This window comes from Acomys russatus, chromosome 19 (genome assembly GCF_903995435.1).
Source record: "Acomys russatus chromosome 19, mAcoRus1.1, whole genome shotgun sequence".
NCBI classification, from domain to species: domain Eukaryota; kingdom Metazoa; phylum Chordata; class Mammalia; order Rodentia; family Muridae; genus Acomys; species Acomys russatus.
The window spans coordinates 19,786,421-19,836,967 of NC_067155.1; the positions used below are offsets into that span (position 1 = coordinate 19,786,421).

Below are 50,547 nucleotides of genomic sequence, written 5' to 3' on the forward strand. Positions count from 1 at the left end.
CTCTTCTCTCTCTCTCTCTCTCTCTCTCTCTCTCTCTCTCTCTCTCTCTCTCTCTCACACACACACACACACACACACACACTACAAAAGATAGGATACCTTTTTAAAAGGGTAAGATAGATAGGCATCTATCTTGGGGTGGACCAGGATCCTGACCCACCACCACCACCACCACCACCACGCCCCTGGCTCCCTCTCCGTCTGGCTCTGACTCTCTCCATCACTTAGGGATGCTGCAGGTCGGCCTGCCACGCCCAAGATTGCCTAGAAACCTGGCTTCGTCACTGGAGTGTGAAACTAGGAAGCAGATCCACTCGGCAGTGTGCCTCAATTAGCCGCCCTCTGCTGTCAGAGCTGGGATGGCAGAGGCTCCCTGGTCCCCGGGGATATTTGGTTCAGGGTGTGGCTACTGTTTCTTTGAGGGGGCCACCTCATGCCCTGGTTTGAAGCTGAAAACACCGTGCTGATTCTCGGCCACACCTGGGCACCCACACACACAATTCTGCCTCCTCCACTCTTGCACACCCTGTGCATTCCTCCGTGCCTGGACTTCCCACTACCACCAGTCCCCCCCCCCCCCCCCCGCTCTGCCTCACCGTTGGCACGAAAACCTAAATATCTTCACCCCTGTGCCCAACTGTTCCCCCGCTCACTGGCCCTTGCTCACCTCCCTCTAACCTAGCCCTCAGATAGACACGCTGGGGGGGATCCACTTCAGCCCCAGGCCAGGCTCCTAGCTGTTTCCCCTATAACCTGAGCCCACAGTGAAATACTTGGGGCTTCAGGTCAGGGCATTGGAGGCCCCAGGGACAAAGGCAGGAAGGAAAAGGTCCTGGCCCCAGCCCGCGTGCATGTTTGAGACAGCTTCTGCTCCACCAGGACTCCAAGCCTCTCCTCGGGGCTGCCTCAACCTGCTTTTCAGGTACCGGCTGCGTCCTCCTCTCCCAGCTCATGGCAATCAGCATCCCCCCGCCCCCCAGCCCTTGCCCTTGGGCTGGGAGGAAGGAGGCCTGGATTCCATAATGAACACGTGATCCTGCCTCCAAAATTTGCAGTCTTTCCCAAGGGACACGCCCCCCCCCCCCGCAATTTGGGGACCCAGGTGCTCTTTTCCTCCAGCATCCTGACTCATCCATGTGCCTCAACTGTCAATACTTAACTGAGCCCCAATCAATGTCCCCCAATCTGGGGCGATAACAGTACCCAGTGCAAAGGGCCTGCTCGCTGCAAGTAAACAGTCGGTGAGAAGGCAAGACACGCTGTTAAAAACTAAATACAATTTCTGATTGCAGTAAGTACTATTGAAACAGAAGGATGATGCGGTGGGGGTGGGGTGGGGAGGAGGGATGGTCGAGGAGCGCGTTCTCTGTGATCCTGGCTGTCTGAGCTAGGTGTAGAATGAATAAAGACAGCTTCGTGGTAGTTTCCAGGCACTCGCAAAGCAGTCAGGCGGCTACGGGAGGGAGGGTGGCTGAGGAGCTCAGACAAAGGCCATGAGATGGGGCTGTGAGAGGACCCTAAGGGCAAAACAGGGCCACCCCCTCAGCTCCTGGGCGTCCTCTCTCCTCCCTGCCTTGCTTTCCACTGTTTGTTTGTTTGTTTGTTTTTCCCAGAGTTCTGCGGAAGGGCAAAGCTGTATGCCTAGATCTCTAAGGGATGGCACGGCGGGCGGCGAGGGATGGAGGGTACCTGGATGTGGGTTCAAAAGCAAGGATGGGTGACCGGCCTGTGGGGGAGAAAGGAAAGCAAGCGAGGGCTGGGCAGGGCAGAAGCCTGCTCTGGGGTGGAGGGCCTAAGCTGGTCAAAGAGCAAAGACGCAAGGCTCTTCAGTGACTCATCATGTCTTCCTCCTCCTCCTCCTTCTCATTGCTCAATCGCAAAGGTCTCTGGGAAACACCTCCCGGACTAGAACTAAACCAGAGCCTCACAGGGGCAACTGAGTCATTGGGGCGTGGGGAAGAGGGCGGGGGGTGGGGGTGGGGATGAGGGATAAATAGCGGCCTCAGGGTTCCCCGGCTGCTCTCCACATCCTCTCTGCCTCTCAACATCATGCTTCTCGCCAATTTGCTCAGGTCCTGCTGCCTCTTGCTGCTCCTGGGGGCTCTGCCTTCTCGGGCAACCAAGGAGGACCCCATTGAGAAAGTCATAGAAGGGTTCAGCCGTGGGCTGAGCACCGCGGAGAGAGAGGTGGGCAAAGCCCTTCAAGGCATCAATAACGGAATCACCCAAGCTGGAAGGGAAGTGGAGAGAGTTTTTAATGGACTTAGCAGCATGGGGGCCCAGGCTGGCACGGAGATGGAGCGTGGCTTGGACAAGGTAGCCCACGGCATCAACAATGGAGTCGAAACCGCAGTAAAGGAAACAGAGAAGTTTACCCACGGGGTCAACCACGCCGTTGGACAGGTTGGGAAGGAAGCAGATAAATTTGGCCAGGGGGTCCACCACGCTTCTGGTCAGGGTGCGAAGGAAGCAGAAAAGTTTGGCCACGGGGTCCACCACGCTTTTGGTCAGGGTGGGAAGGAGGCAGAGAAATTTGGCCACGGGGTCCACCACGCTTCTGGTCAGGGTGCGAAGGAAGCAGAAAAGTTTGGCCACGGGGTCCACCACGCTTTTGGTCAGGGTGGGAAGGAAGCAGAAAAGTTTGGCCAGGGGGTCCACCACGCTTTGGGTCAGGGTGGGAAGGAGGCAGAGAAATTTGGCCATGGGGTTCACCACGCTTTTGGTCAGGGTGGGAAGGAGGCAGAAAAGTTAGGCCAGGGGGTCCACCACGCTTTTGGTCAGGGTGGGAAGGAGGCAGAGAAATTTGGCCATGGGGTTCACCACGCTTTTGGTCAGGGTGGGAAGGAGGCAGAAAAGTTAGGCCAGGGGGTCCACCATGCTTTTGGTCAGGGTGGGAAGGAGGCAGAGAAATTTGGCCAGGGAGTCCACCACGCTTTTGGTCAGGGTGGGAAGGAGGCAGAAAAGTTAGGCCAGGGGGTCCACCATGCTTTTGGTCAGGGTGGGAAAGAGGCAGAGAAATTTGGCCAGGGGGTCCACCATGCTTTTGGTCAGGGTGGGAAAGAGGCAGAAAAGTTTGGCCAGAGGGGCTACCATGCTTTTGGTCAGGGTGGGAAGGAGGCAGAGAAATTTGGCCAGGGGGCTCACCACGCTTTTGGTCAGTGGGGGGAGGAGGCAGAGAAATTTGGCCAGGGGGCCCACCACGCTTTTGATCAGTGGGGGGACGAGGCAGAGAAATTTGGCCAGGGGGCCCACCACGCTTTTGGTCAGTGGGGGGAGGAGGCAGAGAAATTTGGCCAGGGGGCCCACCATGCTTTTGGTCAGTGGGGAGAAGAGGCAGAGAAATTTGGCCAGGGGGGCTACCACGCTTTTGGTCAGGGTGGGAAGGAGGCAGAGAAATTTGGCCAGGGGGTTAACCATGCTTTTGGTCAGGGTGGAAAGGAGGCAGAGAAATTTGGGCAGGGGGTTAACCACGCTTTTGGTCAGGGTGGGAAGGAGGCAGAGAAATTTGGCCAAGGGGTTAACCACGCTTTTGGTCAGGGTGCCAAGGAGGCAGAGAAATTTGGCCAGGGGGTTAACCACGCTTTTGGTCAGGGTGGGAAGGAGGCAGAGAAATTTGGCCAGGGGGTTAACCACGCTTTTGGTCAGGGTGCCAAGGAGGCAGAAAAGTTGGGCCAAGGGGTCCACCACGGTTTTGGTCAGTGGGGAAAGGAAGGAGGCAGAGTGATGCAAGGGGCCAATCAGGGACTTAGCCATGCCGCGATGGAGGCACAGCAGTTTGGCCATGGTCACGGGCAGGGTTTCTACTCTTCAGGGCAGACTTGGCAAGGGGGAGACGGTGTAATACATCCAGGGGTCAACCAGGCCGGGAAGGAGGCAGAGAAAGTTGGCCAAGGGGTCCACTACGCTGCTGGCCAGGCCGGAAAGGAAGCAGAAAAAGTGGCCCAAGGGGTCCAAGCTGGGGTCAACCAGGCCGGGAAGGAGGCAGAGAAAGTTGGCCAAGGGGTCCACTACGCTGCTGGCCAGGCCGGAAAGGAAGCAGAAAAAGTGGCCCAAGGGGTCCAAGCTGGGGTCAACCAGGCCGGGAAGGAGGCAGAGAAAGTTGGCCAAGGGGTCCACTACGCTGCTGGCCAGGCCGGAAAGGAAGCGGAGAACCTTGGCCAAGGTGTCCACCACGCTGCTGGCCAGGCCGGAAAGGAGGCCAACCAGCGGCTGAATGTAGGTGAACGGAGGTGGGGAAACTGGGGAGAAGGGGGTTGTGGGAGGGAAGCCATTAATACTGGGTTTCCCCTTCTTTTCTTCTCCACCCTCCTTTAATCCAGAGCTGGTGGCCAGCTGGTCAGATTCTTGTCTGCAAAGTTTTCCCCTGAGGCAAGGTGAAAGGGACCCGTCTCACTACCCTCCTAGATGAGGGAACTTCACCAGTTCTCTCTCCTAGAACCAGGAAGCTCAGACACTGATGGAGGCTGAGAAAACCCAGAGTGCAGGGGCGGCGGGGAGGGAGCTTTGACGACGGGCTCGCTCGTGGGTCTATCCGTATAGCAAGATGCTGTTATGACGTCCAGATAAGGAAGCTAAGGCTCAGAGAAGCTGAGGGTACCTGCCAAAATCACATGGAGAGTACTCAGTAAGACGCAGGTCTAGTGTTCTCTTTCTTCCTTTGCCTTCCTGACTGGGTGGGGGTGGGGAGCTTCTGGAAGACTCTCTTACCCATATTTGTAGAGGAAGCAGTCACCAAGGAGGACTGGGGACTAGCAGCAGGCTGCCTCCCGCACACGGTCCAGTTCCCAGTTTCTCCACACTCCAGGTGCGGCACCTGGGACACCACCCTGAGGGATGGTTCCAGGTCACAGAGCCCAGAGCCACATCTGCTGCTTGGAGGGAGCCGTGGAGGGCTGGGTGGGGAGGAGGAGACTAGAGAGAAGCCTGGGTGGAGAACAGGACCCTGGGTGAGACACCCAAGTGGAGGCTGGCAATGGGGCAAGAGCAGTCAAGGATGGAGCATGACCAGGAGGCTGTGCTGAGGGACACACTGGGCTCAAGAGTGTGGGTGAGCCGAGTTAGACTCGAGGCTAGACTGTGTAGACAAGTGATTAAAAACCAGGGGGGAGGGTGGCTCTGGCATTTGTGTGGGTCCTTTGAGTCCCTTCTTCTCCAAGATGGGCACAGTTCCCTGATGCCGAGTTTACAGAGAGCTTGAGGTGAGGCAAGTCAGCGAGAGGCAGACACCCTTTCCTGGGGCTCTGCCCACCTCTCCCGATCAGCTCAGCCGCTGGGGGCTATGCTTGTCTCTCAGGACAGTGAGTAAGGAACCCAAAGGGTCGGTTTGGGCTCCCACCCTAGACCGGGTCATCTTAGAAGGGGGGAGCAAGTCCCTGGGGGGAAAAGGAACGAGGGTGACAGACCCTTGTGGGTTCCGGGCTGGCTGTGATGCTCTGGGCTTTGTCGGTAGGGCACTCGTCCAGGCGTGTACGGAGGCCAACACGGAGGGGCCGCCAGCACTACAGCAGTATCTGGGGTGAGTGTCCAAAACATGGGTTTGGAGCTGGGAGAAGGGGAGGTGGAGGCTACTTCAGCGGTTGGTTGAAGGTCGGTGACTTGCTCTGTCCTTGAATTCCAGGCCTCGGTCAACAAGCCGTTCATCAACTTCCCAGCTCTGTGGAGGGTGAGTGCCACCATGACCCCCACCCCGTGCCCTTCTCCCTTGAATTCCTTTCCCAGAGCCTCCTTGCAGTCAGTGTCCTTTGGGACTCAGCCTCTGCAGAGACCATCCAACCTGTTCTCCCAGCTCTGCTCTGGCCTTTCGTCACCCACTTGCAGCTTTTGGGTACTTTCCAGTCCCAGTGTACAAACATAAGCTGACAGACATCTCCTCCAGGGTGCCAGAGCATCTGGGAGCCAGGGAGGGTGGAGATGCTGAAACCATCCCTCACGTGCTGATCATCTGGGCTCCTCAACTCGCCTCCCACTCACAGTGGCTGGCCGCCTCCCCTTTGTACTAACCTTCCCGCGTGAGTGCCTGCGCTACCCTGCCCTGCCTGGGTGCGCTGAGCAAGTCCCCGCTGGAATTCTGGTTCTTTTTCTACCTGTTTGTTTCTTTATATTTTTGAGACAAACGTTTCTCTATGTAGCCTTGGCTGTCCTGGACTCGCTTTGTAGACCAGGCTGGCCTCAAACTCACAGCGATCCGCCTGCCTCTGCCTCCCGAGTGCTGGGGTTAAAGGTGTGCGCCACCACCGCCCGTTTTTTTTTTTTTTTTTTTTTTTTAACATTTGATATTGTACGTGTGTGTGTGTGTGTGTGTGTGTGTGTGTGTGTGTGCGTGTGTGTGCGCGCACCATGTGTTGGATCCCTTGGAGCCAGAGTCACATATGTTTGTGAGCTGCCTGGTGTGGGTGCTGGGATCCAAATGCTGGACTTGGTGACCGAACAACAAATGCTATTAACTGCTCCCTGGGCTTAGGGTGTGTGACAGCCCCAACTCAGAGTGGCAGAAGATCCCAAGATCCTGTGAGGCGAAACAAGCGGGATTTCTTCTGTAGAGTAACCCCCCGCCCCCACTTCCCAGCCTACCTCCCTGGGGGCAGAGATGGCTGCCCGGTCCAACATAAACACCTGGTCTCCTTATCTTTCCTCAAGAGTAGAATAGGAGCTAAGATCTCAGGGCTCCCCCCCCCCCCGCACCCCCTCACACCCGTGGCCATGTGCCTGTATTTAATGACTCTCCTTCTCTTCCAGAGCATCGCCGCCATCATGCCCTGAACTGATGCCCGGGCAGCAGCCTGTTCCTGTTGTCAGCTGAAATGGCCCAGAGGAGCTGAGGGGTTGGGGGAGAGCTTCCCGGGTGCCCTTAAAGGGGCTGCTTTGAGCTTTGTGAATAAACATGAACATGCTGTCCCTTTTCATCACGGTTGACTGTGCTCCATTAAGAGAGGCATGGGCAGGGTGGGGGTGGGGGTGTGGTCAGCACTTTCTCTTGTCACTTGCTGGAAGGGGCTGGGAATTTGTCACACAGGATGAGAAGAGCTGCCTGAAGAGGGCAGTTCCCCCAGACAGAGGCAAGCCGCTCTTGGCTAATGTGCTCCGCATTGGGAAAGGCAGCTGGGCTGGGCAGGAAAGCGACCACTGGCGGGGCGTGCGGGTACCCAGGAAGAAACAATGGCAGCTTGTGTCTGTTGTTCAGTGAAGACACACACGCGCTGGGCGCTTTCCAAGGCATGAGGTCACAACCCTCCAACCACCCAGTTAGGTAAAAGCTCTGTTATTATCCCCAGCTGGCTTAGGGGAAACATGTGGTCAGTTAGTGGAGGGAAGGAAAACAGCCTTGGAGCTGCGAGCCTTCTACCGTTAAGCTGGAGAGGGTGGAAAGCCGATCTGGGCGGGCGGCGTGGTGGTGCACACCTTTAATCCCAGCACTGGGGGAGGCAGAGGCAGGTGGATCGCTGTGAGTTCGAGGCCAGCCTGGTCTACAGAGTGAGTCCAGGACAGCCAGGGCTACACAGAGAAACCCTGTCTTGAAAAAACAAAACAAACCAAAAGAAAAAAACAAGGGAAAGCCGAGGAGGATGGAGAGGCGCTGGTGGGAGATTCTCTGGCAGGTGGGAGAACCTCTTCAGCAACATGCATAACAACATAGAAGGAATGCCCAGGCTTCAGACCCATGACCCGCTCAAGCACAGAGCAATGACAAAAGCAACCAGCAGGTGCCAACCACGGGGATGCAAAGGCTTCCGGTGCCCATTTTCTCATCATCACCTGTTGGGCGCATGAGGATTTCTCAGGGCGAGGGCACGTTAGGAGCCCCCTCACCGGAAGCAATAGGCCCTGCACTGGGGGCACTAACGAAGTCCACACAGGACGCCCACACTTTCCGTGGTCTCCTGGAGGCAGAGCACCGGGAGAGTGGCGGAGCCTAGGTCGGATTTCCTTCTCCAGTGTGGGTAAAGTGCCGGCAAAGCCGGCAGCAGCCTCTGTGTCCCGGTCCTTACTTCCACCCATTCGTCCAAGGCTAGGACAGGGTGTTTGCCCTGGGGAACCTGGCTTTGCTGCGGGGAGATGTGAGACGTTGAAAAGCCCAGGCTAGGCTAAAGCTTAGTCACTTAGTGTTTGCCTAGCAAGGGACAACACTCACTTAAAGACCAAAAAAACCCTAAAAAACAAAATAACAAAAAACCGACACCCGCAGGGCACAGAGCTTACATTTGCACAACAGAGGCAACATCCCCCCCCCCCCATTCACTCTCTAATTTCACAGAGGTGGCCCACAGGCCTTCAATCTCAGTACCCTGGAGGCAGCCTGGTCTACATGGTGAGTTCCAAGCCAGCCAGGAAGGCCCAGTCTTGATTTTTTTTTCCTTTTTAAAAGAGCATTATCATTTCATAACATCTGAAACGTTCTGACAATGCTTCAGACAAAAAGAGGAAAATTATTATTATTATTTTTACAACAGACAGCTGCAAATTTCTCCCCTCTGGTTCTCCTCACTGTTGTTTTTTCACTTGCTTGTGCCTGTCCATCTAGCCTCAGAGCAGCTGTTAAAAGCGCTCATTTTATTTTTTTATTCATTTTATTTATTATTTATTCATTTTGCCTGTGTATGTGTGTGGGCATGCACGTATATACCTGTGGAGGTCAGAGGACAACTTACGAGACTCTGCTCACTCTACCATATGGGCCTCAGAATTGAATTCAAGTCATCAGGCTTGGTTGCAATCTCCCTAGGTACTTAGCTATTTTTATTACTATTATTATTATTTTATTTTATTTTTGAGACAGGGTTTCTCTGTGTAGCCTTGGCTGTCCTGGAACTCACTCTGTAGGCCAGGTGAGCCTCAAAGTCAGAGATCCACCTGCCTCTGCCGCCCGAGTTCTGGGATTAAGGGTGTGGGCCACCACTGCCCAGCTCAAGGAGGAGAAGGAGGAGCTGGGTGGTACCGCATGCCCTTACCCCTAACATTTGGGAGGCAGAGGCAAGTAGATCTCGTAAGTCCAAAGCCAGCCCTGGTCTACTTGTTGAGTTCCAGGACAAGCAAGGCTACGCAGAGAAACCCTGTCTCCAAAAAACCCAATTAATAATAACAACAACAATAGCTCGGTTCCTAAAGGAAGGAGTAGACGGCAGAGGAGATGGTTTCTTCTGCCGCTTGCGGGGGCTGGGATTGAACTGAAGTTTGACAGTTACCCCCTTATCCACTGAGCCATCTCAACGGCCCTTGCACCTCTCTTTCTCTCTCTCTCTCTCTCTCTCTCTCTTCTTTTCATTTCTCTTTTTTTCCATTTGTTTTGCATTGACTATTTTTTCTTTTTTTCTTTCTTTTTGTTTTTTTGTTTTTTTGTTTCTGTTTTGTTTTTTCTGAGACAGGGTTTCTCTGTGTAGCCCTGACTGTCCTGAACTCGCTTTGTAGACCAGGCTGGCCTCGAACTCACAGCGATCCTCCTGCCTCTGCCTCCGGAGTGCTGGGATTAAAGGCGTGCGCCACCACCTCCGGCTCGCATTGACTACTTAGGCACATTTTCTCATCAGTTGCCTTGCAGAGTGACCAGTCTGAGGGTACCAATTCACAGGCCCCATTTGCCTGGGAGAGGGCGTGTGATTTGCTGCCCTCTGCTGGGATGTTCTCAGTCTTCCCTTGCCCCTAAACTGTTTCCTCCTGGTCCTTCAGGGTCACAGCTGCCTGGACCATGCCCCGCCCTCCCAATCTGATGGTTGGTCCCCCACTTAACCGTTCTCTCTTGGGACACCCTGCTCTTGTCCTTCATGGTGCCAGTGGCAATTTGTAATTATACCACAAATGTTACTTGTTTGACACTCATCCCTGCCTCCCCCCCCCTCCCCGTGGAGCTCAGTGGTGAGGTCAAGGCCAGACCCAAATGTCTGACACATGAGCTACCTGAGGTGGGGGGAGGGTGTTGGGGGGTTGGGGTTGGGAGGTGGGGTGGGACAGGCCCTGGAATGAGAGTGAGAGAGAAACACTCTACTGGGAAGGGTGGATCCGGGCCAGGGAGCGACGGAGGGAGAGCCAGTTTCTGCACATGCCTCAGAGCAGGGTGAGGAATTTGGGTGGGACCTCACTGCTCACCAGCCACCTTTTTATGGGTCCTTACCGGGTCTGTGCTAAGCACTTTACAGATATGATTCACTGTTGCCTTCACAAGGGCCCTGAGGCAGGTACCCTCACTATACCCCTCACACTTGATGGAGAAGAAGAGAGCTGCTTAAGGCCACCCAGCTAGTGATGGGAGGCCTTCCCTGCTGCTAGTCACGGCTACCTGGGAGGTGGCTTGCCTTCCTGTGGCCTGCAGCAAGGGGAGATGGTGCTTTAGGATAGGCACTCTTTATAAACAAGTTTCTGATTTGGCCCTTTAAGGACAGGTGTGTGTGTGTGTGTGTGTGTGTGTGTGTGTGTGTGTGTGTGTGTGTGTACACCATACAACAACTATAAGCCAAGGTGTGGTAGTACCTGTCTGGCACCATGACGATAGGGTTTATAGAGCTAAGGCAAAAAAAAAAAAAAAAAAATTATAAGTTCGAGGCTAGCCTGTACTACATACATGTAAATTCCAGGTCAGCCTGGACTATGTTACAATACCATGTCTCAAAACATAAAAATTAGAGCCAGTGAGATGGCTCAGCCAAATGTTGTTGCCAAATCTGATGACCTAAAAATCAATCTAGGTGCTGGTGGCACACACCTTTCATCCCAGCACTCGGGAAGCAGAGGCAGGAGGATCCCTGTGAGTTCGAGGCCAGCCTGATCTACAAAGCAAGTTCAGGACAGCCAGGGCTACACAGAGAAACTCTGTCTCAAAAAAACCAAAACCAACAAACCAAACAAACAAACCAACCAATCACCCACACAGTGGAAGGAGAGAAACAACACCCTCAAAGTGTCCTCTGACTCCCCATGCACCCACGGTCACATGCACGGTGGTGCGGGCACACACACACACACACACACACACATGCACACACACACGCGCGCACGCGCACACACACACACACAATGCTTTAAAACAAATTGAAACAAAAAATTTTTAAAAATCATCAAGAACAGTGACAATTAGCATGAAAGCACCCCAACTGTCTAAAGCCCTGCCTGCAGCCAGGGCTCACATCCACCTGCCTTTACAGAAGAGAAGGAAGGAGTAAGGTTCTGTGAGCGAGTACTGATGGCTCCAGGACAGGAACGGGATGTGGCTGAGACCAGGCTGAGACCAGGAAGCCATAGCAAGCAGCTAGGGGACCTGACCAAAGGCCATCTTCCGCCTACACTCTGCCAGCCTCCCCTTTCCCATGAGGCCCCCTCTGTGGTCTCTGTGCACTCCCCGCCCCAGAGGGCTCCCTAAAGCAGCTCTGTCAGCAGCGGCTCCCGAAGTTCTCACCACAATCCCCCAACTCCCTCAGTCTTTTTCCCTTTCTAACAGCTCCCTGCCTCCTCCAGCCACAGTGGTCTCTCCTGCCCCAGGGCCTTTGCATGCCTGCCTCCACCCTGTGAAGGTTTGTCTCTCTTCCTGTAGATGTCAGCCTACCAGTTGGTCTGAAGGAACCTCCCTGATTGCCCCCTAACCCTGAAAACCCCAGCTTTGTTTATTGCCCCTCTGAGATCATAGTTTTCTTTACATTTCTCACCATCCTTTGATAAGTTTTACCTCCTGAAGTAGTAAAGAGAAAAGAGAGTCTAAAACAGAGAGGTAGACAGGATGCTATAAGGTACAAGAACAAAACTGCAGGGATGAGCTGGGCGTGGTGGCGCACGCCTTTAATCCCAGCACTCGGGAGGCAGAGGCAGGAGGGTCTCTGAGTTTGAGGCCAGCCTGGTCTACAAAGCGAGTCCAGGACAGCCAGGGCTACACAGGGAAACCCTGTCTTGGGGGGAAAAAAGACTGTACAGTGCTGCTGCAGGACCAGTTAGGGTCAGACCTGGACCACATGTTGACCTCATGAACCTGTGATCAAAGAAAAAAAGGTTTTTGTTAGGCTGGACAGATAGCTCAGGGTTTAAGAGTGTGTGCTGTTCTCGCAGAGAACCAGGGTTAGTTTCCAGCACCCTCTTCTGGCAGACACACAGCACATAGGCAAGATGGCCATACACATAAAATTAAATAATAACACATGACCTTTTATTTGTTTATGTATGATATGTGTGTGTGTACACGTACGTTCATGTGGGGGGGGGGGGACGTTGTCATTAACATGCCAGAACCCTGTCCTTCTATTTTGTTTGAGACAATTTCTTCATTTGCAGGTGTATACTCTAAGCTAGCTAGCGCAAGAGATGCTGGGTATTCTCCTGCCTCCACCTCCCTTCTCACTTTAGGAGCACTGCAGTAGCAGACGGGCACTATGGTGCCAGGCTTTACATGGCTCCCAGGATTCGAACACAGGTCTTTGTGCTTGTGTGGCAAGTGCTTTATCCACTGAGCCACCCTCCTGGCCCAATTAAGACTTGTAAAGAGCCGGGCGTCGTGGCGCACGCCTTTAATCCCAGCACTCGGGAGGCAGAGGCAGGAGGATTACTGTGAGTTCAAGGCCAGCCTGGTCTACAAAGTGAGTCCAGGACAGCCAAGGCTACACAGAGAAACCCTGTCTCGAAAAACCAAAAAAAGAAAAAAAAAAGACTTGTAAAGAATATTTTTATTTATTTTATTATTTTAAAGATCTTATTTATTATTATTATGTATACAGTGCTCTACCTGCATGGCCACCTGCAGGCCAGAAGAGGGCGCCAGATCACATTGTAGATGGTTGTGAGCCACCATGTGGTTGCTGGGAATTGAACTCAGGACCTCTGGGAGAGCAGCCAGTGGCCTGCCCCTGTGTCTGTGCACCGGGTGCGTGGAACGTCCATGGAGGCCGGAATGGAGCGTCAGATCAACCTGGGAACTGTCGCTAAAGACGGCTGTGGGCTGCCATGCGGATAGCGAGGAGCCATCTTTCTAGCCACCCTCACCTTTTGGAGACAAGGGTTGCCCAGGCTGGTCTTGAACTTGGTATTCTTCTGCCTTGGGCAGCCTGAGGGGTGGGGTCACAGGTGTGCACAACCTGGCTGATGGAGAGATAAACATGTTTTCATCACAAGTCGGGGATGAGAAAAGACTTGTGAGAGAGCAGGTGATGTTTATCCCCCTTAGAAGTCGAACCACCGCGTGGGGGAGATTGGTTATTAAGCAGCTGAAAAACATCCTTGGACAAATTCTGAGAGGAGGTATAAATGTGAGCCAGAAACAGGAGGTGGGGCCTTTGGAGACTTGGGATAGTTCTGGCTGCTCATCGCTCCGCTTCCAGACGCTCCTAGAGAGAACTGCTCGAGGGAAGGCTTAGGGGCTCCAGGCTCCAGCTGAGGCTCCAGGTTCTGGTTGTTCCAGGTTCCAGCAGAAGAAATCCTGCTGACTACGCCAGGAGAATCATTCCTTGGAACTGATAACCTTACGGTTTTCTTATTGTGTTCTTTAATCCTCTTTTCCTATTGTTTCGGTTAGTCAGGTTATAAGTAAGGTACTCTCCGGTTAGTAAGTTTGTAATAAAACATGTTTGCTAAGAAAATTGAGCTTAGGGGGCTGGAGAGACAGCTCAGAGGTTAAGAGCACTGGCTGCTCTTCCAAAGGTCCTGAGTTCAATTCCCAGCAACCACATGGTGGCTCACAGCCATCTATAATGAGACCTGGTATCCTCTTCTGGTGTGCAGACAAAACACTGTATACAAAATAAATAAACAAATAAATAAATCTTTAAAAAAAAATAGAAAGAAAATTGAGCTTACACCTGGCTCATTAAAATGAACAGAAAATACGTTGAAAGTTTCATACATCTGCCGGGCGTGGTGGTGCATGCCTTTAATCCCAGCACTCGGGAGGCAGAGGCAGGAGGATCGCTGTGAGTTCGAGGCCAACCTGGTGTACAAAGTGAGTCCAGGATGGCCAAGGCTACACAGAGAAACCCTGTCTCGAAAAAAACCAAAAAAAAAAAAAAAGTTTCGTACATTTCTCTGTGTGTGTGTGTGTGTGTGTGTGTGTGTGAGAGAGAGAGAGAGAGAGAGAGAGAGAGAGAGAGCGAGAGAGAGAGAGAGAGAGAGAATGTAGTAGGCTGAACATGGTCAGCAGACTGGACCTCGCTGTGGGATAAGCAGGAGCGGAGTCGAGATAGGAGGAGGTGAGAGATGAACACCAAGCAACTATCAACTGCCAATAGCTCCCCAGCTAGGGGTCGGGTCTCAAGGAGTGCTCTCCCATCCGTGCTGGGATTTTGACGCCTTGTACCCTGTGCCTGTCTTTTGCAGGCTACCACAGCTGCTAAGAGCTTATGCGTACGGCAGTCATGTCATATCCGGCAGCCAGCATCTCACAACTCCCCTCCCCATCCTCCAACACTTATAGTCTTTTTTGTTTGTTTTTGTTTTTCCAGACAGGGTCTCTCTGTGTAGCCCTGGCTGTCCTGGACTCACTTTGTAGACCAGGCTGGCCTCAAAGTCACAGAAATCCACCTGCCTCTGCCTCTCGAGTGCTGGGATTTATTATTATTATTATTATATTATTATTATTGTTATTATTATTATTAATTTTGTGTGTGTGTATCTCTGGGTGTGTGTGCATCATTGTGCATGTGCAGAAGTCAGAAGACAATTTTTCTTTTTTTGTTTTGCTTTTGTTTTTTGAAGACAGGGTTTCTCTGTGTAGCCTTGGCTGTCTTGGACTCACTTTGTAGACCAGGCTGGCCTCGAACTCACAGCGATCCACCTGCCTCTGCCTCCCGAGTGCTGGGATTAAAGGTGTGCGCCACCACTGCCCTGCTAGAAGACAATTTTCAATCCTCCAGATGAGTTCAGGTGATCAAGTTCAGCTGGTCAGCCTTAGTTGCCTTGACCTGCTGAGCCATCTGGCCAACCCCTAAAACATTGTTTTATAGTACCCAATGTCACTGTTGTTTGTTTGAGATAGGGTCTTGCTAGGCAGCCTGGGCTGGCCTTGAACTGCTCATTCTCCTGACTCAACTTCCCAAGTGCTGGAACATGTGCTGCCATGTCAGGCGCTTCCCCCCCCCCTCTAAGATTTATTTATTATTTATACAGTATTCTGCCCACATGTGTGCCTGCCCACCACAAGAAGGTACCAGATCTCATTATAGATGGTTGTGAGCCACCATGTGGTTGCTGGGAATTGAACTCGGGACCTTCGGAAGAGCAGACGGTGCTCTTAACCTCTGAGCCATCTCTCCAGCAGTTTTAAGTAAGAAAGTAAGCTGGCATACAGAGAGCGAGCGAGCATTGATGGAGATGTGACAGGGCAGGCCGCAGGACCAGGCAAGCGAAGCCTAGCCCGAGGATCCACCAAGGAGCTGGAACCAGTGAGCGTTCTGTCCCGAGTCCCTCCTCTACCCATCCTGTGAGTGGGATCTAGGCTCAGGGACTAGACCGGTCTCTCCGCCACTCCTCCCGGGGACCCAGATTTCTTCCTGCACCCCCTTCCTCCTACATCCACCCAGGAGCAAAACCAATATGTTGGTAGAACGCACTGAAGTGACAAGACAAGGCTTAGCAGCTTGGGCTCTGCCAAAGGCAGGTCTGAGCTTGGCTCTTGGTTCAGCTACAGGCCCTCTGTGTTCTCTGAGCCCTAGTGTCTACATTTAAACAGAGGGGTAATTTAAAAAAAAAAAAAAAAAGAGCCATCTTTCAGGGCTTAGATGATTCTGACATATGGGAGCCACCAGCGTGGAAATCTGGGCGCACAAAGAGAGCCTTTGACAAACATTGGAGCTGTGATTATTATTATTATTAGTCGCATTAGCAGTATTATAGCCATCATTAAAACACCAACAATGGAGCAGCAGGTAGGTAGGAGTGAGAGACAGTCAGGAATGGTGTTTATATTCACAGAAGTGTTGACTGTTACAAGCTGAGGTGCGGATGTTGGGGTGGGTAGGGAGAGGCTGACTGAGAGAAGTTGAGAAAGGCAGGTGGAAACTGGCCCCTCCTAGCCAGGCGATGAAGGCCAGTGATACAAGAGACGGTTCCAAGTGGGAGGACCCAGGGCCCCTGGGAACGGAGAAGTGGTCACACTTGTCGAGCAGGGATGAGACTTGGGGAGGAGGTTCCCCTATTAGAACCGTGGCAGAGGGTGAAGGCAGCGGGTGCCAGGGGTTGGTCTGGTGCGGATACCTCCTTCCTGGCCAGGGCTGCCCTGGCCCCTGGGGAAGGCTGCGGGTGGTGAGCAAGCAGCGCAGTGGCTGTGAGCTCTTACACACATGCATCTCTGGTAAACAGGATGGGTGTCTGTCTGGGTCAGCTTTCCCCTCCCTTGGGCTTTCCCAGCCCAGGCCGCCTACTCTTCTCCTGGGGGGGGTGGGGTGGCTGGCCTGCCCAGTTTCCCTGTTCCTCATCCAGAGCCCCTGAGCTCTCAGCTCGACCCCTTCCTTGCTGGGTCACTCACAGAAGTGTGCCAACTCCTTCACTCAGAACTCACAACTGCTGTCTCAGAGCGCTCTTCTGGGCTGGGGCTGGGGGTGGAGTGGGGGAAGCATGCAAGGGTTAGCACCTGGAGGTGGAGAGATCCCAGGGGAGGGACAGGAGCAGGGAATATGGTCACCTCTTCCCTTTCTACATGCCCTTGAACATGCTGGCTTGTCTGGGATGGGTCCTCTGTCACTGTGGCTTTTCTTGGGGTAAGGGGGGGGGTCCTCACCTACTCATGATCCCCGTTTCCTAAGTTCTGCCCCTCCCACCCTGCGGCCTCCAGATGGCATCAACGCCCATCTCCTCGGATGCTCCTGTCCCCACCCTGCGCCCCAAATTCCTGGGGTTGGGCAACTGGGACACTTTTGCATCCGTCTGGTCCTTCTCTTTCCCCCTCCCTCCCTCCCTGCTGGCTCTCTGTTTCGACACAGGTTCTCACTCACAATTAAGCTTCATTACCTTATCTGTGAGTCACTCTGAGGAGGGACTTTAGGCTGCCCAGCCCTGTTAGCTTCTCCCCAACCTACGGTATAAGGGTTAGTGGCAAGAAGGCCGGCTCTGGAAAGCAGGGGAGTCTGGGAACAGAGAGGGCTGTGGGTCCTGAGGGAGGTAGACTAAGGACACAGAGAAAGAGAGGCAGGGGGTCCCCATATCTCAGAGGAAGAAAGAAGGGAACAGGAAGAAGACTGGGTTGCAAAGATCCCCCAGGGGAGAGAGAGGGAGCTGGGCAGACATGAAGTTACAGGGGTGCCTGGCCTGTCTCCTGCTAGCCCTGTGTCTGGGTAGCGGGGCAGCTAGCCCACTGCAGAGTGGAATAGAAGGTCCCGGGGCAAGTGCTGCGCAAGGATTGGGAGACAGCATTAGCCATGGAGTTGGTGAGACTGTAGGCCAAGGGTTAGCTAAAGAGGCAGCCGGCTCTGGAACCCAGGACGCCCTCGGCCGGGGACATGAAGAAGAAGGTGGCTTGGCATTGAGGGAGGCCAGGGGGGACGCTTTTGACCACAGGCTCGAGGAAGCAGCCCAGTCTCTGGAGAACGCTGGGGGTAAGAAGGTTGGCAGGCGGGCTGAGCGTGTCATTCGACGGGAGACGGATGCTGTCCGCAATGCCGGGTCTTGGGTGAGTGGCTGGAAAGCCAGGTGTGCTGGGGGGGGGCGGGGGGTAGGGGTGGCTTGGTCAATAAACCTTGAGAAGTGGGTCAAGGTGTGAAACCGATGGTTCCTTGGTGGCTGTCTGGGACAGTTTCTTTTGTTGTCATGTGTCTCCCCATTACTGGTGTGTCTCCCCCCTTCCTCTTGCCCCTCTTTCTTCCTCTGATGGTCCTGCTTCTCCCTTTCCTATGATCATCAGAGAAAGGCCCACTAAGGGTGCCTGTGTTGTCCTTGCAGGGGACATCTGGAGGCCATGGCATGTTCGCCTCTCAAGGTGGCATCGGGGGCCACGGAAATCCTGGTGTTCAAGGGACTCCCTGGGCCTCAGAAGACAGCTATGGAACCGGCTCTCTGGGCGGCTCTGCGGACCAGGGTGGCGACGGCAAGCTGTTCACCTACGAAACCGATACCCAGGTGAAGTTACCGTCCAGACCCCATGGTTCAACCCTGTCCTCCCCACCCCTCCTTTTCCTCTGGATCCTGAACTCAGTTCCACCCTCCCTGCAGGGAGCTGTGGCTCAGCCTGGCTACGGGTCAGTGAGAGGCAACAACCAAAACTCAGGGGTAAGAGGAAAGGGTGCCTGGGTGCATGTGAGGGGACAGGGAGGCATGGGAGAAGAGGAAGAAGGGAGCGAGCGGAATGGGTGGCAGTCACAAGCCAGGCAAGAGGGAGGGAAGGAACTAGGAAGTGGGCAACGGAGTCAAGGAACAAGCAACAAGAGATGCCTGGCCGATGAACGCGGCTTTGACATCTCTGCCCTTGTGGGGTTCCCCTCTTCTGTGCACAGTGTACCAACCCCCCACCATCTGGCTCCAGCAACTCTGAGGTAAGAGGAGGCGTGGCCTATGGTTCAGCTCTTGGCATGCACTGGGACACGCTGGGGCGCACTGCTATCTAGTGGGGGGCGGGGCGGGTGGGCTGAGGCCATGCGGGACCCTGTAAGGGGCTGAGGAAGACAACTGTGGCGGCCCTGTCCTTATCCGTTGCTCCGTTCTCCTGGCCCCTCAGGGAAGCAGCAGAGGCCGCGGCGGTAACAATGACTATGGCACCGGCACCACTAGTGGCGGCAACAGCGGCGGTGGCAGTAGTCAAGGCACCACTAGTGGCGGTGACTATGACTACGGCAGCACCAGTGGTGGTAACTACGGCTACAGCAGTGACCGTACTCAAGGCAACAGGGGCGGCAGCAGTTCTGGGTCCCGGGTAAGTTTCTTCCTTGGGATGGGGTCACGGTGGTGAGAACTCCAGCTTTCCGGTTTCCCTGAAAGCTGTCACAGCCCCAGAGTGGATGGCATCTGTGACAGTGGTTGTCTGGGACTCCTTCCGCCCCCACGCTGGCTCAGGTCTAACCTTTATTGCTTGCCGAGTAGAGCTGAAGGCGAGGGAAGGGAAGAAGACACGTGGGAAATATTGTGCTCTGGGCACCTGGAAAGCTGAGGCAGGAGGATTGCTGTGAATTTGAAGGACAGCCATGGCGACATAGCTATATCTTAAATAGAGCAAACAAGAAAACACCCCCCCCCCCCAACACACACACTTGTTTGGGATGCTTCCATTAAAATAGGGGAGGGTTGCCCCGTGGAGACTTACGGACAGCTGCCGTGTGGACCACACTAGCATGCGTGACGGTGGGAGATGCAGGCGTGGGCAGCTTAGGAGCTCCAAGACAAGAGTGTTCAAACTCGGAGCCCACCCGAGTGTTCTCTGGGGTCTGAGAGCGGCGCCAAGTTAAAAGAGGCAACGTGGAGGCGGGTGTCAACGGTCTACGTAGAACTGCTAGTCTAGGGTACATGAAGTCAGTGCTCCATCCCGGGCTCCAGGAACCCTAGTTCCCCGGGGGTGGAGGCAGGTTCAAGAGTTAAGGAGTTCAAGGTTACTCTGGGCTACAGGAGAACTTGTCTTAAAAAAAAAAAAGAAAGAAAGAAAAGAAAGAAAAAGAAAAAAAGAAAGGAAAGGAAAAGAAAAAGAAAAAAGAAAAGACCAAATAAACAAAGCTAATTGCAAAGTGGCCTTATTTGCAGAGTCTGAAGACTGTCTTCTCTCCCCATTCAGGACAGAGAAACATCTAATTTTGATAAAGGCTATTCAGTCTCCAGGGTAAGGATTCCAGGGTCCCCTCTTTTTTGTGAGAGTGGGTGCTTAAGCAAGGGCTGGCATGGAATGAGCCCATCCTGCCCCCTAGTGGCAGCTTCTTCCAATTTTCTTTTAAATGAGGTGCCTGTGAGTGCAGGTTTCCTTGGAGACCAGACCCCTGGGACTGGAGCCTCCTAGCACGAGTCCTGAGAACTGAACTCTGGTCCTCTGGAAGAGTGCGTGCTCTTAACCTCAGGGCCATGTCTTCAAGCCCAGTGGCAGCTTCTTAGAGAGAGAGAGAGAGAGAGAGAGAGAGAGAGAGAGAGAGAGAGAGAGAGAGAGAGAGAGAGTGTGTGTGTGAGAGAGAGAGAGAGAGTGTGTGTGTGTGTGTGTGTGTGTGAGAGAGAGAGAGAGAGAGAGAGAGAGAGAGAGAGAGAGAGAGAGAGAGAGAGAGAGAGAACACTAACGGCTCAGACTCCCAAAGTCACTCCATATTTCCAAAGCCTGGCAAACCCTAACCTAACCCTTTCATCAAAGTTCAACTGCCCCTAGCAACCAGTTGGCCAAAGATGGGGAAAGCAAGAAGGCTGGAGAGGGATGGCTGGGCGCTCCTGGGTCCCCCACACATACGACTTACAGGCCACGTGGATTCTTTCATTGCAGGGAAGTAGCTCGTCCGGCAGCAGAGAAGCAAGTGGTGGGAGCGGTGGTGGAAACAGACCGGAGGTGAGTGTCCAGGGACTTGGGGGAGGACAAAATGCTGGCGGAGAGGTCCAGGGTGGGGCTTGGCTGAACCATGGGAGCACTGCTGTCTCTCCCAAGAGAAGCCGATCACAATGTGGTCTCATTGGCTGGGGTCGCGAAGTGGCAGGAGATTGAGAGAGAGAGAGGAGGAAAAACAAAACAAAAACAAAAACAAAGACAAAAAACTGTCCCCCAACAGTGTGACAACCCAGGGAATGGTGGAAATGCTGTGCGCATGGCCGGAGGATCTGGAAGCCAGGTGAGGGACAAATCCAGGTGCACCGTGGTTCCCTGCCATCACTGTGCTGCTGTGGCCCCAGGAGCTCATGCCTCTCCGTCTTCCTCCTGCTGCTAACCTCCACCCCACCCTGGGAGGGAACCCAGACTTGATGAGGGAGAAGCTGGACAGAGATCCCCATAAACCCCGAGTCTCCAAAGTCAGGATGAGCAGCAAGACAGCGCTCCTTCATACCTGCCGCTCTGTATGTGTGTGCGTTACCAGGACCTTGCTCTTCCAGGCAAACCACTCTAGCACTGAGCAGCCATCCCTCCCCCTAGACACCCCCCACCCCACCCCCGCCGCCTGGGCCACCCCAGCTCCTCAACGCTGGATTCTAGGAAAGTGTTCTACTGTGGAACTAAAAATCTTTATTTCCCTTTTTTTGAAATTTTTATTTATTTTTACTTTTATGTCCATTGATGTTTTGCCTGTACGTATGTCTGTGTGAGGGTTTCAGATCTTGGAGTTACAGACAGTTGTGAGCTGCCATGTGGGTGCTGGGAATTGAACTCAGGTCCTTTGGAAGAGCAGTCAGTGCTCTTAACTGCTGAGCCATCTCTCTAGCAACCACTCCCCCCTCCCCTCCCGCCCATATTTTTTTAAAGATAAGGTCTTGCTAACAAGGATCTGTCCGGGCTGTCTTCAAAGCCCCAGCAATCCTTTGGCCTGAGCTTTATAAATGCTGGGATTCCAGGTGTAAATCCCCAAGCTCAGCTTCTTTTTAGTCTTTATCCTGAGGCAGGGGACTCGCTAAGCGTCTCGGGCTGGCCTTGAACTCCCTATACAGCCCAAACAGGCCTTAACCTTTGATGGCTAACTCTTATGCACTGTGTTTTGCTCTGTATTCAAACAAGGCTGTGAGGAAAGCATGTGTAAACCAGTCCTATTTATTTATTTATTTATTTATTTATTTATTTATTTATTTATTTATTTATTTTAGCCCAGGCTAGCTTCAGACATTTGATACCTCTGCCTCGGCCTCTTGAGTGCCAGAGTTGCCGGCATGTACCACTAATGCCCACTGCCAATATTTTACCAGCCCATTTTTAAATGTCCCATGCCTGGCCAGTGACCCAAATCCAGAAAAGTCTAGCGGAGGAGTAGAGCACGAACACACCTCCTTCCTGGTAATTCTGGAAATCTGGGCACTGGGGTCAGCACCCGCTGTGACGCTGCCTGAGTGAGTGGAACACTCCTGTCCACACCTAGAGGTCTTGCGCAAAATGCAGGTTGAGCCTGCAGAGCTGGGGTGGGGCTGGAATTCTGAGTTTCACATCCATCCCTTGGAGATGCTGAGGCTGCTGGGCTGGGTGCTGGTGGCAGCAAGGGTCATTGAGCAAGGAACAAGGCAAGACTGGGAGAGGACCAGGAAGTGGGGGAGGCGGGGCAGAGCAGCTCTCTGAAGAACTGAATATTAAAATGCTAACTTTTATGGTTCCCGGGTTTTAAGAGCAACTCTTTCACCTTGTTAGTTCTTGTTATCTGTCTATTTATTTTAAATCAGCTTTAAGAGCACAGGGAGTCAGCCGGCATTCCGGGCACTTGTTTTTAGTCCAAGCACTTGGGAGGCAGAGACAGCCAGGTCTCTGTGAGTTCGAGGCCAACCTGGTCTACAAAGTGAGTCCAGGACAGCCAGGGCCACACAGAGAAACCTTGTCTTGAAAAATCAAACAAAATGTAATATGAATAAATTAATAAAAAAAAATAATAAAAACTAAAGGAAAATCAAACAAAACATAACAAAGCAAAACCCCACCACCAACATCAACGATAAAAAGGGATACAGAGAGTCAACAACATCATCGGTTTCTTTTCTTCTAAGGTCTCTACCAAATTTTCTTTTTTAAAAACTCAATTTCTCTCTTTTTGGTACTTCAGCAGAGAACAGGGAGGTTCTAGTGGTCCCAGGGGACACCAGGAAAGGGAGACTGCAGCCTTTGCGGGTAGACGCTTGGCTTGCCGAGAATACAAGAGTCCCTAGTCTTCAGCAACAATACTAACAGGGCAGGTATCCCCACATCCTGGCCAGGTCTACAGTAAGCTCTGGGCATGAGAAAGACTACGGGCTGCTGATCCCTAACTCCAGAAGTGGCCAAGCAGCTTAGCTTGTGCTGCCCAGACTCACGGACTCTCCAGCCACCACCCCCTTTTCATGCCCGGTGCAGACACCAGCCCATCCGGGAGTTTCTGGTAGGTGTCAATTTAGCCCAGCAGCCTGGCCAAGGGGAGGCTTCAGATGACTTGGCGGCAGTGGCGCGTCTTGCCAGGTTCTGGAGAAATGAATAGCACCAGATGGCGATGTATTCATTAGCATAGATGAGCAGTCACGCGTGGACGGGTGGAAGCAAGAGCTGGTGGAGTCGCAGGAGAGAAAGTGCTCTCCCCACTGCCTTCCCTCCCCCCCCCCCCCCCCCCCCCGCTGTCCTGCCCACTGACTTCTGCACTTTATGTTTCCCTAGGAAAGCAGAGAAAGCAACCGTCTTCTCGGTGGTGACCACGACTACCAGGTGAGCCAAGGCAGATTAGCAGAAGGGATGGCGGAGACTGGGGCAGAATGCCAAGAGACAAACAACAAACAAACAAACAAACAAACAAACTTATTTCTTCTTTGTAAGCTGCTCTTAAACTTCCGAGTGACTGACAACCAGGAAACCAAAATGGTGGCTGGGCTCTCCCTCCCCTCCTCTGCCATTGCTCCTCTTTCTTCCTCCTCCCATTTGGAACCGGAGCCATACTGATGGCAAGTGAGAAATCAGACAAAAGTTAACCAGAAGACCAAAGAGACACAGGCCTGGGGGCAAGACGTGTAATCGCAGTTACTGGGGAGGATGAGGCTGGAGGGTCACAAGTTCAAGGACAGCCTGGTCTATAGAGTGTGTTCAAGGCCAGTCTGGACAACTTAGAGAGTCTTATCTGAAAAATTAAAAGAGAACTGGCTGTAGCTTAGAGATAGAGCAATTGCCTAGAATCCCCCAGTGAGGGGCTGGGGTGTGGTTCAGTGGTAGAGCCCCTGCCTAGAGTCCCCCAGTGAGGAGCTGGGGTGTGGCTCAGTGGTAGAGCCCCTGCCTAGAATCCCCCAGTGAGGGGCTGGGGGTGTGGCTCAGTGGTAGAGACCCTGCCTAGAATCCCCCAGTGAGGGGCTGGGGTGTGGCTCAGTGGTAGAGACCCTGCCTAGAGGGAGAAGAAAGGTTATGGAGAAGAGGAGAGACATGAGGACAGTGGTGGAGAAGCCCAGGCCTGGTATAGACTGACAGGTACTTGGACCAGTGAACAGGAGCCTCTAATGTAAATCTTCCTGTCCCCTACCCAGGACCATGGGCCCAGTGGGGACAACATACAAAACGAAGCTGTCAGTGGACTCAAGGCTGTGGTGAGTGGAGGGCCTTCCTTTACCTTGGGCTGGGACTAGGGTGTCAGGCATTTTACCTTTTCCTTCCCGATGCCCACATCTCCCGCCTCTCCCTCTTGCTCACAAAGTGGACTCGTAACCTCCTGCCGTTTCTTGTCCATTCCCTAGAACCCTGCACCTTCCTCCTTGCCGTTCAGCTTTGACAATTTCTGGGAGGTGAGTTGTTCTGTCAGCTTGTTCGACTCCCCTTGGGGGAACCAACCTTACTTCCTCAGTCCTCCACATCCCAAGGGAAAGACACAGCCTTGACCTTTTGAATATATATATATATATATGTAAGTGATTTTCTGGCATATATGTGCGTGCGCTGCATGTGTCCCTGGTGCCAGAGGAGGATAGAAGAGAACATCAGAGCTCCTGGAACCGGAGTTACAGGTGTTGTGAACCACTGTGTGGGTGCTTGGAATCCGGCACCGCTGGGATATATCTTGGAATAGAATCTGAGACAGTATCCAGCGCTCTTAAGCACCTGCCATCTCTCCAGGCCAGCTCTTGACCTTCTCTGCCCTAAACAAAACAAAAGCTCAAACTTTTTTTTTTTTCATGATCTGGTTTGGACATTTCTTTCTGTTTTCTCCGTAGGATTTAAAATCCAAGTTGGGTTTCATTAACTGGGACGCCATCAACAAGGTAAGGGCCAGAAGGCCACACACTGCTGACCTGAGAGCGAGGACCAGACAGAGGAGAGCTAGACACCTTCATAGAGAGGCAGGGATACAGTAATCATGGCTACTGTAAAGGCGATTAGGCAGATGCTCAAATGGAAGGAGTCGACAAGTGGGGAGCCCCTGGACACCTGGAAAGAGAATGAGCAGATGGGATGGCCTTAGATGTCCCAACATAAAGAACTAGGTGGACGCTCAACCTCAGTCTAATCTCTGCTGTAGACTGTAAGGTTGCAGGCTTGCCATACCAGCAATTTGGGAAGTAAGGCAATAAGGTTGGCAGATTCAATGCCACCCTGAATGACACAGTAGGTTTATAGCCTGCTTGGACAATTTAAGGAGATGGTATCTCAAAATTAAAACCCATCAGTGAATGCCTGAGTTGAAACTCAGTGGTAGAGCCCCTGCCTAGAATCCCCCAGTGAGGGGCTGGGGTGTGGCTCAGTGGTAGAGCCCCTGCCTAGAATCCCCCAGTGAGGGGTGGGGCGTGGCTCAGTGGTAGAGCCCCTGCCTAGAATCCCCCAGTGAGGGGCTGGGGCGTGGCTCAGTGGTGGAGCCCCTGCCTAGAATCCCCCAGTGAGGGGCTGGGGTCTGGCTCAGTGGTAGAGCCCCTGCCTAGGATCCCCCATGAGGGGCTGGGGTGTGGTTCAGTGGTAGAGCCCCTGCCTAGAATCCCCCAGTGAGGGGCTGGGGTGTGGCTCAGTGGTAGAGCCCCTGCCTAGAATCCCCCAGTGAGGGGCTGGGGTGTGGCTCAGTGGTAGAGCCTTGCCTAGAATCCCCCAGTGAGGGGCTGGGGTGTGGCTCAGTGGTAGAGCCCCTGCCTAGAATCCCCCAGTGAGGGGCTGGGGTGTGGCTCAGTGGTAGAGCCCCTGCCTAGAATCCCTCAGTGAGGGGCTGGGGTGTGGCTCAGTGGTAGAGCCCCTGCCTAGAATCCCCCAGTGAGGGGCTGGGGTGTGGCTCAGTGGTAGAGCCCCTGCCTAGAATCCCTCAGTGAGGGGCTGGGGTGTGGCTCAGTGGTAGAGCCCTGCCTAGAATCCCTCAGTGAGGGGCTGGGGTGTGGCTCAGTGGTAGAGCCCCTGCCTAGAATCCCCCAGTGAGGGGCTGGGGTGTGGCTCAGTGGTAGAGCCCCTGCCTAGAATCCTCCAGTGAGGGGCTGGGGTGTGGCTCAGTGGTGGAGCTTCTTACCTAACACTGGTGAAACTCTGGGTTCGATCCCCAGCTCTACACAAAAGGCAGACTGAGTAGGCATGAACCTAGGAAATTCATTGAATAAGTAGTCCCATGGGCCCTGCAAGGGCATGTAGAGAAACAAGGAAAACAGACAGGGGAGCCGCTGAGTCCCGGGTGGGTGACAAGTCTTGGGAGTGACTCTGCTCCTGTATACTCTTCATAGCTGTTGCAGTGAGGCGCTTTTTCTTTCTCCCAGCCCCACCCTGTCCGTTTGCCGTGGGTGCTCCTGGCCAGGGCAGTTTGACATCATGATGGTTTGATGGGAAGTTAGAAGATGAAAGGCAAAGAAAAAAAATCCAAACTCCCCGGGCAGAAACCGTGACTGTGGATGAGAGCTGTGCCTGTTTTGGCCAGTTTTTGTTCAAAAAGCTTTGAAGTTTATTTTCACTTAAAAAAAAAAAGTTTACGTGTGTGTGTGTGTGTGTGTGTGTGTGTGTGTGTTAGGGGAGATACCCATGGAGCCCAGAAGAGGGCCTTAGGTGCTGGGTGCTGGGATCTGAACTCTGCCCTCGACCCGATCAACAAATACTCTTACACACTGAGACATCTCTCCAGCCCTACTTTTAGTTATAAAATTAATTTTTTTTCAGTGCTTGGGATTGAACCTAGGGCCACAAAAGCGATAAACAAAGTGCTGTGCCACTGAGTCACACCCCTCACTGGGGGATGCTAGGCAGGGGCTCTGCCTTGGAGCTACTTCCCTAGCATTCTTTTCTGCTTTTTATTTTGAGACAGGGATTCGCTAAGTTGTCAAGGCAGTCCCTGAACTCAATATCCTCCTGCCTCAGCCTCCTGAGTAGCTGGGATGACAGGCCTGAGACACCAGGCTCAGAAAACTTGGGAGTCTTTAAAGAAAAGACAGTGCACACTGAAGAGTTGGGGGCTGGCCTTCTCAAAAGTCACCAAGACATGATTTAAAAAGAGTATGAATTACTTGCCAACATTTGAAAATTGGAACTTAATAATTTAGGTGCCTGGCTGATCTTGAAAAGTTTGGCCACCCTGGGACCCTCTTTTCACAGAGTGGCCCTTACTTTGTGCCATGGGTCCGATTCTCCCAGTGGCTACTGTGACCCTATCCATCAAGTGTTCCTAACACCTAACTGGCCCCTTTGGGCCACTGAAGTTTTAATTCTTATCCTAAGAGACCCTCCCCAAGACTTGAGGGCTTTTTGGGGGGGGGGGGAGTAGGCAGTGATGAGATGGGGACAGAATTGTCCAAACATCGGGAAAGCCTGCTTGACCTCTGAGGGATGTGAGATGGTGGTTTCTAAGCAGCAATGTGTGTCTGGTTTTTTGTTTGTTTGTTTTTATTTTTTATTTATTTTATTTTAAAAAATGATTCATTTATTTATTATGTATATAGTGCTCTGCCTGCATGTACACCTGCAGGCCTGAAGAGGGCGCCAGATCTCACTGTAGATGGTTGTGAGCCACCATGTGGTTGCTGGGAATTGAACTCAGGACCTCTGGAAGAGCAGACAGTGCTCTTAACCTCTGAGCCATCTCTCCAGCCCCCGTGTGTCTGGTTTAAATGAAAAAAAATAAATTTTGTTTTATTTATGTAGTTTATTATTTAACTTGGAGGTGGAGCCTCCCAATAGCTCAGGCTAGCCTTGGACTCACTAGATAGCACATGTTTTTCCCAATCCTGAAAGTTTCCTGCCACAGCCTCCGGAATGCTTGGATTCCAGGCATGTACCACCGTGCCTGGGTGAGAGGTCTGGCTTTTTTGTTTTGTTTGTTTAAGAAATCATCTTCTGGTGGGACAAGCTTCCTTGCTGTAGCCCTGGGGAGACTAAGGACTCCGTACGAGGCCAGGGCACAGACTGGAACTGGACCAAGGGCCCGCACACACATGACCAAGCATTTGGCCCATCTGGGAATGCTAGCTAGTGGGGAGTGGTGGGAGTCGCCTTCCAGCAGGTCAGTCTGGGAGGAAGGGGCAGTTAGTGCTGGCCGGGATAGGGCACCCAGCTCCAGTCTTTCCCAGTGTGTGTGTGGGGGGGAAAAGGGAGCGGAGCACTTTGGCCAGTGCGGTGAGTGAGGGGGAGGGGTCTAGCCTGAGCTGCGATATCTGATCTGTATGGAGAGGTGGTAGTGTCTCCTCTTCCATGCAGATTTTGAGAGCAGGGTTTCCCTGCCAACCCACCCCTGCCTACTGCTCTCCAGAGATAACCAACCCCTCTAGTTTTCTCTTAGAGCCTCTTTCTCTGCTCGGGACAAGGGGAGCTCTGGCAAACCATGGCCTCTCAATGAGGGGCAACCAGCTGGATGGGCGGTCAGCCACTCGCTCCCTCCTCTCTCTGGAAACAAACCGCAGCTGCCCCACACGGCTGGTCTCTGGCTCCTCTCTTGGTCTCCACTGTGGCCGTTGGGAGGAGGTGGAGAGACAGGCGTGTGGGTGACTGTGGTAGCCCTGGGTCCTGAGGGGTTTGTGACAGGTGTGTTGTGCCAAGGAGAGAGACTGGGAGAACAGAGAGCTGGGCGCGGGGCAGACACACAGCACAGACATCTAGCCAGTCTCCTCTCTGGTTCCAGGCTCTGCTGTCCCTAGGGGTTCCCTGTGTCCCTTTCACACATCAGTTACAGGCATCTCAGCAGGCCACAAGGAGGCCGGGGTGGGATCCGGGGATTTAGGTGAGCAGCGGTGGGCTCCCTGCTTACCTTTCCCCTCATCTTTCTCTCACAGGGCCGTCTCCCGTCTCCTAGCACTCGCGCCTTACTCTATTTCCGCAGACTCTGGGAGGTAAGAGAAAGAGGACTGTCACTCCTCAAAGACCCGGGGATTCTGGCTGTCATGTCCCACCATGTCTCCCTCAAAGCAGCTGCAGCCCAGCCATTATTATTATTATTTTGTTTTGAGTTTTTTTTGTTGTTTTTTTTTTCGAGACAGGGTCTCTCTGTTATTATTATTATTATTATTATTATTATTATTATTATTATTATTATTTTGTTTTTTTCAAGACAGGGTCTCCCTGTGTAGCCTTGGCTGTCCTGGACTCGCTTTGTAGACCAGGCTGGCCTCGAACTCACAGCGATCTGCCTGCCTCTGCCTCCTGAGTGCTGGGATTAAAGGCGTGCGCCACCACTGCTGGGCTCTTCAGCTGTTATTTTACATGGCTGTTTTGTTTTGTTTTATTTTGTTTTAGTTTTTGAGACAGGATCTCACTACGTAGCCCTAGCTGGCTTTAAACTTGCTAGCTAGCCCAGGCTGGCCTTGAATTTGCTATGTAATTAACACAGGCAAGCTTAGAACTCAGAACCCTCTTGCCTTCTGAGTGCAGGGGTTCTAAGGTGTGTACCACCAACGCCCGACGACTCTCTCCACCTTTGAGCTAGGGCATCTCGTAATTTTTTTTTTTTTTTTAATCTCCAACATTATCTCAAACTCAAGCACCCTCGTTTTCCTATATGCTGATCCTCACCCAAGCCCCAAGCCACACCCGGCCCTTCCTACAGCCAACCTGGCACCTTGCCCGGTGCGGTGTCATTTCCTACGCTCTGAGATCTGGCACCAGGGCCACTCTCTCATCTCTCTTTCCCTCCTCCCAGAATTTCAAACGCAGAACTCCCTACTTCAACTGGAAACAGATTGAGGTAAGAGGGTTGGGCACAACCTCTCATTTTGGGGTGAGGCAGCTCAGCTATCCGGGTTGGCAGCCCTTGATAGACAGCATGCTCATTTTCTTCCTGTCCTGGATGAGTGAGTGAGGGCACCTTCCCTTCCCACTTTCCTTGGCTTGTGCAACCCTGAGTTGGGTGGACCAGGAGAGTGAGAGAAGCCATGAGTCACTGAAGGAGTCAGATGGGAGGGGTCTCCCGGGTGGGAGGGACCTCTGGGGTGGGAGGGGTCTCCCTAGGATAAAAATCCCAGGGCAGGCAGCTTGGGCACTCACTGCACCAGAGCATAACCATGAAACCATCCATAGTCTCTGCTCTGCTGCTTATCCTGCTGGGCGTGGCCTGGCGCGGAGACAGCCACAGCTGGGTGGGTATCAAGGAAAGTGGGTGGAGCTGGGGGGGTGATGGCGAGATGAGGAGGAAGACAGGACTGGGAGGGGGAGGTGGGGTCAATCAGGTGATGACAAGGGGATACAAAGGAGGAAAAGCGAGGGGGAGCAGGTTCAGGCAGGTGCAGAAGGCCTGCGCAGCGGGGGTCTTGGGGGAAGATGATCAGGACCACTGGATCAGTAAGAAAGCCACACTCAGTGTTGCATGGCTAGCGGCCTTTCGGAACCAGAGCCGAGGCCAGGTTATCTGAGTTCCTTGTGCGCGCGTGTAGGACTAGAGTTATTACAGTGTAATTTTTTTTTTCAAAAAAAGTTAGAAATCTGATTTTAAAATCACTTGCAACTATCTTTTTAAAAAGAAAGACCAAACAAAATGTGTTTAGAGGCCGGTGAGTGGCCAGTTTGTGACCTCAGTGTCAGAGCTGGTGGTGTGGCTGAGACTCAATGCCAGGGGACTGGAGGTGTGGCTCAGTGGTAGAGCCCCTGCCTAGAATCCCCCAGTGAGGAGCTGGGGTGTGGCTCAGTGGTAGAGCCCCTGCCTAGAATCCCCCAGTGAGGGGCTGGGGTGTGGCTCAGTGGTAGAGCCCCTGCCTAGAATCCCCCAGTGAGGGGCTGGGGTGTGGCTCAGTGGTAGAGCCCCTGCCTAGAATCCCCCAGTGAGGGGCTGGGGGTGTGGCTCAGTGGTAGGGCCCCTGCCTAGAATCCCCCAGTGAGGGGCTGGGGTGTGGCTCAGTGGTAGAGCCCCTGCCTAGAATCCCCCAGTGAGGGGCTGGGGTGTGGCTCAGTGGTAGAGCCCCTGCCTAGAATCCCCCAGTGAGGGGTTTGGGGTGTGGCTCAGTGGTAGGGCCCCTGCCTAGAATCCCCCAGTGAGGGGCTGGGGTGTGGCTCAGTGGTAGAGCCCCTGCCTAGAATCCCCCAGTGAAGGGGTGGGGTGTGGCTCAGTGGTAGAGCCCCTGCCTAGAATCCCCCAGTGAGGGGCTAGGGTGTGGCTCAGTGGTAGAGCCCCTGCCTAGAATCCCCCAGTGAGGGGTTGGGGTGTGGCTCAGTGGTAGGGCCCCTGCCTAGAATCCCCAGTGAGGGGCTGGGGTGTGGCTCAGTGGTAGAGCCCCTGCCTAGAATCCCCCAGTGAAGGGGTGGGGTGTGGCTCAGTGGTAGAGCCCCTGCCTAGAATCCCCCAGTGAGGGGCTGGGGTGTGGCTCAGTGGTAGGGCCCCTGCCTAGAATCCCCCAGTGAGGGGCTGGGGTGTGGCTCAGTGGTAGAGCCCCTGCCTAGAATCCCCCAGTGAGGGACTGGGGTGTGGCTCAGTGGTAGAGCCCCTGCCTAGAATCCCCCATGAGGGGCTGGGGCGTGGCTCAGTGGTAGAGCCCCTGCCTAGAATCCCCCAGTGAGGGGCTGGGGTGTGGCTCAGTGGTAGGGCCCCTGCCTAGAATCCCCCAGTGAGGGGCTGGGGTGTGGCTCAGTGGTAGAGCCCCTGCCTAGAATCCCCCAGTGAGGGACTGGGGTGTGGCTCAGTGGTAGAGCCCTGCCTAGAATCCCCCATGAGGGGCTGGGGCGTGGCTCAGTGGTAGAGCCCCTGCCTAGAATCCCCCATGAGGGGCTGGGGTGTGGCTCAGTGGTAGAGCCCCTGCCTAGAATCCCCCAGTGAGGGGCTGGGGTGTGGCTCAGTGGTAGGGCCCCTGCCTAGAATCCCCCAGTGAGGGGCTGGGGTGTGGCTCAGTGGTAGAGCCCCTGCCTAGAATCCCCCAGTGAGGGACTGGGGTGTGGATCAGTGGTAGAGCCCCTGCCTAGAATCCCCATGAGGGGCTGGGGCGTGGCTCAGTGGTAGAGCCCCTGCCTAGAATCCCCCATGAGGGGCTGGGGTGTGGCTCAGTGGTAGAGCCCCTGCCTAGAACCCCCAGTGAGGGCTGGGGTGTGGCTCAGTGGTAGAGCCCCTGCCTAGAACCCCCCAGTGAGGGGCTGGGGTGTGGCTCAGTGGTAGAGCCCCTGCCTAGAACCCCCCAGTGAGGGGCTGGGGTGTGGCTCAGTGGTAGAGCCCCTGCCTAGAATCCCCCAGTGAGGGGCTGGGGTGTGGCTCAGTGGTAGAGCCCCTGCCTAGAACCCCCAGTGAGGGGCTAGGGTGTGGCTCAGTGGTAGAGCCCCTGCCTATGGTGGGTTTGGTCCCTATCTTCTCGGTCAGACTTGGAAGAGCTGTGAGGTGTGCAGGCAGACTGCTTTAAATGTTTCCTTTCCCTCTTCCCTTAGCTGAGAACTAACTTAATCCTTGTGCCCCAAATATGGAGAATAGCATCAGTCTAGAGGCTCACAGAGTGCAGGGGTGGTGGTGGTGGTGGTGTAGGCACAAGGCTGGCTGGGGTTTAGGGACCCCAGTGGCTTCATCTCCTTTGTCATTCTAGCAAAGTCTCCCTCTCAGAGCTTTCAACCCTGCAGTATGTGTGGAGGTGATGCTCTTACCCAACTGGGCTCTCCACACTGCTGGCCAATCCTGAGTGTGGAAATCTGTGTCCTATATCTATCTGGGCCACAAGTATCCCCCAGTCCTACTGTACATTGCTGGGACCATTATGGGGGGGGTGTAGGGTGGCAGATCCCCAAGAAGAAGTAGAGCTGAAGTAGAGCTGAGAAAGGGCTGAGGAGAAATGCCTGGGCTTCGGAAGGCTGGCAAGGCCTGGAGAGGCTAACATGGCTTCTGGCTCCTTTTTAGGGCTCGGATCTGCCGTCACTGCAGAAGAGAGCCCGTGGCGCTGATCAGGTGAGTTTCTTTGCCGCCAGGCTCCCCTAGAAGGGCCTCAGTCTCGGTCTCTATCTCTGTCTCTCTCTCTCTCTCTCTCTCTCTCTCAGCCCCAATTCTCAAGGCTAGTTAACCCAAAATCCTCTCTTTTCCCCTCCCATTTGATAGTTTTCTCAGCCACAAGCAGCTGCGAGACAAGAGGTGTCGCCTGATACAGCCAAGGCAAGTTCCTGCCCCCTGGGCCCTGACTTAAATGCTTAGTCTCCTTCCCTCACCTCCCATGTCACATCTGAGGAGCTGGGAGAGATCCCAGGGAAGGAAGGCCCTGCTGGGTTGGGCTCCTGCTGGCCCTGTGGGGTGACAGGAGGGGGACTAAGCGTGGCTTCTAAGAAACCTGCCGCCTGGGCAAAGTAGTGGAGCGGTTATTACGTAATGAAATGACATCTTTCCTTTTCTGCACGTCCCCCTCCCTTCCCGACCACCCCGTTCCCTTTTGTTCCCACAGAGCTCCTATGGTAGCCCGCAGGGGAACCCTAATTACAACTGGCAGTACTATGCCAAGACCACCCCCAAGGTGAGCTTCGAAAAGGCTTTGTTTTCTCCCGGGGAAGGGGGGCTGTCTCTGCTTGGAGTGAGGAGAGGCTTACCTCCTTCCTCCATCACACTGCCTTGTAAGGGGGACTTCAGGGGAACACACACACACACACACACACACACACACACACCCCTCACACGCGCACGCACACACACTCACACTACACCCCCCCCACACCACACACACCACACGCGCGCGCGCACACACACTCACACCAGAGTAGCTTGGAAGTCAGTGTGCAGAAGAGAGACCTGGGCGACACAGGAGGCTTGCCTGGGGATGGTGCTCTCCCTTACCCTTTGGGGGGGCAGCAGCTGGGGGGCAGGGAGGATAGTAGCCCAACACATCCTAGAGCTAAGCTTAGGGTCTCTGAGGACATACAAAAAGGTAGAAGAAAGAGTTGCAAGGCTTGTCTTGCGTAGCTGCAGACAAGGCAGCCTTAGAAGCCCGTGAGATGGCTCTGTAGGGAGAGGCACTTGCTGCTAAACCTCACAGCCTGAGTTCGATCCCCCTGGACCCACAAGGTGAAAAGAGAGGACTGATTCTTCCATGCTGTTCTCTGACCTCCACATGTGCCCTTTGGCCCAACTACATAGATATACAAAATAGATTTTTTTTTTTTTTTTTTTTTTTTTGGTTTTTCGAGACAGGGTCTCTCTGTGTAGCCTTGGCCATCCTGGACTCACTTTGTAGACCAGGCTGGCCTTGAACTCACAGCGATCCGCCTGCCTCTGCCTCCCGAGTGCTGGGATTAAAGGCGTGTGCCACCACGCCTGGCCAAAATAGATTTTTTTTTTCTTTTCTTTTCTTTTTTTGGTTTTTTTCAAGACCGGGTTTCTCTGTGTAGCCCTGGCCATCTTGAACTGTCTTTGTAGACCAGGCTGGCCTTGAACTTACAGTGATCCACCTGCCTCTGCCTCCTGAGTGCTGGGATTAAAGGTGTGTGCTACCATGCCCGGCTTAAAGACACTCTTCTAAGATAAAAGCATAGACAGGTGGTCCAAAGCCTGTCATCCTAGCCACTTGGGGTGGTATGGGGATGGTGGCTGAGGCAGGAGGATCGTAAGTTCAGGGACTGCCTGGGCTACAGTTCACACCTGGCCGGGGCAATTTACTGTCTCAAAATATGATGGCTCAGAGGTTAAGAACACTGACTGCTCTTCCAAAGGTCCTGAGTTCGATTCCCAGCAACCACATGGTGGCTCACAACCATCTAAAATGTGATCTGATACCCTCTTCTGGCAAAACGCTGTCTACGTAATAATAAATAAATAAATCTTTAAAAAATACATATACCTATATATGTAGGCTAAGAATGTGGCTCGGTGGTAAGATGCTCGCCGCCTTGCATGTGTGAGGCCCCGCGTTCCGTTTCTCGGCACCACGAAAGCAAAGACTAAAAAAGCAAACAAATGAAACGAGGATGTATTCATGAGGAAAAGGAGGGACAGATGAAGTAAATGCCGCCGTAGGCTTCCCCTGGCCTCTGCGTATGGCTGATGTTGGCTTCTCACGGGGGACCTTGGGAGGCCTGAGGCCAAGTTAGGGCCTAGAAAGGGCAGCCATAGCCTCGTGTCACCTCCTTTGGTCTTCTCTTTCCAGGGAGGAGTCACACCTTCGTCATCCTCTGTGAGTATGGGGGATCGAGAAATGCAGCAGGAGACAGCGGGGACCTGAGGCAGCTGGGGGGAGTGGTGACAGTGCGATGTCCCCTTGTCTCCTAGGCTTCCCGGGCTCAACCCGGCCTGCTGAAGTGGCTGAAGTTTTGGTAGGTAAGTGTCCAAGTGGGTCATGCAAGGCTGAGTGCCAAGGGCACCTCTTGGCCAGGCATTCCTCGGGACCTCAGTGAGCAGGAGGGGAAGTCTCGGTTCCTTGGGGTGGACCCTGAACACGGATTAAGAGGAGCGCCCTCTTTGTGGGGTGTAGAGACAGACGCCATAGGAAATGGCCCAGGACACCTGGGACTGTCTATGAGTGGGTGACTGCTGGATGGGGCGCTGAACAGAGAGAGAAGGCTGGCCTGCAGTCCCTAGAGACAGGAAGCCTTCCAGGAGGCGATGGTGCAGAGGCATGGTGAAGCAAGGCCCCGGAAAGGAGCCTGGTTGTCTGTCTTTCTTTTTCGAGACAGCCTTTATCTGTGTAGCCCTGGCTGTCCTGGACTCCCTTTGTAGACCAGGCTGGCCTCGAACTCACAGAGATCCGTGCGCCTCTGCCTCCCTGAGTGCTGGGATTATAGGCGTGCGCATAAAAGAAGAAAAAAGAGGCCAGGCAACAGGTATAACATTGAGAGGTTAGGGTTACACGAGGATGGAGAGAGAAGGAAAGAGGGTTGGGGTACCCCAGAGAGACAGAGAGAGAGAGACAGCAAGAGAGGATGAGTGGAAGAGGTAAAAAGAGGAGGCGACAGGTGAATTTGTCCTTTTATATAGTCCTGGGTAGAGCGACACCCAGGGCAGGTAGGCAATGACAGCACAGGTAGGCTAGGGGCAGAGCCCTAACAGCCCACCCTGTTCTTGTTGATTTTTTATTTTTATTTTTGATTTTTTTTTTCCTTTGAGACAGGGTCTCTCTGTGTAGCCCTGGCTGTCCTGGACTCGCTGTGTAGACCAGGCTGGCCTCGAACTCACAGCGATCCTCCTGCCTCTGCCTCCCCGAGTGCTGGGATTATAGGCGTGCGCCACACGGTCTTTTTGTGTGGCTCAGGGTGGCCTGGAAACTCCTAATTCTCCTGCCTCGGCCTCCCAGGCGCCGCAGACCACCAGGCTTGGCCTGGAAAGCAGTTGTTGAGCAGTCAACGAGACCACAGCATTTGTCTTACGTGGGAGTAAAACGTGAGGGAACTGAAGGTGGCTGGGGTAGGGCAGCCAGGGAGCCAGGGCTCTTCAGGATGTGGGAGAGGCTGTGTTCCATCGTTTGTTTTTCTTCTAGAAGATTCCTCAAGTCACTGCTGACTCTTCGTGAACACAGGTCTTGAGGGGAGCTTGGCTGTACTTAACGCACAGTCCTCTCTGCTGTGGCAGGCCTACATGGGCGCTGACACCCCCAACCATCTCACCTGGGGACGTGGTTTCTCTGTCCTCACTCTCCCGATTTCGGCTGTGGGTGTCTTGGAGACATGAGAGTCAGCTTCCTTGGATAACCGGCCAGTTTCTTCACCTTCCGGTTCTGACCGGAAGTCCCACCCCCACCGTAATGATGGCACAGGGGCTTCCTACTTCCGGGTTTCACTGTGGAAATAAAACACGACTCTTTGTTTCCCCGAGACTCTATTCATTTGTTATTCTTTTTTTTGGTGGTGGCGGGGGGGTTGTTTGGTTTGGTTTGGTTTTTCAAGACAGGGTTTCTCTGTGTAGCCCTGGCCGTCCTGAACTCACTTTGTAGACCAGGCTGGCCTCGAACTCACAGAGATCCTCCTGCCTCTGCCTCCCGAGTGCTGGGATTAAAGGCGTGCACCACCACTGCCCCGGCTCCATTTGTTATTCTTTTTTTTTTTAAATAAAAAAAATTATTATTTATTATTATGTATACAGTGTTATATCTGCGTGTACACCTGCAGGCCAGAAGAGGGCGTCAGATCTCACTATAGATGGTTGTGAGCCACCATGTGGTTGCTGGGAATTGAACTCAGGACCTCTGGAGGAGCAGACAGTGCTCTCAACCTCTGAGCCATCTCTCCAGCCCTACTTGTTATTCTTTAATAGGACCCTGCTGGCCTGGGTGCAGGAGGGTGGAAAGGCGGGGGTGCAGGAGAGCCTTTCTCCTGAGCGCGGGATGAGATGTGTGTGGTTGGCCGGAGAGAGATGAGACCTGGGCTTAGGTTTGGGCGACACAGGACCAAGCTAGCTCACGGTTTCATGCGAGTTTCTCTGTCTGCGGGGGGAAAAAAAAGATTATTTTTTTTTTTAACCTAACATACAAATTCCAGTATTAACCTTGGTTAGCTGTAGATGTTTTTGGTGGCCTGAAAGCGCCATACGGCAACTGCTCAAAACAGGAGGCTGAGCCGGGCTGCGATGGCACACGCCTTTAATCCCAGCACTCGGGAGGCAGAGGCAGGCGGATCCCTGTGAGTTCGAGGCCAGCCTGGTCTACATAGTGAGTCCAGGACAGCCAAGGCTACACAGAGAGACCCTGTCTCAAAAAAAAAAAAAAAAAAAAAAAAAAAAAAAAAAAAAAGAAAGAAAGAAAGAAAGAAAAGAAAGAAAGAAAGAAAAGAAAAGAAAACTATAAATAAATAAATAGAAATACAGGAGGTTGAAGTCAGGAGAGCTGTTTCAAAAGGACGGACCAATTTTGGAGGTGGAGACACACACGGGGACCGGGCAGGACAGACCGGCAAGGAAGGACTGGAAACCTGGGCATGCCATACACTCATGGTTGGATGGGCACAAGCAGGCGGTGTTAAAGGGCGAGCCAAAGCCACTCCCTTGCCACGTAACCACGGCAGGAAGACAGGCAGGAGAAACTACCCCATTAAAGAACCAGTGGGAGAGGCGCCCAGGCCCAGGGCACAGGCTGAGGAGCCCCCGGGGAGGGGCCAGGAAGCGCTTGTGTTTCGTGGAACAGGTAGAGGGTGCCCAAATGTGGGGCCTCCTATCACCGTCCTCCGACCCCGATATCCATGGAGGGGAGAAGAAAGTAAAGGAAAGACAAGAAATCTTGCCAATTAAGTGAGTCCCGTGCCATTTGCAGGTTCACTAAGTGCTTGGCAGCTGCCTCTTGCAGTTAGGCACAAGGCCTCAAATAAGTTGTGAATCAGTGAAAGACGCCGGACCCTAAACTGCCTCAGGAGAGCCACCTGATCAAGCATGCTTCTTAGGAGCATAAATCATGGTCTACTGTGCCCTGCCTTGCCCTGCCCTTAATTTGGCTCTTTTTTTGTCTTTTGTTGTTGTTTTGTTTTTTGAGACGGGGTTTCTCTGTGTAGCCCTGGCTGTCCTGGACTCGCATTCGAGACCAGGCTGGCCTCGAACTCACAGCTATCCACCTGCCTCTGCCTCCGGAGTGCTGGGAGGCTCTCAATTTGGTTCTTAAATGGAGGCTCCGGGTTGCTCATCTCTCTAGAGTATTGAGGACCTTGCAGTACCTCACGACAGCCACATGGGGGCGGGCGAGAAGGCTCCCGGATGACAGTGTTTCTTCCTGCTGTGTGAATGTGAGCGGGAGGGAACCTGTGGGGAACCCAGGTCTCCTGAGGCCAGTGCCCCGTGGGACCAGTAACTAGGATCAAGATGGCTCCAGACTCTTGGAGGATGTTCCTAGTCCTTTCGAATTTAACGTGGGGTTGTCTGGTGTATGGGGGCCCCTCTAATAACGGGCAGTGGGTCCCCTTCCTCTTAGCTAACCCGGAGTCTGGTTGGTTGTTTGGTTGGTTGGTTTTTCCTGGAGGTTTTGAGCGCCCCCCCCTCCACCCAACTTTCAAGCTTCCCGTTAGGCCTAGATTGGGTTGTCCACTCCTTCAAAGTCAAGGATCTGGTGAGAAGGGCCCTCAAGATGATGGTGTAATTGGACATTGACAGCTACCCTCCCCCGCCTCCCCCAACCCCTCGCCATCCCGACCTTTTCCCCCACTGAACTGTATCTACAGCCTTCTTTTTACTTTTCTTTCTTTCTTTTTTGTTTGTTTGTTTTTTGTTTTTTGTGTTTTGTTTTTGTTTTTTTTTTTCAAGACAGGGTTTCTCTGTGTAGCCCTGGCTGTCCTGGACTTGTTCTGTAGACCAGACTGGCCTCGAACTCACAGCGATCCACCTGCCTCTGCCTCCTGGGTGCTGGGATTAAAGGTGTGCGCCACCACGCCCGGCCCCTTTTTTACTTTTCTAACTAATGTTTTTCCTCCAGCATCTGCATGGGTCCCGGGGTCCAAACTCAGACACTATACTGTAAGCGTCTCAACCCACTGAACCATCTTGCAGGCACTCTTTTCTTTTTTTCTTTTTATTCCTAGGCTAGTTCTCAGCTGAGATGGTCCCGCATGGTTCTGTAGCACCGGCTTTGAACTCAGAATGCTCTTGCCTCGGTCGCCGGGTCTAGCTCAAGCTCTTTTTGCGTGTTTCTTTGCAGATCTCGGTTCACAGGCCCCTCCCTGGGTCCTCTTCTGCCGCCACCTGTTACAGTCTGTCCCCTGTGCCTGTTTACTTTGTTAGGTGGCTCTTCACCTCCTCCTCCTCCTCTGCAGGAGCAGGCCACCTTGTCTTCCCAGTACCGAAAACTAAAGCGGCTGCTCAAGAAATATTTATTATTATGGATTACCCAACGGGAGGAGGGATGGGAACCCAGCTGTGGGAGCCAGCAGGAAGTCTTCCTGGGAGAAATTTATTTAGGCAAACAACTTCCAGAGTGGGAGGAGGGCATCCTGTGATTCTGCCAGTTTCCGGGAGTGTTGTATCGATGGCGCTGGCACTAAGGGGAGGGGACATCTTTATTCCCCGAATTCTCACCCTAACTGCCTACACCCTCTCCTCCTAAGACCCCAGGCTCCCTTGTCTCGCCAGAGATCCATTCCTTTAGCCAGTCAACCCCAATACCGGGGATGCTGGCTTCCACCCCAACACATGTCACGATGTAGCAATCAGGGCTGGGCCTCACCACCTCCTACCCACATTCAAGTTCTGTCACTTTTGGGGTGGGGTGGGGTGGGGTGGGGGCAGGTGATGAGAAAAACAGGGCTTTGCTGGTGTACTCAGAGAAGGAATGGGACTGACTAGACTTAGACATGGGGTTACCTGGTCGTTCAAAGCAGAGTGGACACTCGGGGAGGCAGAGGCAGGTGGATCTCTGTGAGTTTGAGTCCAGCCTGGTCTACAAAGAGAGTCCAGGACAGCCAGGGCTACACAGAGAGACCCTGTCTCAGTGGGGGGTAGGGACAAGGGAAGCAGAGTGGAATTCTGGGAGACTTTCCCTGCCCCTACCCGCTCCACTACTGAACTGTCATGGTCTCCCTTATTGAGAACTACCTACCCTCTCCCATCCTATCGGACATTGGACATTTGGGGACAACATTGATGGCGCACACGCCTTTAATCCCAGCACTCAGGAGGCAGAGGCAGGTGGATCTCTGTGAGTTCGAGGCCAGCCTGGTCTACAAAGAGAGTCCAGGACAGCCAAGGCTACACAGAGAGACCCTGTCTCGAAAAACCAAAACCAAACAAACAAAAAACTCATTTCAGTCTTGAAAATTTCTCAGAGAGCTGAACCTATCTTTCCAGCTGAAGCAGGGAGATGGGAAGTTCAAGACCAGGCCTGGGAATCGTGTGTGTGTGTGTGTGTGTGTGTGTGTGTGTGTGTGTGTGTGTGCGCGTGGGCATGCATGAAAAGAGAGGGAGGGCAAGGAGAGAGAGGGAGAGAGTTAGTTCTTGGTCATGGGGGTGCAACACGCATGCTCGTGTCTGAGCGTTGGCCAGAGGACAACCTTGGGTGGCATCCTCAGGAGACCCCCTCTTACTTTGTTTTTGAGACAGGGTCTCTCTGTCTCTGCCTTACCAAATAGGCCAGGCTGGCTGGCTGGTGAGGCAGGAATGCATGCTTGCTCTGTAGCTGCTGCTGCTGCTTCTTCTTCTTCTTCTTCTTCTTCTTCTTCTTCTTCTTCTTCTTCTTCTTCCTCTTTTTCTTCTTCTTCTTCTTCTTTCTTCTTCTTCTTCTTCTTCTTCTTCTTCTTCTTCTTCTTCTTCTCTTCTTCTTCTCTCTCTTCTTCTTCTTCTCTTCTTCTTCTTCTCTTCTTCTCTTCTTCTTCTTCTTCTTCTTCTTCTTCTTCTCTTCTTTTAAAAAAGATTTATTTATTACATATACAGTGCTCTGCCTGCATGTACACCTGCAGGCCAGAAGAGGGCGCCAGATCTCACTATAGATGGTTGTGAGCCACCATGTGGTTGATGGGAATTGAACTCAGACCTCGGGAAGAGCAGACACTGCTCTTAACCTCTGAGCTGTCTCTCCAGCCCTCTGCTCTGTAGCTTCTCACATGAGCTCTAGGCATCGACTCCAGACCTCACGCGTGCTGACCACATCCATCCAGCTGACAAGAACTGACCCCTGAAAGTTCAGACCATCCGGACGACAGTGGCAAATGAGAACGTGCCATCTGGCAAGTGCAGTGGCTTTGACCTCCGCAAGCAAACAGAACCCCCTCAGAAGAAGGCTTGAATAGACCGGCTTGTGTTTCCAGGCCTTAGGTCTTTACACGCTACAGCCACAAACACGGGGTCCGGAACAGAGAACTACCTTAGCTTGCTTCAGTTTTCGTTTGTTTCTTTGTTTTCTGAGACAGGACCTGGCTGTGTAGCCAAGGCTTGACTCCAAATCTCCAGGCCCCTACAGCCACCACTCCCAGCAAGGACGTTATCTTCAAAGGCATACTTAATGTAGGAAGATGGTTTTTCTACCTGGGACACCTGGAAACTGAGGCGATTAATTGCACGTTCATCGCGGGACCACGTGGTTGCCAAATTCCAGAACCATTCTCCCCCCCCCCCCCCCCGCAACACCCCTCACCCCCTGAGCTACTGCCTAATACTGGGGATTAAACTCAGGTTCTATCTCTAAGCCACATTTAACCTCGCTCACCGGTGGACTCCCGGCACATGCTCGATGACGACAGCCCTTCACTGTGCCCGGCTAGTTCCTTCGGTTCCTTTGCTGAGCACTTCCGGCCAAGGGGTACTGCAGATCAGGGGAGCAGGGGCCTAGCGGGAGGGCCAGCTCGGGTCTTAGAATTCCACGGCCCTCCCACTGGCCCACATACACACGCCAGCCACGCGACCTGTATTGGCCATGGCTCCCCTCCCCTCCCCGCCCACAGATCGTGGGTGATTATGGTGGCGCCTACCTCCTGGAACTTCTGACATTTCGATGAGGTCATGCGCTCTGAATATTTAGCGCAAGGCCTGCCGCAGAGCCAGACCTGGCGATGTTATTTATTGGTAACATGAGGTGGAAAAAAGGAAACATCATTGAGATGCCAATATGCTACAAAAGCTCCATCAGAGAGCAGAGCCCAGAGCCAGGCAGAGAGATGCTGCCGTGTGGTGCTGGTGCTAGCGGGTTTGAGAGCCAGGGTTGAAATTGGATTCCACAGGCCGGGCGGTGGTGGCGCAAGCCTTTAATCCCAGCACTCGGGAGGCGGAGGCAGGAGGATCTTTGTGAGTTCGAGGCCAACCTGGTCTACAAAGCGAGTCCAGGACAGCCAACGCTACACAGAGAGACCCTGTCTTGAGAAACCAAAACAAAAAAACCAAAAGAAATTGGATTCCACTATCAGCATTCTAAACGGGGCTGATTCCTCTCTTCTTCCAGGGAGCCTGTTTGTTTACTCTGTCCTGGCTCGGGAGGCTCCCGTGAGCTGAATTAGTTAAAGAGAACAAATCCACCTGCTCCTCTTTTTGTCCCCTCCAGGAGCATCGGCTGAAGCTGACTTCCATAGCCACAAGGTCATCGTGGACAGAGGGTGTTCCTCAAGGCTTTGCCCTCCCATGGATTTAGCAAAGTGGAAGGTGCTGTGTGCCCTTGGGAGAGGCTTCCTGAACTAAAGAGGGCACTGGGAAGTGGGGGCAGCCAGAAGACTGCAGTACTAGCTGCTGTGGTTCACAAAGATCCGTCAGGAATGACACCCAGCCCTCCCACCCTTGGCTGCCAACTGTGTGTGTGTGTGTGTGTGTGTGTGTGTGTGTGTGTGTGTGTGTTGCCTCAGGTTGGGGTAACGAACCCAACCCGCAGATAAGGGATTCTCGGCCAGGCCATCGCTAGTGCCTGTTCCAGTACCCGCCTGTGACACCGGTTGGGCCATCTGGACCTCATTACAAGGGGAGGTTGCATCACTGTGTTTTGCCACCTAGAGGTGATCCCACTCCTGTGCGAAGGGTGGGGTGGGACGTGGGATAGTTGATGGACGTGGGGCAAGCAATCAGAGGTCGAGGCAGCCGTGACCCTCCTCTGGGTGGGGAGGGCGTCTGTGGGACATTTGCTTCTGCTTCTTTCTGTGTCCAGTTTCCTTGTCTTCCCTGGGTCATCTATGTGAAATCCCAGGAGCAATATTTGGGGTCCAGGGCCAAGGGAGGAAAGTGCAGAGGAGCCAGGGTCAAAGGATGAGTGGACGCCGTTGTAATGCTCTCGTTCCCCATTGCATTGTGTGTACCAACGCATGGTGCCGGTGGATAGAAAGAAGGTAAATAAACACCCACTTCCTGGGCTGGGGATATAGCTCAGCTGGTATAGTGCTCGCCTAACATGCACAAGGCCGTGGGTTTGAGTCCCGGCATCGCATAAGCCAGATGTAGCAGTGAAAGGTTGTAACTCCATCCAGCACTCCAGACATAGAGAGAGGCAGGGGGTTCACAAGTTCAAGGTCATCCTTGGCCGCCTGGTGAGTTTGAGGCCAGCCTGGTTACAGAGCCAGGGAGATGTGTGTGTGTGTGTGTGTGTGTCTCTCTCTCTCTCTCTCATGTCTACTGTTTATTCCTATGATTGCCTGAGTGAATAAGCAGGTTCTGGGAAAATCACAATAAGACCCAGAACACCAGTAAGCTCCTTCAGTGTTTATCATTGCAGTCACTTAGGTGAGTGTAGCTTATAGGTTTACTGTAATGTTAGCCAGAAGTTTGAGTATGGTTAAAAAAAAAAAAAAAAAAAAAAGAGTTCTAAGCCAGGCAGTGGTGGCGCACGGCTTTAATCCCAGCACTCGGGAGGCAGAGGCAGGCGGATCACTGTGAGTTCGAGGCCAGCCTGGTGTACAGAGAGTATCCAGTACAGCTAAGGCGACACAAAGAAACCTTGTCTTGAAAAAACAAACAAAGAAGAAGAAGAAGAAGAAGAAGAGTTTTATACTTCAAAAAAGTTCCAATGGCACCTTATGTCTTCCCTGTGTGTGTATATATATGCACATATACACGCGGCTACATGTATGCATGCATATACGTGTGTACAAATATGTATACATATGTCTCCAAGGTGTCCTCCCCATCTGTACACACACACAACACCCATGCATACACATATATGAGACTTGATATTTCAAGAAAGAAATTATATGTCTTCCAGGGGCTGGAGAGGTGGTTCAGCAGTTAAAAGCACTTCTTAGTTTTGCAGAGGAGCTGAGTTTGGTTCCCAGCACCGCCATGGCAGCTCCCAACCGTCCCTAACTCCAGTCCCAGGGATCTGATGCCCTATTCTCATCGTCTCTGAAGGCACCAGGTGTACAGACACAGCACAGTGCATACCTGAAGGCAAAACATTTACACATAAAAAATAAACCTTAAAAAAAAAAGTAAAGTCAAGAAAGAAATGAGGAATGAAGTACACACATGTGTGTTATCCAGAAAGATACCAACCATTCTGAGAAGGGACAGGGTGGTTGATGGGAGCAACTGGACAGGCTTCACCCGGGGTGATGCTGCTGAGCCCTGAGAACTGGAGGTGAGCACAGCCATCTTAGGGCTGAGGAACGTTGAACCCGTTGTGGTGATGGATGTGAGGAACCTCAGCATTGGGGGGCTGAGGAGGAGGAGGAGGATCAGGAGTTTAAGGTTATCCTTGCCCGTACAGTGAGCGAGCCTCGGCTACATGAGACTCAAAGGAGTGGAGAAAGAAGGGAAGAAAAGCAAAAGATGAGAGACTTGGCCAGATGCCTGGAGAAGGAAAGGGGCGTGCTTGGTAACAAGAATAATTTAACCAGCATATGAGGTACATACAGAGAGAGAGAGAGACAGAGAGAGACAGAGAGAGAGGGAGGGAGGGAGGGAGAGAGAGAGCGCTGCAAGGGCAGGTGGAAGGCCTCACAGCAGTCTAAGGGCTTTGGATGGATTTGGCAGGGTGGGGGACACAAGAGTGAGTGAGAGAGAGAGGAAAAGAGACAAAGACAGAGGAGGACTTGCTTGGGGATGCCAATCCTTGCAGGGACAGGCTCAACCTGATTCCACCCCATCACCGCGTGCACGGACAGACCCATGGCGGCCTCACCTTGTGAGAACGTGGGGAGGAGTGAGGGATTGAGAAATCAAAGATATACTGGGAACAGTCTATGCCTCCCCCTCCCGGAGCCCCAGGGGTGGGCGACATGATCTGGGGGTGAGTCAGTAGGGTGGGAACCCCACCGGTTCTCATAGCTACCTCCTCGCCTATATAAAGGGCCGGCCCGTGAGGCCCCGCCTCAGAGCACCTCAAACTCGACACCATGAAGATCCCAGTGCTGCTGACTGCTGCCGTCGTGGCTCTCCTCTCTCTTCTGGCATTGCATGCCGTCCAGGGTGCTGCCCTGGGGGGCGCTGAGGTGAGCACAGCTGCCGCGGTTTAGCCTTTCTGAGACCTGCTACCCAGCTGTCTAACGGCGCTTCCGCCGGTCCAGCCCCGGAGAACTGATCCTCTGCATTTGTTGGATACAATCTGGGGAGCTGGTGGGACGCGGAGGCTCTGAGGGTGGGAGGAAAAGGGGGAGAGAGCGTGGGGGGATGTGGCTGGGTGCAAAAGGAGGGAAGATCCTTCAGGACAGCGATGTTTACACTTCGGGGAAAGAATGGTAATGGCGGCGCATGCGCCTTTATATCCCAGCACTCGGGAGGCAGAGGCAGGCAGATCCGTGTGAGTTCGAGGCCAGCCTGGTCTACAAAGCGAGTCCAGGAAAGCCAAGGCTACATAGAGAGACCCTGTCTTGAAAACACACACACACACACACACACACACACACACACACACACACACACACACACAATGGTAAGGTGGGGAGGGGGTGTGAAGCTGGAAACTGAGGGGGGGGTCCCCCTAATCCAACCTTCCTTTCTAATCCCCTGAATAGCTTCCAGATGATGAGGGGCTCCCTGCTGGTCTAGACTCCTTATGACCTCCTCCCCCAGACAGAGGGGACCCCTGGAGTTCCTCTGCTTCTCTCTTATCCTAAGGGAAGGAAGGAATGTTCTCTTCCGGCTTAAAAAAAAAAAAAAAAAAAAAACTAAGACAAAAGGCATGGTGGCGCACACCTTTAATCCCAGCAATCCAGAGGCACAGGCAGGCCCTGATCTCTGTGGGTTCAAGGCCAGCCCGGTCTACAAAGGGAGTCCAGGACAGGCAGGGCTCTTGTTACACAGAGAAACCCTGACTTGAAACACACACACACACACACACACACACAGAGAGTTGTGTGTGAGTGTTTAGTTTTAACTGAGCATGTGTCTGTGTGTCTGTGCATGAACAATGCCAGTGGTGATGCCAAAACGGTGTCTTCTCATGCCTGGAGGTGAAGTTACAGGTGGTTGTGAGGCCCCTCACACCAGCGCTGGGAACTAGACGGGGTTCTCTATAGGAGCAGCAGGCCACCCTTAACCTCGGAGCCATCACTGCTCAGGCCCCTCCCTGCCCAAGTCTAATTAAAATTCAAAACAAACATAACAAACTGCTGAGCCCTGAGAGCCTGCCCCGAGGGCCACATGATGTGACCTCTGTCGTGGGGAGGAAGGAGACAATGCCAGCCTCAGTGGCTGGCGAGTCCACGTGGGCAAACCAGCCTCAGCCCAGGAGAAGCAGGCAGCTCACCTTCGGGCTTAGCTCCTGCTGGTGCCCTGGTCTTCTGCCCAGCTAGGCCAAGAAGCACGGGTATTTGGCACACAGGAAAAAACACCTGCTGAACAATACTAGCTGGTTTTGTTACCTGGATCTCCTTTTCCACCCTTTATACCCACCATCAGCAACTGGGTGTACTGGTCCAGAATGGGGCTGCACTGGGTGCCCTGTGAGAGACAGTGGGCAGTGCCTCTTGGGGGGAGGGAGGAGGGACCAACTTGCAGAGGAAGAAGATGATGGGAGGGGGCAGGAGGGGTGTCAGGGGGAGAAGAGACCACCACCCACAGGCTCCCTTGTCTTTGTCACTTTCTTCAGGAAGAGACGAACATCAGTAGTTACGCTGCAGGATCAGAGGTAAACACCCATTTTTCCACACTCTCGGGTGCGTCTCCGCCTCTGCTGGGTGCGTCTCTGCCTCTGTCCTCCCTCTCGATGACTTCCCTAACTCCCTGCTTTTTTGCCTAGGGCTTTAACAGTCAGTTCCTGAACTTTGACAAGTTACAGTCTGTGAGTATCACGCCATAGCATAGCCCCCACGGCTCTTCTGCAGCCCCAGCATGAAGGAGACCGCTTGCAAAGTTTCTGGGTGCCCGTCTTCATCTCTTCCAGAGGGCTGGGCTGGCGAAGCTTGGCTATTTACTCCAGGACTGACCAACTTCTCTCTCTCTCTCTCTCTCCTTCTCTCCCACAGGCGTTTAGGTCTGATGGCTTCCTGAACTGGCATGTCCTCTCTGACGTAAGTAGCTCCAGCTGTGTTTGAGAGCCAGGGGTGGTGATTTGCGCCTGTAAGTCCGGCACTGGCACTCGGTGCCTAGGGTGGGAGGATCCTGAGTTCCAGGCCAGCAGCGTGCCACTATGGCGAGCATGTTAGTGTGTGGTTACTGACCCCGGTTCACTCAGTATTTACTAGCCCCTGCTCATCCATTGAACACTTACTGATACCTGTTTACACAATGAATGCTTACTGATGCCTGCTTACCTGACTCTCTCTCTCTCTCTCTTACTCTCTAGATGTTCAAAAAGGCGTTTCCTTTCATTAGATGGGAGTTACTCCCTCAGGTAAGAGTGGGCTTTATCCAGAAGTCACGGGTGAGGGAAGAGCAGAAGATCTGGGAGCAGGTGTGGGGGACGCTGAGAGGGGTGAACCTTTCCCCACAGCTCAGGGTGAGCTCAGCTATTATGTTCAGAAGGCAACGGAAACTTAGACCAGACCTAGAATTCTTTTCCGCCAAGCCCAACCCATTCTGGCTTTGTTATGGGGCTCTAGCCGGGGACTGGAGGTCGGGGGTGGGGGGTGGGGGGTGGGGAAGGTCCAAAACCTGCCGGCCAACCCCTTGCCTTTCAGGTGCAAGGACTAAGAAGCGCAGCTCCTGATTCGCAGTGACCATTCATTGTAAGACCTAGGACCAGGCTGGACCCCAGAAGAAGAGGAGGCTAGCGTGGGAATCCGACGTCCACTCCGTGACAAATCTCCCTGTGGCTCGGTACCGTCCAATAAAGAGTTTTCCATTTGAGAAGCTTCTGAATCTTGTTTCTGTCGCCCCGCTGGGCTCTGGAGAAGAACTGAAGCTGGTAGGAGGGAGCCCTGAGTTCTGGGAGGGCCGGTAGCGAGGCGGCAGATGGAAAGGAGTGAGCAGAAGTGGGGAGACCTGGCCATCCTCGAGGGTGGTGAGCTAATCCCGAGCCAGTTTCTGGAGCTTATTCGTGGGTTGCCTGTCAACTCGAGTTGAGGGACGAGTCTAGGTCTGGTCCCGAGAACAACGGAACTTCCAGAGCTGAAGAAACGGGGTGATGTTAGATGCGGGGGGGGGGGGGAGATGGTGATTGGAGGCGAGGGGTGTGACGTCATCGGCGAGCCGCACACGCTCCGTCCAATTTCCCCAGCTCTTCCTTTGGGCGCCTGTGGGTAGAGTTTTTGACTCTTGGACCAGAAGACACGTGTGCGCCTGCGAACAGGTTGGCGGCTGCAATTGCTTTGAGCCAGATAAGACGATCTCCAGATCGTTAAAACAACAGCTTGGCATTCCCAAGACGGCCAAGCGTTAGAGGTCTGCCCGGAGCTAAGTAGGAATGCGTGTGCACAGCGGGAACAGTTGGTAGGGAAGACACTGTTTTATTGTTTAGCCAAAGGACTTCTAAGATCACTGGTGAAAGGCTCGCGATCACCTGAGTCAATTAGGAGCTAGAAGGTTTACTCAAGCTTACCAAAACAAAAACAAAAAAACAAAAAAACAAATGTTTTTTTCGAGACAGGGTCTCTCTGTGTAGCCTTGGCTGTCCTGAACTCGCTTTGTAGACCGGCCGGGCTGGCCTCGAACTCACAGCGATCTGCCTGCCTCTGCCTCCCGAGTCCTGGGTGGGATTAAAGGTGTGCGCACTACTACGCCCAGCTTACAATTAAAAAAAAAAAAAAGTTAAGGTGATGTGCTGGTGTGTGTGGTGGATGTGAGTGTGCATGTGTGTGTGCATGAGTGTGAGTATGAGAGAGAGAGAAGAGAGAGAGAAGAGAAGCGAGAGAGAGAGAAGAGAGAGAGTAGGCCAAGAGAGTGGCTCTCACTTGTCTTTTGAGCCAGAGCTGTCATTGAACTCAGAGCTCACGACCCACGGGACTCAGTGAGCTCTCAGGGATCCGCCTACCCTTCCATACCTGACCCTGCTGCCAGGGTGGTTACAGACATGCGCAGACAGCCCAACTTCAGATGGATGCTGGGGATCCCAACTCACATCCTCACGGTTGTATGGCAGGCCCTTTATAGGCTAGCCACCTCCCCAGCCCTCTGGTGCTTAAACTTTAACCTGGGCAGTGTGAGGGTACCCAACTTTAGTTCTGGCATTCAGGGAGCAGAAGCAGGTGGATCTCCGTGGGTTGGAGGCAGCCTGGCCTACATAGCAAGTTCCAGGCCAGCCAGTGAAGCCTTGTATTAAAAAAAAAAAAAAAAAAAAAAAAAAAAAGAAGAAAGAAATAGAAAAAATAAAAGAAAAAAGAGAAATAAACTTCACTTGGAGGGAGAATGGCTCAAAGAAAAACACTTGTTCATTTTATTGTGGGGACTTGGTTTCCAAAACCAAGTTTCAAGAACGCCTTGGTTGCCCTGGTGCCTTGGCGTTGTCAGGCAGCACTGGAAATGAAGACATGTGTTTCTTAGTAAGATGCTCGTCTATTCAACTTCTCCTGACCTTATGAAGGTTAAATAAATAAAACACATCAAAATTTCCCCTGCACAGGGCCAGGCATACAGTAGAAAATTACTGCTCTCTCTAACACTCACATCAACCAGAGAACTGCCCCGATAATGCATTCACCCCCCCCACACACACACTCTCCCCCTGCCCCGATAATGCATTCAACCCCCCCCCACACACACACGCTCCCCAACCTGCCCCGATAATGCATTCACCCCCACACACACACACTCTCCCACCTGCCCCGATAATGCATTACACCCCACCCCACAACACACTCTCCCCCTGCCCCGATAATGCACTCACCCCCCAACACACACACTCTCCCCCCTGCCCCGATAATGCATTCACACCCTCACACACACCTCTCCCACCTGCCCCGATAAGGCACGCACCCCCCACACACACTCTCCCACCTGCCCCGATAATGCACTCACCCCCCCCCCACACACACTCTCCCACCTGCCCCGATAATGCACTCACCACCACCCCACA

General features: G+C 53.2%; 2 protein-coding genes and 1 long non-coding RNA gene across 8 annotated transcripts in view; all 3 read left to right on the forward strand.

Annotated features, from left to right (window-relative positions):
* The first annotated feature begins 2,011 nt into the window (after nt 1-2,011).
* Nucleotides 2,012-6,905, forward strand: Sbsn (suprabasin). Of its 5 annotated transcripts, none has more exons than XM_051162702.1 (5): nt 2,012-2,403; nt 3,916-4,215; nt 5,450-5,515; nt 5,618-5,662; nt 6,736-6,905. In XM_051162702.1, exons 1-5 carry the CDS (start codon nt 2,050-2,052, stop codon nt 6,757-6,759), a joined length of 789 nt encoding a protein of 262 aa, XP_051018659.1. In that variant the 5' UTR covers nt 2,012-2,049; the 3' UTR covers nt 6,760-6,905. The 5 variants fall into 5 exon arrangements, with proteins under 5 accessions (XP_051018659.1, XP_051018660.1, XP_051018661.1 ...); XM_051162703.1 differs by having other exon boundaries at nt 4,024-4,215; XM_051162704.1 differs by lacking the exon at nt 3,916-4,215.
* Nucleotides 6,906-16,937: 10,032 nt separating this feature from the next.
* Nucleotides 16,938-36,545, forward strand: Dmkn (dermokine). Its single transcript, XM_051162073.1, has 17 exons — nt 16,938-17,560; nt 17,830-18,006; nt 18,100-18,156; nt 18,381-18,431; nt 18,602-18,796; nt 20,610-20,669; nt 23,150-23,197; nt 24,001-24,060; nt 24,208-24,255; nt 24,682-24,729; nt 28,687-28,743; nt 29,550-29,594; nt 32,709-32,756; nt 33,241-33,309; nt 34,933-34,959; nt 35,055-35,102; nt 36,298-36,545. The coding sequence occupies exons 1-16, from the start codon at nt 17,177-17,179 to the stop codon at nt 35,100-35,102; spliced, it is 1,422 nt and encodes a 473-aa protein (XP_051018030.1). The 5' UTR covers nt 16,938-17,176; the 3' UTR covers nt 36,298-36,545.
* Nucleotides 36,546-47,563: 11,018 nt separating this feature from the next.
* Nucleotides 47,564-50,547, forward strand: part of LOC127203900 (uncharacterized) — a 10,957-nt gene continuing 7,973 nt past the window's right edge. The window contains exons 1-2 of one of the 2 annotated variants that reach the window (XR_007832388.1): nt 47,564-47,605; nt 47,881-47,928. This is a non-coding gene — a long non-coding RNA (uncharacterized LOC127203900). The remainder of the gene's footprint in view (nt 47,606-47,880; nt 47,929-50,547) is intronic. The other variant, XR_007832387.1, reaches the window with a different exon arrangement.

What these genes read in the sequence shown, in the direction of transcription:
- Sbsn (XM_051162702.1), top strand. Translation starts at nt 2,050, where the DNA reads ATGCTTCTCGCCAATTTGCTCAGGTCCTGCTGCCTCTTGCTGCTCCTG. An exon ending in GCACTACAGCAGTATCTGGG is followed by an intron (nt 5,516 to 5,617) that starts GTGAGTGTCCAA and finishes CTTGAATTCCAG; the next exon opens with GCCTCGGTCAACAAGCCGTT. An exon ending in ACTTCCCAGCTCTGTGGAGG is followed by an intron (nt 5,663 to 6,735) that starts GTGAGTGCCACC and finishes CTTCTCTTCCAG; the next exon opens with AGCATCGCCGCCATCATGCC.
- Dmkn (XM_051162073.1), top strand. Translation starts at nt 17,177, where the DNA reads ATGAAGTTACAGGGGTGCCTGGCCTGTCTCCTGCTAGCCCTGTGTCTG. An exon ending in CCTACGAAACCGATACCCAG is followed by an intron (nt 18,007 to 18,099) that starts GTGAAGTTACCG and finishes CCCTCCCTGCAG; the next exon opens with GGAGCTGTGGCTCAGCCTGG. An exon ending in ACTCTGAGGTAAGAGGAGGC is followed by an intron (nt 18,432 to 18,601) that starts GTGGCCTATGGT and finishes CTGGCCCCTCAG; the next exon opens with GGAAGCAGCAGAGGCCGCGG.